The sequence below is a fragment of the Thalia democratica genome, chromosome 7 (assembly GCF_965202585.1).
Source record: "Thalia democratica chromosome 7, ktThaDemo2.hap1.1, whole genome shotgun sequence".
Taxonomy (NCBI): Eukaryota; Metazoa; Chordata; class Thaliacea; order Salpida; family Salpidae; genus Thalia; species Thalia democratica.
Genome location: NC_139171.1, coordinates 51,648,485 through 51,709,432, shown reverse-complemented (window position 1 = coordinate 51,709,432; position 60,948 = coordinate 51,648,485). Strand labels below are relative to the sequence as shown.

Sequence of the window (60,948 nt, the reverse complement as noted above, 5' to 3'; positions counted from 1 at the left end):
TAGCACAACGAAGAATAGGATAAATAGCAACAATTTTTCAAGTTTTATTGAATCAAAAACTTTTTTATTTATTAGTTAATCAATATTATTACATGTAAATAAGTTTTTACGTTTTACTTAACTTTAAAACTAAATACTTCCTTGCATAAAAAGGAACAGACCATTTATTGTGAAAAAAGTGAACCTATTTTTAAATCTTAATATCAAATTTAACATTTATATTTTAACAGAACTTAGATTGAAATTCTTGTATTTTTAGTAATCTTATTTGGAAAACAAATAGAATTAAAAGTCTTAATACTTTTTTTAAACTTTGTTCGTTTTTATGACAAACTACACAACTGTCTCAGTAAACCAATAAAATAGTTTTGTTTAAAATACTTATAGATTAGTTTAATAAACTAAATTTTAAGTGTATGGAGTTAAATTGAGTAAAAAACGATCTACGGCTATATATGTTTTTCAAATACCATTAAAATTATTCCATACAAATTAAAGTCAAATTATAGATCAAAATATCAAATGAGACCGCCAGAGAAGTTCTTGTCAGCATCGATAAAAAGGAAAAGGCTGTTAAAGAAATAAACGACAGGCGACTAGATATAGAACAAACCGAAGAAGAGGTGACATTTGAAAATTTAAAGAGTAAGAAACTCACATACGAACCATCTTTGTTTGATAAAGCGAGAGTCGAAGCTTTCGATGATCTGAAACACCATTTTGAGCAATTCATGGAAATTTACAAACAGTACAGTAGTTAAAAGCTGTTCAAAATGTTATAATGTGATTGTATTGTAAGCTTATTAAAGAAAGTTCTGTTCTTTAAAGAAATTGATGTTATGTGTGAAATGTAGCTGTGACTTTACTACTTTCTTTTTTCAAAAAACACAGTAGTCATTGTTGTGTTATCTTGAAATGTTAAATAACTAAACAACAAGTTGATTAACTTTCTTAATTTTACGTTCTTCAAAGGTACCTCACTTACTTAAAACAAACATTACTTGCGTTATGTGATGAAATATTAAAAAGCTAACTACAAAGAAAAAGTTTTTTACACTTTTTTTCGTCAAAACTTATTCAAAATATAAAATACAAAAATTTTAGTACCTAAACCTTCCTTGAGTTTATAAAAATTAATTGAAATTATTTTAAACATTCACTTTTAATACTTAGTCTTTTGTTTGTAAAAATATTGATGCCACGTTAAAGGATAAAATAAGTTTTAAAACTTTTTTATTAAACTTTTAAATTTCTTGTTTACAACTGACATTTTTATTTATAATACTTTTTTTTCTACTTTTTACAAATTTCTATTTACTTCTACAAGCATATATTACTATTCAGTTTTTATTTAAAAACTATTTAACTTTTGTAAATTATATATCTTACTAATGATAAGTTTTATGTTAAAGCCAATTTTTTCAATCTACATATAAAAATTGTTTAATTAAGTCAAAATTTAGTTAAAAAATTCTTCAGGTTAAAAAAATATCCACTGTAACTTTTTTATTAAAACTTTTTACTTTTTTTAAACTATGAACTTATTATAAATGCGTTTTACGATAGTGGTTTAAAACTAGTTTTTTTAGTTTAAAATAGAACAAGATTCAATTTTAACTTTTTTTGTTATTTTTATTGTTGAAATATTTCAAAACTTTCTACAATTTTATATTAATCCTTAAAGCTTTAAACTATTTTTCTTTAAAAAAACCTCTTTTTCTTAAACGAATGCAACTGAAGCTTTAAATTTTTTTATTAGTTTCATCAAAATAAAAATAAATTGAAAAAATTCATTTAATTATAGATTTCTACAGTTCTCACTCCTAAAGTAGTTTACTGAATTTTCATATTATAATACTGCAAGCAACTAGTTACTAGATGTCTTTGTTTTTTAACATCTATTTTATCCTTTAAAACTATTACTTATTTATTTCAATTATTACATTTAAGAAATTAAACAAGTTTAGGTCCTAACTTAAAAGTTGTTTAAATATCATGAAGTCCTAAATACGTAATCATATAGGTTAAATTTATATTTCCAAAATTTAATGAAAATGGTATATTTTCTAATGATTTTTTAAATACTTTAGCATCGATCAGTCAAATATTTCGCAACAAAAAATTATAAAAAAACTTTTAATAAACTATCTTGAAAATAATCCTTTTTTTGGTTTCATAACAGTTTATTACATGTCCTGGGCATGACGTTATACTGTTCTGGTGTATTACTCGATGACCGAAAGGTTTTTTGTACACCAGGTCCTTGGACCAAACCTTTTGAGCGTATTTTTTTGTCGTTCAATAAACAATATTACTGTGTTTGATTAATGAATAAATCTTTTTAGTAGAAATAACAAAAACTGTTTCTTCAATATTTTAAACGAACATTTATGTTTATGCTTAAATATTTTAATAAAAACAGTGAAAGTTAGTGATACTCAACTCATTTCAAGTTATTGCGTTTAATTGTAAAAGATATGTTCTAAAGAAATAAAGTTAACTTTAATTCAAAAGTCTAGTCAACATGTTATTGTTATTTTTATTTCAATTACACTCGTTAGCTTTAATGACCTCGTTAACCTTATAACTTTTGTGCTTGATTGTTAACTAATTCTAATTGTTAGCTTATTTGCAAAAATTACGATTATTATTTTCTAAAAATATTTTATAAATCGTTTTTTTTAATTAAATATTCACAGTATCAAGTAAACACTAGATTTAGGTTTCAGTTTAAAATAAAAGACCTTTAACTTTAAAAGTAACTAAATTAATAATAAATTACACTAATATACGCCTTTAGTAAAACCTTTGTAAAACATTTAAATACATTTGCAATTTTTTAATAAACTAAATTCTATTAGATAATACCAGTATTCACATTGTTTATAACAACTACTATTGAGCTTATTAATCTGTTTAAACTTTGATGATATTAGACTAAAAGTAACGTAATTAAAAAGCATCAAAAAAAAAAATCTTAAAGACTTAAATGAACTAGTTTTTTTTTTTTTTTCGTCAAAGTAAACTTAGTTTGAGAAAAATTTCGAAGTTAACACAATATATAACTAATACTTAGTCAACCAGTCTTTTGTTTTATAAAATAAAACCCTTTAAACAAATTTATAATTTTATTAAACATTTTTAAGCTAAAATCTAATAACTATGATAAGTTATGACCGAACTCTAATTAAAAGCTTAAAAATAATTTCAGATAGTTGTGAAAAAGTAATTAGTTTTACTTTAAAAAAGTTTATAAACTTGTGAAAAAGTACAGCTGTTTGTTTTTATTATTATGTGTTAAAAAAAATTTCAGATAAAAAAATTTTGTCAATGGATACGTAATATAACTTTAAAAAGCAGGTAGTTAATAAACCATGTGATATTTTATTTGTGTTAGTCAACTTGACTTTTTAAAACCTTGTTTGTAATTATCAACTCATTTTAATAGATTAATATTAAGGAATAATGTATTTTTGATAGCTTTTACTATATAATATGTAGTAAAAAATGTATTTTTCTTATCTTTTTTCACACCAAAAAAAGTGTATAATCAGCAATTCATTTTAAATTTAGTAGGTCTGTGAAAAGCTTACTAAAATACTTCTGTGTATAAATTGATACAGCATTGAGATGTCTATTTTAGCCTTAAATCTAAGCTAACAACTTATAATAGATTAAAATTTTATAAAAAGCATAAAAGCAAAAATAAGTAAAAGAGCAAATATTATACTTTCACTGTTTTAAAGTTTCTATATAAGACCAAATATATTGTTAAACTGTAATGGACAGTTAGTTGGTTACTGAATTATCACAAGTTGTACTACAACATTTTTCAATTCGAAAGTATTTATTAAGTCAAAAGTAGTCAATTAACAATGTGGTAGGTTAATAAACTATTTATATATAAGCAAGAACTAAACTTTTGTTTGTCACGTGAGACATCGTACGATTATGAGGCTTTTTTTCTCGTTAAGTTGTGAAATGTAACAGAATCAGCAAACAGAAGTTTTTTGTGCTTACTCGACCGTGAAGCGGCGTAGGCGGCAGTACGTATTGTGTGAAGTTTTGATAAGCGGCACATTGCAGTTGTTCGACAGCAAAGTTTTGAACAGATCAGTTGTTTATTGTTTCTATAAACAGTATCTTTGCTTCTTAGTAGTTTTTGTTTTATTTTTAAACACAACTTTGCCTTTGTTTTATAGATGAAAAGCTGAATATTTTTACTTAGTTTTCTAGAGTTATCTAATTTTTGAATATAAGGACTAGGTTTTGATTTATTTCAACATTGAAAAGTTAATTAAAAACTTTAGTAAAAGTAGGTTTACAAGAAAAAGTCAATGTGTTTTTAAAGTGGTAGAATTTGTTAACTTTAAATATAATAATAAGGATATATTATACTGTTAATATATTTAGTTCAATGTGTTGTTGTTAAAAAAAATAAAACAATGAAAACAAAAAAACATAGCTTGTGATCATAAGTGCTTTAAACAAAAGATTAATTAGTAATCATAATTTTTGGACAAAGAATTTTTACAAATTATTAAAACAAAAATTGGAAATATTGTAAAAAATTTATAAACGTATAATTTGTGTATAAGTTTATACATAAAGTTAATGCATTAAACGTTAGAAACTTAATTAGCCTGAATTAATCTAATTTTAAAGACTAAATTAAGTTTATAATTTGTAAGCAATTTTAATTTAAACTTAAACTGTTTAAATGAAATTTATAATCATAGTTATAAAAGGTCAAGCGAATTTTTAAAGACAGTTTTTAATATGTATATAAGCACTTAGTTCAACAAAAGTTATTTTTTTAGTTTTAAATAAAATCACATGACTTTGCTTTGTTAACTGTGAAGCTTAACACAAAAGTATATACTTAAGATATGAGCTGAAAACCATTGTGTTAAGTTTTTTGTTATGTTTTCTAAAGTTTTTGTGCTTTATTTAGCTGAAAATAAAACTTTAAAGGCTTAAAATAAAGTAAATATAGCTTTTTACATTTAGTGGTATTATTTTCATGTAAGTGTTTTGTTTTTTTATGAAAAATCTAGCATATAGATAAGCATTTTTTTGCAAGTTTAGTAGTTCTTTTTGTAATTGGTTTTGTAGTTAAAGTATTTTATATAAGATAAATTTTACAACAACAAGTTTAACTGTTTTGTTATGATAGCTATTAAACGTTCATTATTACAACACAGTTCAGTATAATTGAAACTAATTTATATAGCTTATAAACAGGAAATAAAAATTTAAGTATTTTTATAAGTTTTTAATTAAAAATTTAATGAATATTTTATATTAGTATATTCAATAATAAAAAGTAATCAAAGTATTTTCACTTGAATAAGTTAAAATTTCTTCTCTTGGTACCTTTTGTTAAATTTAAATATTTTTAAGAATTTTACTGTTTTTTTTTTACAAAAACAAATAGAAAAAAATTAAAAAAAACTAAAATACCATAACACAATTGACGTTATCTTCAATGACTTAGTTCAGTTGTATTTAGTTTTTACAAATTATATGTAGATTGTTATCTCAAAAAGTTACTCAACAAGTTAATCTTCTGGACACAAATAAAAAAAAAAGTCATATTAAAGCAGCATATAGTATATCTGAATATAAAACATGTGTGTGAAGAAAGCAATCTTGTCATGGAGCAAATCCCTCATATTCACGATGGCAGTGGCCTACTTCTTCCTCTTCGTCACCTCAATGGCGATCTCCATCCCGTTAGTCACGCTCCACTACGCAGGCAAGCAGTACTTGGACGAGTACATGACCTCCTTCGTCTTCATATCCGTATTCACTCTGGTAGGCATCGTTTTATCCTGCCTGAATTTGAAGGTTAGTAGAATTGCTTAAAACTTGTCTCATCACTCTGTAGACTTTCTATTTTATGAAATTAACATTTAAAAACTACTTTTGAAGTCTGAGAAAATATTAACAAACCTATTTTGTATTAATAAAACATTGAATGTGCTTGTTACAGAAGCACAGCTTAAAAAAAATTGAGAAAAAAATTATTCATTCAGGGTGTGTTTTAAAGTCGTAAGTTCGCCAAAAACAAAGTTTGACAAGCTTCTCAATTATTCGAACAGGGATCCGACAAATAACTTAAACTAATTAAAAAAACTTAATAACACTTTTTATAAAAACACAACTACGAAAAAAACGTATTATTTTTTTATTTCGACAGTGTGTATTAAGCTGATGTATGTTTTTTAACAAAAGTTTAATCACCTTTTGAACTGTCTTTCACAAAGATTTTTGAACAGGGATCCGACAAGTACCTGATCCCGTACGCCTGCTTCTCCTTCTGCTCCCTCACCTCCTTCCTCGTTCTCATCATGCTCATGATCTACCTGAAGATCAACAGCGAGTCCATGATGAAGGACATGGAGATCGACTACAACCTGTTCCTCCACGACGACTGGAAGGGCCACTGGATGGTGGAGACCGCCAAGCAAGTCTCGCCCAACTCCGACTTTATGGGCTTTCTGGACAAGGACCTGGTGAAGCTGGGGCTGGAGCTTTTCGACTCGATGGTGTCGGTGGTGGTGATCGTGGCGAGCGGGCTGAGCCTGATCGCGTCGCTGTCCATTTACACGACGATGCAGAAGGCTTACAGCATGAAGCACGCGAAGGGAGAGGTGGACTACGCGAGCTTGTAGGAGAGACTGCTGGAAGGTAGTAAGTGAAGAAGAGAGGAGTTGAAATTTTGAAAGATTTGAAGTTTGGTTGGACTATGCGTGTTTTTTTATAGTCTTTTTGGAATGAAATTATTTTGGTACAGACAGTCTATTCAGTTTAAACTTCGTAGGAAAGGCGTGTTGTGATAAGAATAAAAAAGTTAGGTTTAAAAAAAAAGAAACTTTGAAAGATTAAAGTGTATTAGGTTTTAAAAGCTTTTGATATCAAAGTATGTGTCTTTACATGTTTTATAAGTTTACTTTTTTTTAAATTAAGTTAATGTTTGAAGGATAAAAAGTTTCAAACGTTTGATGTATTACATAAAGAATGTGAACTGTTGCAATAGTCAAGCCAAATTTATGTTATGTTTTCTCATCTGTCTTTTGTAAATTTCCTTATACATCATTTTAACTCGAACTTTATTTAACTTATTTAATAAAGATTAAGTAAAATTGTATGCTTTTTTTCACAAAAATAATGCAAAAAGCTTTTGAATAATATAATTACTTTTAAATTCTAGAATTGTTTTTAGTTGAAGTGTTGTTTTTTACATGAAAATATTTTATTCACTTCATTTTTTTTAACTAATTCAATGACATAAAATGGTTATAAATAATGTTTATCAGTTTAATTTTAAGTATTTAACTTTTAAACGAGTCTAATTAATATTAAAAGTTTAAATTTAAAGTTTAAATCTTAATGCTATTCAAAAGTTCTAAATCTTTCTTTGTAAAAACATGTCTCGTATAATTATTTCTGCTTCTTGTTCTAATGTTCTCTTTGTAAGTTTTAAGTTGGTAATAATCTACGTAACAGTAGACTTTAATATTCGTCGTGCTTTTTGTATTGAAAAATAAAAGATTTAAGTATAATGTTGAAAATTTAAACTCTAACCCTTGTGTAACAGGGAACAAACAAGTTCTGAAACTTTTGAAAAACTTACAAATTACATTGCTACAGTGATAATTCTATGCTTACTAGAGTTAAAGCATATATTTTATCTTAATTTACAGTGTTGTTATCAAAAAAAACTCTTTTTATATGTATAATGAAAAAGAGAACAAATAATCATTACGAAAACTTGTTAAATTGATAATGTTGAAACTTTTTTTCAACTTTAATAGTTTACAGATTATTTAAGTCTTAGTTCATTATACAACGAAATGTTGATTTATAAACTTTAGTCTATTGTAAATTACTTATCAAAAATTAAGATATTCAAAAACAATAACTAAAAAATCTTAAAAATACATTTAGTGTTTTTATTTAATATTTTTTAATGAAACATAGGTTCAGAACATAAAAGTGTGTGATAAAATATAATAAACTTTAAAATACTAATAGAGAAAACAAGTTTAGCTTATTACAAACTTCCGATAGTATGTTTAATAATTGCTAGATAGCTTCAAATAGTAATAAAATGTAACTTGTTGTTTTATTTGTTGCGGTCTAACTACAGTAAAGAAAAAATTATAAAAAACCACTTAACTTTTTTTTGTTTGAACACAGCTTAAATAAATTAGGTACTCGTTAACACTGCATATGAACAACCGTCCTTTTTTTTTCGTCTTCAGTAAACATAAGCAAACTAAAAACAGCAAATAGAAAAACTTGAAGTTATAACTACGTTTTTCGAAAGTATTGAAAAAAAATAAAAAATTAAATACTATAAATAGTCTAAAAGTGCTTCTATAAAAAAGCTTAAAATTTTGTTTATAAAAAGTGTAAAGCAAAAAATCAAGTAGCAAGTCTATTGTGTTTCCTTGTATGCAGCTGCATTTGATATTTCAAATGTCTATTGCTTAGCTAATCAGGAAAACGCTATGTAAACTGTTGGTTTAGTTAATAGTGTTTTAGCTAAGATAAATACATATACAGTTCAGTTATTGGTAAATAGTTTGCATCAAAATATACGCATAATAACAATTATCTTGTGCGTTTTTTGACCCAGTATGAACACCTTTTCAAAAAGTCTTTAAGCTACTTGTTGATTAGGACAATTGTTCATATTTCATAAAATTTATTGGTACTTAAGTTATTATTAGTTTCACTCTTATACATTGAATAATGATTAAAAAATATTAAATACAAAACAAATGGTTATATATAGTGTTGATTACCAAAATCTTTAGTTTTTGTTTAATGCTACATTTGTATAGTATCTAGATTTTTTGTTTTTTAGTACATTTAAAATTGAAATGTTTTCAAGGCTTCATAGGATTAAATACATAAATTTTCTATTTATTTTTGAAAAAAGATTATACTTAAAAAGCTATACTTTGTTTGTTGTATATTACATAGTTTTGGACTCTACAGCTACTTAATTTGCTATGTAAAGTGTAAATACATACAAATTTAAGCTTCCTTGACAATTTAAAACTATCTTTACACCTAAAAAGTTAGTTTCATTTATATGAAAAAAATATTACAAACGGTTTATTAAAGACGATAATTAATTTTTAGCATCGAGCCTAGTTATGAAATTTTGGCTTATTGCAGTTGTCTTGGTTACAGCATTGAACGCTACACTGAGTGATCTGGCTCTTCAAAAAGCTTTCTTTGTACAACTCCTTGCAAAAGTCTCGACAAACGTCTCTTGTTGAACAGAACCCTTTTTTGAAGTTTACTGTTTCTGAAAATGTTTTATACAAAGTTACTAAAGTTTGCAGTTTTAATAACTAAATACTATCTTTATGGTTATATTACATTAAATAGTTTACAAAAATTGAAGTTAGTTTTTTGTTTTCTTTTTTCTTTCAGAACAAAAGTAATCTTGTTTTAAACACAAAAATGAACGAACCAAGCTTAAAAAACTTTTATTGGATGTTTTATTACTAAACTTTTTAGTTTTAGAATCGTGATTTTTTTTTTACCGTATAAAAAGTATACTACAGGTTTAATTCTTAAAAAAAATAGAAGTTTCTTCATTATAACTTTTTTTTAAAGTTTATTTGGTAAAGTAATTTTAGCTAAAAGAGCTCGTCAGTTCTTAAAATAAGCTGAATGCTTTTGAAAATATTAATCGAAAGTCATTGAAAAAGTTTTGTTTAAGTATTGAGAAAAAAAAAACTAAGTAAATATAGAATAAAACAAATATACCAAAATTGTAATAATGTTTATTTATTTTTTTTTGTATCTCTTCCTTATATTTATATGTATTAGTAATAGTCTCGTATTAATTATTTAAGCTTAAATAACTTTTAGTTCAATATTTTTGAGTGTAATTTTACAGTCATTGAACATTGAAGAATATGAACAAATAAACATTATACTTGTATTGCATTCTTTTAACATTGTATAGTCTATCAACTAAACTGTATTAAAACTATCTATTTTGTGATGTGCTGTAAACTAATTCTTAAATAACAGTTTTGTTGTATTTTAAAACTTAAAATATTTAAAAATAACAATTTTAAAAAACATAAATACTGAAAAAAACAAATTAGGCTAAATATGTAAAAACCTTTAGTTTCGTATATTTTGCTCGAGTACTGAACAGACACGCATCTTCGCTGTTTTATACTGCAGTCTTCAATTGACAACCCTGTTGAGTTTCCATTCGAGCTGTTTTCTTCCCAGTTGTAACATGACAAGGCGTTTGCTGTTAAGTAAAGTAAAAACTTAGAAATTTAATGGCTTATAAAATGTTAAAAAAAGCGTTTTTTTAATATTTATTAAATAAAAAAAATTGTAGTTTTATATGTATATGTTACTAGTGCAGTAAATACAAGTTGTCTTCAAACTATAACAAACTTCTCTCTTGCATTAAATATAGCTACTTTTTAAATATTAACTCTTATTTACTATAACTCAGTAGAAATGTTTTCATTTAACAATACTTTTATATAAAATTTTAACATAATAAAAAATATACCTTCCAAAGTAATCAATACTGTAAGGATTACAATAAAAAACAGTCTCATAGCTTATTAGAGCTTATACTCAATGAAAACGTTTATCAAACAGTACTTTAAAGTCTCAAATATATTGTTTAAATACAATTTAGATACGCTTATTGTAAAAACACAGCTTCAAAAAGAGTTTTAAGAAAAAGTTGTATTCAGTCAGTGTGTGTTTAGCAGGCGTAAGTTTGTTTAATAAAAGTTTAATTATGTTCTTAAATGTTACACATTGTTTATACAGGTTCGTAACGCAATTAACAACCAAAAATTTAAACGTGATTTACGTAAATGTGCTGTTTACATATATAGATAGACAATTATAAGTTTTAAAAACTATATTTTTTTAGATAGAATAAAAGTTTAGCTTTCCGTGTTTTTTTTTTAATTATATCTTACGCGTTATATTTTTAGACTTTTTGTGGATAAAAATTGCTACGTTAATTTTTTTATCATTAAAAAGACGAGAAACATCGTTAATCTTTAAAGTTTGATTAGTTTAATTAATTATATAATGTAAGAAATTTTGAAATAAATATGTAAACTTAGTTAGGACAACTGTAAAATAGAATATTAATTGTAAAAACGAACTCAAATGTATTATATATGTATTCAGTAAGTTATTGCACAGTCATTTGGTTTTACTATTTTAGCTGATACATAACTTTGCTAATGTAAATTATTGATTATTTTAATAAACTATATGGTATTCAGTTGTTTTACTGTCTTAAAATTAAGGCTTAGTTTTTTGAAAAAATAATAATCTGGTCTCTGAAAGATTCGTCAACATTTAAACTGCAAATATTACAGAAATAGCAGAAATTTTTTCGAAAGTTTTGTCAAAAAATTACAAGCAAAACTTACACGAAAATAATAGAACTTAGTTTTTGTAGCTTTTTCTTAACCATTATTTTTAAGTATAGTATAGTGTCTATCGAAATATAAGATTAGTTGTTAGAAAACTCAAAGTTTTAGATATATTTTTAAGAATTACTTTAACATTATAAAAATTCTTAAAAGCTTGCTTAAAAAAACCTTAAAAAAAAAACTTTTGTTTTTTAGTACAAAGTTAAAAAAATGTAGCTTCTCTATTTTATGTACTTCAATCTGCTATAAAAACTATATAAGGTTTCCTAAAGCTTTTGAGTTATATGACCCTCAATATTCTAAAAATGCCCTAAAAGCAAATTTTTAAAAAGAATAAAAGAGTTATAAAAACAAAAAACTAAATCAAAACAGTTGAAGTTTTCAGATAACCTGTATTATTTTCAATGAGAACTATACCATATCAGAAGAAAAAGCTATCAAATATATACATAAGTATTTCAGGTTAGTTTTTATAGTTGTTGTAAGGTTTAGTTTTTGCAAAAAACATCATTTTAACTTTATAACATAAAAATAGGAATTTATAATCACTTTTAAAGTTAGCTAACTTTTTAAATACTTGAAGCAAAAACAAAGCTGTATTCAAAAAAGAAATGTATTTCTATTTAACAGTGTATAGAACTTAAATTAATATTTTAGTGACTAAAAAGGTCATTTACTACTTGCCAATCCACTAGGCTATAGGTGTATTTCATTAGCTTAAAAAAAAGAGCATAACTAAATCATGAAACGATATTTTTCTTAACTAGAAAAAACAAACATTCTCTTTTGAGTTTTAGAGCAGTAACTCAAAAGTGTGCAATTGCGTAAAAAAGTGTTGAAAGGCTTTTTTACAGTAACAGAAGTTTAAAAAACATAAAAAAGCAATATTAGAATGGTTTATTGATCACGATAAAAAAATGACGCTAAAAAAGATAGTTTAACGATCTGATATCTAGAATGACCTCTCGATCATGAAGCTACCACTTACTTACTTTAACTCTTTTCAGCTATATAATAAGCAATCGTTTTGAACTGTAAAGCAAACTGTTTTTACTAATAAACTTTAATAATTGGTTTTAATACTTAGCTTCAATAGAGACAATCAGTTTTTTAAGTTTATTTTAAAACAAAGTTTGTATAGAATTATTCATTAAATGATATGCTATTTACTGTACAGATTTGTAAAAACTTAGAGCAACTGTTTTGGACAGCCTACGTTATTTTTGTAAAATAACTTGAGTTTTTACTTAAAACTACAAAAAATTTTAAGAGTGAATAACTCACACCAAAATAAGCTTAACAAGTGTATAACGTAATATAGCGTCATTGTTAATACTTAAATTATGTTGTTGAATATAGAGACACAACTAAAATTCTGAAATATTGTGCCTTAAATTAAATAACCTCTGCATTAAAGTTAAGCACTATAAAGCTTTTCTGTACACTTAAGCTAAGTAAAATACTTCTACTATAAATTAAAAATATGACATATTAAATGAGTATTTAGATAGCATTCTGAAACAAGGTTTTTTAAAGTTTTTACTTATTGCAGGATGGCCACTAGTTTTCTAAAAACTTCTTCCAAGTTTTTGTAAATATGCGTTTTTTGTAAGTTTAAAGTAAAAACCTGTGTCAAATAAGTAATAATATTCAAAAGATACTGTGAAACTACTTAAAATGTGTTTTTTAATAAAGTAAATTTTGATGATGGCAAAAAATTTTGTCTTAATGATAGATTTTCGTGTCAAATCGAAGTTTTACTACTTAAAATGTAAAAATTATTCAAAATTACAGGACCCAGGTTTTTTTCCAAAATCTCTCTAATCCCAGGTTTTTTTAGCCTGAACCGTCAAATTCAAGGTTATCCAGAATTCAAACTTTACTAACCACCCTGTTATCGACTAGAAAAAAAAGTCTTCTAATTTAAAAATGTTTCCACTTAATTGTTCTAAGACTTCTTATTATTTCAAGCATTTTTTTGAACAATTTATTCTAGATTTAAAATCAATTTCTTTTATATCTTTTAGCAACTTATCATATGGAGAATTTTTAATTTTAAGAAATTCTTGTGCACAATTTTGATTGTGATCAACTGTTTTAAACTATTTTTTAATAGTGTACAAAATGTATTAAAATTTATAATAAAGAACAAAATAAAATATTAACCACTAAAAACGTGAATATAAAGAAATGTATAGGTTGTTTGATACAATCAAAACTTGTTTTAGACTCTATTTTTGACACTTATTTTGTTACAAATTTTGAGCAAAGTCTCCGCTTACAAAAAGATTTAGAGCACCAAAAATTAATATACGCAAAAATAAATTTATGTTTAATATATCATTCCTTCATGTTTAATAACTTAGCAAACTCTGATCTTTATAAAGAGGATATGCTGGGCACAAGTTTTCTTTACTTTTTTAAGCTACAAGTTTAAGCCATGACTTTATAAAACTTAAGCTCTTAGCAATAAGAAAAAGTAATTTGCCATCAAAAAACGTTAGTGTTAAAAAGATTTTTATTTTATTAACTAGTTAGTTTTGTAAAACATCTTAAATGTAATTTAAAGATTCAGAATGGATGAAAACACCTAAAATAATAAAAACGTACAAAATGGTTGTCAAATTTCTTTTTAAATGTAAATTATTCGGGAAATTTCAATGATTAAGCTTAGTAAAGTTTTGGTACGTTTCAAAATTTAATTTTTAGATACGTTTTATAAATTAAGTAAAAAATACTCATGAAAAAAGGTATTGTTGTATAGAGAAACATCAACTAATTTAAAAAGTCTTGTATATATTTAAGTTTATCTAAGTCTAATACTTTTGTTGTCGTAATAACAATAAAGGACTTTTTTTTATCTACTTTTCTTCTTTATTTTAACGGATATAATAGTTTACTGATTACTTTCATTTCTTTGCAGGATAAATGAATGTACTATTTTTTTTTTGCACGCTTAAACTTATAGCAATAATGTTTATTTTTAATGTAGAATAATATAGATTTATCTGTTTTTACATAATGTCTTCGTAAGTTTAAATTCTTTAGATTAAAAATATCTAAATGTATTTTATTACCATTGATTTTAAATTATTTGTTTTTGTAATCCTTCTTATTAAACACTTGTCATCATTCTCAAAATTTCTTTCGTTTTACTTAAAACAGATGTTTGAAATTTTTTTTCGTGAATTCAATTTTCTCATACATCATTATTACAAGTTTAGAAAAACTATAAACCGTATTGTATCGATCACATATATTCTACAGTAGTACTTCTCATTCTATTAACTATTCTCAGCATTGTGTTGATGAAAAAGTTATGTGGATACTTAGATTTGGTAAAACAATTTACTTTGGCAAATTTACTTGGATGACGTATAACTCAGGGCGACGGCTCTTGTTTTGCACGAAGATTCACTTTAGTACAAAAAGTAACTTTCCACGAAGTCAAGATAAATACGTTCAAAAATGACTGCTTTTGCTAAATTGACGACTCGTGCAAAAGTCATGCCGACCCATAATTCAGACCAAATAATTAAACGTTTTTATAACTCAAAATACTTTATATGTAATATAAGATAATTTGCTTTAAAAATTTATCATAATATGTACAGAACTCAAAACCTCAGAATATCTTAAAATATATGTCAATGTTCAAAAAAGTTTAACTTATTGTTTAAATACATTGTCTTTCTAAAAATAGGGTTCTCTTCAAAATTAATTGAAGAAAAAATTATTCTTTATCTTAACAAAAATTCTGATGATAGAAAAAAAAGAATAAATTTATATCTTTAGTTGTTATATTTATCTATATATATAGTTACAATATATTTTATTTGATAAATTGTTTAGATAAAGATTGTTCCTAAATTTACATTGTTACTAAATATTTTTTTAATCCTTACTGGGTAGCCACTGGTTTTAAGAATTTCTCCCTGGTTTTTGAAAGTTTTTTTTGACAATATTTAGTAGTAAACTAATATCAAGTTAGAAAACGTGCTTTTTCATAGATTTAAACGATACATTATCACTGTTGTTTAATCTTTGTTATAATTTACTTTAAATAGTATTAAGACAGCTTAGATTTACAATTTTTGTACTTCTTAAAGATACAAAATGCTTAATGTTTTATTTTTTCACTTTTGCACACTTATAAAAATTTCATTAAAACAATTTTTTTTTAAAGCGTGCATGGCATTTTAGTATTTTTTGAAATATTGATTAATGCAATAGTTTATTTAACATTTAAGTGAAGCAGTGAAAACAAGTACAAGTGTGTTTATGACAACCATTTAATAAAATAAAAATTTTAATTCAAAAAAACTTTTTGTTGTAATGAACTGTAGAATAATTTAAAACCTAAAAAAATGTTCATTTTATATAATTTTTTTTTTGACCCAAAAAAGCAAAATGCAAAGACTTAAAAGTTTGGTGTGAAAGAACGAAATTTGTTCAAAATAAACTGAAATACTAATAAATTCAACTAATTTCCACAAGTAGTAGATATTCCATCGATAATTGCACCTGTGGTTTTTACACTGTAGATAAAACCTAATTTAGACTCCTAATTTCATGAAAAGTAAAAAGATACAAATTTTTTACACTACTAAATTAAAACAGCTATATTACATAACTGTTGCTCACAACAAAAATAATATTATTTTTTCAATAAACTAAGATGTATTAAAAATATATCTTATAATTTACAAGTAAAAACCCGAAAATGGTAAAACAAACTACCAGAAAAGCCTTCTTTCCAACGTTTCAAGCGTTTATGCGACGTACAAGTAAGTGTCCTTCTTGGCTGGCGACCTCTCCAAATAGCACTTGTCGATCAGGTACTCTATCGTAAGCTTGATCAGCTGGACTGACGGCGTGAATCTTTTACGCGCTTGCTCTAACACCTGATGTGCGATTGAATATTATAAAGTTAATTGTGAAGTTTAGGATGAAAGTTCCAATTTGATTTGAGTGTAAACCCAGTGTTAAGTGACGAGTCATAATTAGTTTGTTTAAAAAAGACTGTGAAGTTTATGATGAAAGAATGAAGTGTGAATATAATTAATAAAAACATTTGTAACGAACGCTTAAAGTTTAAGTGTCAACTTTTGAAAAAAAACTAGTTTTGATAATTTAAATTACAAGTTAATCCTCAAGCTGAAATTTAAAACAAACATAAAACAGCTTTCAATGTATATTTTCATTAAAAAGATTAACAACTAAATTTAATAAAATTTATGGCTTAAAAAAGCTATATTGTATTTTTTTACAAAAAAATAGCGAGTCATTTAATTTATAAATAGAAAATTCAAGTTTTTTTTTGCATTAAAACTTATGTTTTAATTTTTTAAACAAGTTACAGTATATACATATCTAAAACAAAAGTACTATTCACAAATATTTTTATCTAATTACTATTTAAACAAGCAAACTTACAACTTGTATTAATTCATTATGCTTACATTCTTTTCTACTCTTCATAATACGGGTGACTGCAGCCTAAAATTTTATTATAAAATAAAATTGATATAAATGAAAATTATGCATATTTTTTAATTTAAGTTTGTTCTATCTTAATACTATTTAACAATATACTTTTGTGTTACTAATATACAACTTTTTACAACTTCATCTACTAACACAAATTCTTGGCTTTGTGGCGATACTGCATAATTTAATTTATAGCTTTTCGAAAGAATTAAATTAAGTATAGTTTTATATTAACATTGAAAAAAAAAATCTTGTATTGAACTGTTTTTAAATTTATGCTGCTAAATTTCACAACGGTCCAACCATAAAGGTATTAGGAAGTTAAGACTAACATTTAATTTAAAAACTTTGAATTACAAATAAGCTTTTAAAAAAGAACAATAGTACTTATAGTAATTAAGTTATACACAAAGCAGTAGTTTTTACAAACTTGGCATGTTTTTTAACAAATCGTACTCAAAAAGGTTGATAACTCTTAACAGAAAAAGTTCAAATTTTAAAGCTAAAGTCATGAAATAAGATATCCTGTAAATAATGTGCTGTTGTAGTATTTGAACTCTGTACACATATTTACTTGAAAACACACAAGTTTTTTACATTACCAGAAATCGATATAAAACACTATGGTCAAAGTTGAAAAATATCACGCCACAAATACATATGTTTAGAAAGTTTTACAAGAACAAAAATTAACTTATTTAAATGCAGCAGATATCGACTAAATTAAAAATTGTATTATATAAAAACTTATATATGATATATACTAAACTGTAACATATATAATATATAGCATAAAATAAGAAATACACATCATTATAATATATACAAATTTCAGTGTTGCATCATGCTACAAAATTGAAACAACCTCAAATTGTTTACGCACAAAAGTAACATATACACCATATGTAATTTTTTAATTTTTTATGTAACTTCATATATAACATAAGTGTAAAAGATAACCCACAAACTCATTGGAATGTATGATTAAAGAGAATTTATGCATTTGCTGCAAAAACATGCAGCAAGTAAAGTTTGGTGAAAAACTCTGTATGACATTTAAGTTGAATTATTCACGTTAAAAAAGAAAGATTAATTACTAGTATTCGTTAAAACAAAGACTTTTAGTTTTTGAAAAAGCTTTCATGATTGCACCTCATAATACCTACAATGGTTACTGACCTTAATTAAAAAAACTTTTAGGTAATATAACATTTCCAACAAAGACAAAACTAGTTTCACTCCCATTTTCTATTAATATAACTGAAGTTTCATAAGAACATCAATAATTTTTTATTTGATAAACTTTTTCATTATTTTATAAATAAATTTTAAATACTTTCAAATCGAGTAAACAAATAGTTTATTATAACCAAATTAAATATTAAGACTACTAAAAAATACAAATGTAAGATATGATCAACTATAGTAATTAGTACAGTTACAGTTTGATAGTAGGTTTTATTTTTCTTAGCTTTAAACTATATATGAAGTATTCCAAAAATATTAGTAAATTGATTATTTTGTCAAAAAAAGTAAACACTTTACCAATGCTTTATTTTAACTCAATGACTTTAAACAACAAAACCTAAAAAATTATAAACAAAACAAACTCTCAAATAGTTCTTTCTGTCGATTTCAACTGTCTGCCTGCTTTTGGAAGTGTCAACTTGATGTTCTTTTGCCGACTGTTGAACCGTCGTCTTGAACTTCGTCTTCCTATTCTGAAATTTGTCGTTCACTCTCACCACTTCGTCGCCTGTGAATTCCTGAGAAAAAAATTATTAGGGGATTTTAACAAAATATACTTTTTAGTGAATGAACGTTTTGTTTCAAATGCTATTAGCTTTTATTTCAAACTGAAAGAAAGTAAAACTAAAGTTAAGCAAGTCCACTTTTATTTAATATTTAAGATATTATAAAAGCTACACATAAAAAAAGATTTGCGTTTGTTTTACAAAAGCTGAAAAAACTTGTCTGGTTACAATTTTAACAAACAACATATAACAATTGAAATCAAATGAAATTGATAATACAACAAAAAAAAAAGTGCCAACCTTGGTGATATTGTGGTCGCACTTGAGTATGTCGTAGTTGACCAGAGCCTTCAAATGCTGGACCACCTCCTTGTCCGGAAGGTTGGTGCACCTCCTTATGTTGTTGATTGTTACCTCGTTCGCGTCGTTGTACAGCAAGACCATCGCCACTTGAAATGTGGGCATGTTGATCTGTTGATTTGTCACGTGATTAATTAGTTATATTGTCACGTGGCTGATCTGTGCCGTCACGTGACTAATTAGCGATCGAAGAGATTAGCAGCACTTATTCTTTGTCTAGCTGCTTGTAAATGTTAGCTTGTTGCATGGTTGCCACTGATCAAGCTGAGAAAAATTTCCTGACCTTTCTTGACTTTTTACCAAAATTTTCCTGACTATTCTAAAATACATAATCTAACACTTGAAACTATATAAAGCTTTCAATCTAATTTTAATACTAATTTTTCCTGACCGAGTGGCAACCCTGTTGTTGTATTAATTATAGTATTGTTTTAATTTGTGGTTGTTTAAGTTATTATTAAACTTATGTCACAAAAAATAAAAGTAATCTTAAGATTTAATCATCAAACATACATGATATGTCAACTCACAAAATTTGTTATATTAATTTGTAGATGTTTTTGTTAGTCGTGCGTTAAACTTCTTAATTAAAAATCATGATCTCTCTAAAGATTTAAGTTTCATAGTTAAAATAACAAATTCAACTCACGAAGTACGTTTTTCCCTTGCTGTACATTTTAACTTCAGCGGTCGACAAATGATGGAGCCAAGACAAGTTCTTACCCTTGTTGTTTGCCTTGTAGTACTCGCAGAACTGCGTTCAAAACTATTGTTAATAAATAAAATGTTTTAATTAACTAAAGTGAAAAATAAAAACTTACGCCGGTGAAGCTTCTGGTGAGGCACTGTGGCAAATTCAAAGTTGTTTTCGGCTCCATTAACGGCCAAGCTCCTTGCTGGAAAAAGTTTGTTACATCAAAAAATATAAAAGCATTTTATGATTAAAATTATTCAAAAAAAAAAATAAATAAGCAACCAATAACTTTCACAAACTCTTAAAATATAACTGAACTAGTTGACTGCTTTAAAAAAGTTATTTTAGCAAGAAACACTTTATGATGAACATAATCAAGCACTCCGAATTTAATATACACTTTACATAAATTAAAAATAAAACCGCTCTAAGGTAAACTATTACATCTTACAACAACCAACTAAACGAACCTGCAATATATTGACGGTGAACGGAACATCGCCGCTGCCATCGCCCTTCGCCTTGGTGTGCTCCGCGTACTTGTTGGAGTGATCCACCGAGGTCCTGACGTCGTTCAGCATGCACTGGAACTTGGATATGAAGTCGTACCCGCACACCGACCTCAGCTTGCCTATCATCTCGCTTTCCAGGTCCATCGATGACGTCACGTTGATCAGCCGCTTGGCCAGCTGCCGACTGTAAAACTGCAAGAAAGAAAATTGTTGTATTTTGTTTCATTAAAAAAAATTGAGATGTAATAAAAAAAACAATTTCGTAAAACTACAATAAAAATCAACGGTAATCAAGTTTAATCAGATTTTGCATTAAAACTACACATTCTCTCATTATGCACTTAACTTAAAAAGAAACATCTGTTTTGTTGTCGGCTGTAAAACTGCAAGAAAAAAAAAACGATTTGTTTTATTTGAACACAATTCAAATGTTATAGTATGGGTAGATTAGCTCGCAAACAAGACATACAAACATAACTACTTGTAAAATTTTAATACGGAAACCAAACTTAATCTAATTTTGTAAGGAAGCAAGTCAAAAAGGAAAAACTTTTCTTATTAGATAACCAATCAAAATGCTTTAAATCCCTGAACTTTTGCCTATAAACAGCTAGGCTAGAAAAAGCCTGTAAAACTGCAACAAACAGTTGTGGTTTGTTTTATATTTACTTAAACTATACTTTACTCTTCTTAAATTAAAAACATCACGTATTTTCTGTCAGCTTTCAGTTTTTTAAGATGGCAAGCTCAAAAGTCTGTCATGTACAACTAATGAACCACTTATTTAAATTTCTAATCAAAAATCTCTAAAAATTAAAAACGCATTTCTGTTGTGAAGACAGTAAAAGAAATCAATTCATCTTATGATACCTACATACATAAATGGCATATATTTTTGAAATATACCTACAGCGTACTGATTTTTCTATGCGGTTATTAGTCGTTTAAAAACTAATACAAAAACAGTTAAAGTTTGCAAAGATGTAGAACTTAAATTACAAAAACCTTTAAAGTATACAATTACATTATAGATAAAAAGTATAAAATAGGGAATTAAATAACACACCCTTTGAAATATGTCCTTGTCTTCAATGTATCTAAACACTGTTATTGCGTTATCAAGTTGCTGTTCCGCCTCCTTTGGTTCCATGTTCTCTTTCCTACTCTTCTTAAGAACCATGTCGCAATACTTGCACACCTGTGGAAATATTAGTAGTTCACAAAACTTGTTTCGCTTTAGTCATAGTATTTTGAAAATTCACGATCTTAGCATGTTAAAGTTAGTATGGATATTTAAAATGAAATATGTAATTACATTCTTAAAGATAGATCTTTAACAGCAAAATCTTAGTTAAAACTTACTAAATTGATCACTCTCAACCATCGGCTCTAGACAAAACTTGAGTAAACTTAGAACATAAGTTTCCTAAGCACATCATTATTTTTAAGCATAAAAATTTAAACTAATATGAGCACCTTCATAAACAATGAAAATACTTTAATAATAAGACTTTTCTATGGACTCCATAGTTTTTTTTTTAAGTATTGTTATAATTTGCTTTTTATAGTTGCCACATTTTTTTTTGAAAATTCAAAGGTTGAAAGTGCCTATAGTTTTTATAGATTAAATTATCAGAAATCTAGTACTATAAAATATATAGTTTAGTTACTATAAAAATATTTTATATGGTTTTGCTTATAAAACACATTTCTTTTGGCAACAACGTTGGGGCCAAAATGGAAAACATTTTGTGGACAAAGTGTCCATTCTTTGAGTCATAAAACTACTTTGAATCACCTTAAACTGCCCTCAGTCATCTTGAAATTTTCAAACAACATAAAAAATCAATTAAAATTAAGTTTTCCAACAAAATTGTTTAGAAAGTAAATTATATCGAAACTAAATCAACTAAATCTCATTAAAAACCTAGAAAATAACTAGCCGGAGGTTTTAACAAATCTTAAAACTATCCAGAGTTTTTTATAAAAAACCAAACTGGCCGGAGTCATCCTGATATTTGCAAAAGCTTTAAACTGGCCTGAATTATCTTGGGTGAGTCAAGTAACCCTGTGCAGAGCAAGCTACTAACCAGATCGGGTGAACGGGAAGGTCGGTCTTTCTCGTACCGGTGGTTGACGATCGTGTTGATGGCGTTGTCCAGCGCCGTCATGAACGACCCGTTCTTCTCGAACTTCTCCTCTATGCACTTCTTCGACGTCAGGTATTTCTCCAGCACCTTTTCCACGAACATCGCCGCCGCCTGGGTGATAATAAAAAAATTGTCATCTTACTTAGTAGTAAAGAAGACAAAAAATATTTCAAAGGAAGTCGAACAAAATTATTTCGCGATAAATAAAACAACCAAATAATTCATGATTAGGTTTAGATTGTTAAATTTGACGTATAAACACAAAAGTAAAACATACAAAAAAAATACATATTGAGATTTAAATAAACATATTTGAAACCTTGGTTAAAGAACTGTTAGTTAACTTCAAAAACTAAAACAAATTAAAACTACAAAGACATTAAATTTAGAATACTAGATTATGTTCGTGAAGTAAACTTATTTAATAAAATAAAAATTAACTATTTTAGTGTGTATTGGTTTAACATAGATAAAAAACGCAATTTTTTACATTTGAAAGGTTGGGTTCGGAAGTAAGGTCCTGCAGAGACTTGATTCCCTCGCTAGCAATGTGAGCTTGTATTTCGTCGGCGAGAAACTTCAGGTAGCTGTTGTCGTATTTCAGCAACATGTACATGTGCCACATATCTGCATTGAATTTACTATATAAATTTTAAATAGACATGTGCAAATTAAATATTTTATTTACAACCAGGTTTCGGTGACAAAAAATTGCAACCACTTCAAGTACAATAAAATAGTAAACTGCACATTACAATGTCGCTTATCTATATTGTTGTTTAAAAACTTATCCATGCATAAAAATTTAAACAAAAAACTAAACTATATATATTATTAAAGTTTTGAAAAAACACTGAACTGACCTGCTAATCCCAAAATAATTAAAGTGTTAAAGTGTTTTTATTGACGTATTTTAATTTCATGAACAACGTGCGTGCAACATATTTGTTTATAATAATAATTATTTTGTGTAAGATTTTATTCAAATGAAAATTTTTCAATTAAATTAAAACTATCAACAAAATCGGCGAAAGTCTGCAGAACAAGTCCGGACTTTCGTTTGCCGTGAGACAAGCTCAAATTTAACAAAAGGGTTGATCATGCCAATTCGATCATCAGACCACAAGTTTCGGTAGACTGAGACCGGTTTCGTCCTTATTAGGACTCATCAGTCTGATGGACTCATCTGATGAGTCCTAATAAGGACGAAACCGGTCTCAGTCTACCGAAACTTGTGGTCTGATGATCGAATTGGCATGATCAACCCTTTTGTTAAATTTGAGCTTGTCTCACGGCAAACGAAAGTCCGGACTTGTTCTGCAGACTTTCGCCGATTTTGTTGATTGTACTAAAACGAGCGTACCAGATGTCTTGCCTAGTGGACAATGTTTTAAACGTTGCACGGCAAAGACAATGCTGACGTCACTAATCATTGCCAGCAAATGGTTGCTTCATGCGAAAGCATGATAAACCGTTTGTAGATTGACGACTACAAGTTTTCGGTTGTGACTGACTGATGAGTCCTAATAAGGACGAAACCGGTCTCAGTCTACCGAAACTTGTGGTCTGATGATCGAATTGGCATGATCAACCCTTTTGTTAAATTAAAACTGAAATAGCTTCAAAAAGTTTTTTTTTTTTCAAAATCATTAAAACAACTTTGTTAACAAATTTAAACTTTGATCTTCGATTTTAAATCAGGTCTTACCTCAGTTTTACTGCAGAAGTTTTTAGTATTTATGTCAAGACCATACAAAAACTCAAAATGTACACATCAGTTTTTGAAAGTAAATGAAAAGGTTAACATCAAAAACTTGTTAAAAATGAAAAATAGTTTTAGAGTTATTGCTCTAATTTTTTACGTAAAAACAACAACTTAAAATGTAGTATATTTATAATTATTTTGTTTTTATCTGATAATTAGTACTAACATTCAAATACATGTTATTTATATTGCTTTTTTTTTAAGATAGCATAATTAATGGCGGTAAAAACAAAAAAAAAGTGCAAAGTGATCGATACTTTATGATACCAAATAAACAATATTCCGATTTTTCTATAAAATAGTAAATTGTACATAAATAACCTACTTATTATTAAAGTTAAAAGATTTTGTTCCAGCTAAAACTGTACAATACATATAAAAACACAAGTGACTTGTTTACGAAAAAAAAATATGCTGTAATTATACCTGTTTAAAAAATACACACTTCCACAAAATTCAGTTCAGTTGCATAAATTTTTTATAACAATTATACATTTGTTTTTAATCACTCGCATTCTTGCATAGATTTAATAGTTATATTTTTTAAAACATGATCTAGAAAACACGCTTTTTCATGCAAAACTTACCGCAATTGAGTATTAAGTCATGTGATAATATTGAAACGTTCATAATAGCAGTATAAAAATAAATTTCATGATCTTTTTATAAAATCCCTTATGTTTTGCTGAAACGAAATTATAAAAAAACTACTCATGCTTGTAACTTCTGTTACAAGCATTTTAATACTAATTAGTTCTTAGGTATTACTGTTAATTATGTTTTTCGCAAGTTTTATAATTAGGTTGACAAAGTATTGAGCGTGATAAGAACTGATAGTAATTAGTCTGAAATTTTTAAGTTTGTTGTAAAAGTATTAAATCCATTGAATTATTTTTAAAAATATTTTCTAAAACCATTTAACTAAAGAGGACAAACTTGTAAAGCTCATGAAAACCGTTATATGTTAGTTAGACTTTTTTAATTCGCGTTAGTAAACTGTTTTTTTTTTTTTAATAATTTGTTTTGAAATATTAATCTTCGTGTAGTAAAAAAAAGCAAGATAATCATTATACTTTATTGAAATTAGCTCATCAAAATTATCTTTTTTACTTTAAATTCATTATCAACAGAGCTGACTAACAGCTAATATTTGTGACATGAATTCTTGATGAAAATAATGAGCATTTTTGTTTAAAACTATATTACGTTTATATTTAAATATTTACTTTATGGTTATAATTCAATTTCTCAACACTCACATACACTTGCAAGTTTAATGCTTCATGTTTTTAAGCTGTATAAATTATTGACCAATTTGTTAAATTTATTATGACGTAACATTTCTGCACAACTCAATTTAATTTTCATTTTTAAAAACTTGCCTATTCTTAGAGCTTTTTGAGGTTAGTGCCTACTTTTATTAAATTTGTATTTTTTTGTAGACAAATTTATAATTTTATGTTTTTATCCCAAACTTTGTTTTTAAACCATAAAGTTCATTTATAGTTACTACCTACATAAACACTATACATAATTATACATGCTTTTTCTGCTTTTTTTCTAATGTGTGTTAATATTTTTTAGACTCCGTAGATCTGTTCTTAAATTTATTTGAGAGCAGTGAAACGCCGTTAGTTGAAATAAAGTTTTAGCACAAGAACATCTGTGGTATGTATATATACATACCACAGGTATATATATATATATATATGAATAATGTGTTATATAATAATCTGTGATATATATCAGGATATCAGGATCTATAAGAAAGAATATCAGGATCTCCAGGATTTCGAAGTATGTTTGTGGCTAAAAGCGCAGCGGCATTGACTTCGAAATATCCTGGGAAGTTATAAAAAGAGCACAGCCTATAGCCGACGGCAATAGCCCAATATGTAGTCTTTGTCTCAAAGAAGCATCAGCCGTTGTATATGCACTGAAAGACAAGAGATGCTTAAACAAAAGAAGCGAGTTTGTATCGTCTTGTAGACATATAAAAAAGTCGCTTTTAAAGTTTAACAAGTTTTAATTTCATCTTAAAATAACCTAAATTTCAATTTGCTTCTTAGTTTTATCTTTATCTCTTTCAATTGTCTGTCCTAATATATAGTTACTCACTGAAGTTATATGAATTTTTGCTAGTTTATTGTCTGTTGGTAGATTAATTTTTGCACAAGCCGTTTTGCATGATTTTTGATAGTTTCAAAATTACGTCATAATCTATTTATGCAAAAAATTTTTAACTTTCATTAGTGATTTTGTTTTGTGCTTTATTTTAAACTTGTTTTGAAGCTGATGAGTGAATAGTCACGAAACTCGAGTCCTTTGAGTTTTGCATCTTTAAATAAACCTTTATATATATATATATATATATATATAGAAATAAGTTGATTAGCTTAATAAACTAAATTTTTCAACAAAGAGCCCACATTATGGGCTTTAAAAAAAAGTTTATTTCAAGATTCAAAAATTAACTTACCAATCGACAATAAACTGGCACAAAATCATAAAACTTCAGTGAGTGACTACTTTGCACGTGTGACTAGTTTTGCAAGATTTTTGACAGTATCAAAATAACGTCATAATCTAGTTATGCTTAAATGTTAAACTTTTATTTTAGTATTTTGTTTTGTGCTTTATTTTGAGATTTGCAGTTGAGGAGTGCATAGGCACGAAACTAGAGTCCTGCAAGTTTTTGCATCTTGAAATAAACTTTTTTTGTTAAGTATATAAATATATATATGAATTTTTTATATAACTAAATTTCAAGATAAATTTTGGGAAATTACTACTTACTATGTTTTTTAAAAAACAAATTAACTCAATTTATTATTTAAACGTACATATTTAGTAAAACTTAAAAGCTCAAGTCCTTTTTTATGTTAACTAGCCAGGAGCAACGCTTAAACTACTACAGTAAATTGCAACTATATAACCCTTCAAGGTTTTCAAATAAGAAGGATAGACAATTACTTTAAATCAAAAAGTCTGAACCTGGTTGATTTCTACAATGAACAACTTTAGTAAATTAAAATGTCAAAAACAATTTAAAACACAACAAAGAATATACGTTAAAAAAAACTTGACTCCTAAAAGTCAAAAAACTATTTCATTTGCAATCTATATACTTTGGAATTATGTAAAAATTTTGTAGTTTATAGACACATTGTAGCTTTAATTAAAAAGTCATTTAGTTTGTGCTTAAATTTATTATAAACCAGATAAATTAAAGAAAATCTATGTTAATGAGACACTTATTATAACTGAGGAACTCATTTATCTTATTAATTCAGCGGATCATTTTTTTATAAATACATTCACGAATCAATAAATTTATAATTATCCCCTCGGATACAAGTTGAGAACATTGATCGTTACTATTGAAATTAACTAAAAGTATACAAGTAAAACAAACAGACAATAAATCAAATAAATAATAAACTATACAAATAATAAAAGGTAATTTAATAATAAAATAAATAACAGATAAAACATAACAAATAAATTACAAATTAAAGCCAAAAACCTTGTCCATGCAATCCATGGATCATCTTCTTTAAATCTTTAATTTAAGTTAGCTTAGTATAATCTAAAATGTACTAACTTACACATAATATATTACTCGTTGTAATAATACGAATAATAAGTAATAACAACAGTAGAAAAAAAAACATAATAGTAAAAATGTAAGTAATAACAATGTGAACAATGAAAACAACAATAATAACAACAGTAATAATAATAATAGTTGTAAGAATAATAATGATAACAAATACCTAAAAATACCAATAACCTTGTCCCTGCCATTCATGGATCATCTTCTTGCATCCGTCCTGCAAGAACTCTATGTTGTCGTACACGAGTCGCGTGTGGATCCTCTCATTTGCTTTCTTGTACGAAGACTTGTTCAAATACTTCTTGTTTCTCAGCATTTCGTTGGATGATTGGTTCAGCACCTTTGATGATAAAATTATAGTTTCCATATTAAAATAATTAAACAGATACTTAAATATACTGTAATTTAATTCATAAATTCTAAATTTATAGATTTGTGGAACACTTTGTTGTCAGTACTTTTTGTATTTTTTGAATACCCTACTAGACAATACTTTTTAGAAGAAAAAAACTGTTTAAACTATATTCTTACCAATTCCATGAACTTTGAACAGGATCCGCTTTTTAAAAATTCTTCAGATTTCTCACTCAAATATTTGTCTAGTTCTTCCAGATACGGTTTTTCAAAATATTCTTGGTACATCTAAAAACATCAATATCGTAAACTTTTTGTTATATAGTCTATCAAATTTAATTTAATTTATATTTAAATCAAAGGTTAAAGTAATTTTACAGAAAAGTTTTTTTTAATACGGCAATAACATATTAAAATAAAAAAAAACATTAATATAGAACTTTTAAAATGGTTTATATGAAGTTCTATATTTCATGTAAAAATTTAGAACTGAAAAAATACTTTAAGTCTAAATTTTTAATTAATAACTTTTGTACTATCACACAGTTATTGTAAAATTCATTATAATATTAGAAATATATTGTATTGGGTTGTTTATTTTCAATAATGAAAAATGTATCACTGAAAATTTTTCTAAATGTAATCAAAAATAATACCATTTATAAGCATAACACACTAATAATAAAAATAATCATTTACAACACTCACTTCGTACTGTGCAGTTTTGGAGGAGAACCTTTCCACTCCCACGAACGAGTTGCACACTTGCGAGCAGTCCACGATGCCCTGCGACTGCCTGTTCAACGTTCCCCTCCTGACCTCGTCTATCTCGGTCAGCACGCACCTGACCAGCTTCTCCCGCAGCGGTTCGATCACCACCTGCTTCCATATGGTCAGCGACAACTGCAATATGTAATTTATACTTATTATAAAGTATACTAATTATAAACAGGGTTGCCACTCGTTTTTTCAAACTTTTTTCCAGGTTTTCAAAATTTCTTGCAGGTTTTTAAATGTACACATTTTTAGGTCTATTTATAATTCAGAGTTAAGTTAAGGTAAGAAACTGTGTTAGATAGTATAAAAACATTGAAAAGATACTGTAAAGCTACTTAAAATATGTTTTTTAATAAAAAAAATTTTTGATGATGACGAAAATTTTTATTTATATGATAGAATTTTCGAGTCAAATCGAAATTTTACTACTGAACATGTCAAATTGTTAATATTCCAAGTTTTTCCAAGTTTTTTTCAAAATTTCCCAAATTCCAGGTTTTTTAGGATTCAAGGTGAAGTGGCAACCCTGTATAAAGTGATATATTTACTTTTTAGATATGGTCAGTGACAGCTGTGTGCGATTTTTGTGTAATGTTGAACAAGTTTTTTGCAACAAAAAAAAACAGTAAACTGTACTCAGAAATAATGAACTTTCTATAAGTGTGGTTGATAAAGAAATAACGTGATAATTTTGTGTCATTAATAAAATAAAAAAGTAATTGTTACTTTTAAGAGACTGCTTGGTGAACGCATTGCAATATGATAACGAGCAATGAAAAGTAGTTTAAAAAATTGAACTTCTGCATCTATTATGGTATTTAAGTAGTGTTAAAGTGTTAAGGCTTTAAAAAAAATTCTCATAGCTTGGAAACAGTTAAGCACAGGTGGCAAATTCATTAATTTGGTTCACAAGATTTTTTGTTGCACGACCGACTATGCTTTCCTAAACTGTTTAATCAAAAACAAGTATGTCTACGTTTTTTATAGTATTTCAATCAAACCAAAATATGAAAACAATTTTTATGTTCATTAACTAATTTGTAAATGAATTGATATAGAAATTAAATAAAAAAGAATTACCATTTTGATTGACCAAAAACAAGCCTGAGTGTGTGGTAATTTTGTATCAATAAAAACATTTTCTATAGTTAACAAAACAAATCAATATTGTTTAAATCATATTATACATAAAAAAAACTATAACTATTTTGAAAAATCCAAGTTAATTAACCAATGAAAATTTTTATATTAACAATATTCTTTAATAGCTTTTAGCTCCAAATAATTAAAACTTATACTATGACACACAATTTAAAACCAACACAACTTTTTACAACGAAAAAAAAGTCAACTTGTCAAAATAACGAACGTGCTCGATGAACTTGTAGAGGAAGCCGTTTTCGTTGTCGATGTTTATGAAGTCTGAATCTTTGGTTTTGGCGGGAGCCACGAACAGGTTGTTGAAGTATTGGAAGAGAGAGTTGAGTATGCGAGAGCCCTTGTCGTATACCTTCCAATGCCTATGTGTGATTTGTGGTTTTAAGTTTTAAAATATCAAAGAACAGCTTAGTGTAAAATGACGATTTGTCGTATATTTTCCTATGCTTATATGAGATTTAATTATTGAAAATTATTTGATTTGAGTTTCTTTGAATGATTCCAGTGGTGACAGGTGAAACTTTTTTAGGGGGTGCGGAAATTTAAAAGCATCTTAAAAACCATTGTAACTTGATATACACCTCAACTAATTAGGTTAGGTAAAAATATTACAATTACAACAATTTTTTTTGCAAACAAAGTTTATTTGAAAAAAAATAATGTTTTTAGAAACTTTATAAAATTGTTTTAGATGGAGTTCTTTTTTTCTGCTCCAATGCTTCACCCCACGCTATAACTTAGAATACTACTTACTCATACCTAGTCATAAGTAAAGGATGAAAGCATCCTGGTCAGAAAATTACTAAATATATATCTAACAACGATTTTAGTAATTTGTTTCGAGCACAACTTCTGTGGAAGTTGTTTAAATTTTTTTTTTGATAACTAGGTTAAAAAACTCTAGCTTGCTTCATCTTTAGGACATTGATTCTAGTTGTACTAGATTTAATGTTAAACAATAAATGTATACTGCTTATGATGTAAAACGAATATTCTGCTACACTAAGATTAAAGACTAAAAAAGACAATATTAATAGTGATAACGCAAATTAAAGTGATAGTTTTTTTTTTAATATACTTGTTTATTGCTTTTCATTTAAATTTAAGAGTAAAAACAACACTTGTAATTAAATTAATCAAAAGTACAATATAATAGACAATATAAAAATGTTGGTATGTATATAAAGTATTTGATAAAGCTTGTTCACTTTAATAGTTTAAAATTATTTACCTAGTCAACGTACTTTTTTAATTAATAACATAAAAGCTTATTGAAAATAATAATTCTAAGCCCAAGGTAAAGCTAAACCAAAACATAATCTAGCTTGAAAGGAAATTAAGCTTTAAGAAATACAAAGACTTATAAAAATTAAAAAGAAAAACCTCAAACTTAAACCTTAAAAAACTTAAACCGCTGACTTAAATTTTGCTGCAAAAACAGCGAATACTTTTGTCAGCATATTTAGTTTAGTGCTTTAATTTATCTTAAATCTTAGCTCGTACAACTTGTGCGAATATTGAAATGGAAGAAAATAGAAACCGAAAACTACTATTATTTCACAACAGTTTATGTATGTAATTGTTCAATAAGATTCCAAAAACGAATAGCATCCATATTACAAAAACACAACATTAATGTTAAACCGGCTTACACCAGCAAAAAAGTTTCTGACTACTTCAGCAACAAAAGTAAATGCTCGGAAGTATTTGACGCAAATATTATTTATAAATACACCTGCTCTGCAGATCAGAGCATCTCTTACATTGGAGAAACATCACGGCAAATATTCCGACGAATTACAGACCACTGCGGAACAGATAAAAACAGCGCAATATTTGAACATATTTTTAATTGCACACCCTGTCAAAACTCTGACATAGTTCAAAACTTTCAAGTTTTTAAACGATGTAAGTAAAGCGAACTCTACACCCTAGAATCAATAATGATTGAGGAAAAGCGACCTAATTTAAATACGCAAGTGGCATTAAATGGAAAAACAAAACTATTAACAATTTATTAATAAACATACCTTTACTTTAGTTTTACTTGCTAAATCTCTAATTTTTGTATTTATTTGAATTTATTCATACGTCATAATTTAAGGTTATTTTTTAAGCTGTTCACTTACCTTTTTTTTTCCAATTTTATTTAAAATTTATCACTTGAGAATGAAACTCGTATAGTTTTGAAAAGTTTTGTGTAATAAAATATAAAACAAAATGAATAATCTATTTATATTAAGTTGCAAATGGTATATAAAAAAGTATACATAACTTTTATAGTTTCTATTTATCTTAGAACTTATTTTATAGATGTGTTAAAAAAAAGTTAAAGGACAGAAAAAAACAAAAAAAACTCAACTAACTCTATATATTTGTTAGCTATAGATTCATCATCATCAGCTATTTCCTAAAAATTTAAAATTTCACTCTTAAATTTTTATTATTGCCAGAAAAATACTTTAGATACTATTTTTGAGTTTATGCATTAAATGTTTTAAGCGCTTTAGAGTTATAATACAAAAAACTTAGTGAGAAAACTTGTATTTAACTTCTTTTAAATTTCTTACTAACATTAAATAAACAACACTTTTATCTTAAAATAAATTTTGAAAAAAGTCAATCTTAAGTGGACTTTATAAAGTGTAGAAGTTTATTTTTTATACAAACGAAATTTATTTTAAAAAACGTACCTTGCATATAATTTTACAATGATTTGTTAAGAGTTCTTGCAGCTGACAGTACATTTTCTTATGCAAAGGGTAGGGATAAGCAATACAAATCTTGTAGACATCTCTGTAATTTAAGTTTATAAGTTTTGAAAAAAACAACATTTAATATCATAAACAGAGCTCAGTATTGGATTTTATATAGCTCAAAACATATTTTTTTATAATTATGTCTTCCTCACATACACACAAAAAACTATGAATAAAAAGATTGAATAATTATTGAGAATATCAGTTTTAGGCCATAGGGGGGGTCCAACATTTTTTTTAGCAAAATTTAATTTTGGCATTTATATGAAAGCTTTAAGTACAAACTACAAGCCAGTTTTTACAGAATTTAAAAATATCATTTAACTTTTGAGATATTTAATTTTTTGTAAAAATTTTCCGATACAAACGTATGGACAGCAAATTTTTTGGGGTCAAATTTCTCGGAAATTTTAAAATTCACTAAAAATCTATCTCCTCCTTCATTTTTCAAGCAATCTTCTTCAAATTTTCAGGAAGCGTTCCTTATAATAAAAGGAAAAATATTATTCTAAAACTTTAGTAATTTCAAAATATAAAAATTTTATCACAAAAATTGAAAAAATAAGTTGTTTTTCCAAAGTAACGTTTTTTTGTTATTGTATAAAGATTAGACTGTAGAAGTTTGAAGAAGATTGCTTGAAAAATGTAGGAGGAGATGGATTTTAAATGAAATAGTCTTTTTTCGCTGTTTTAGTTTTCCCTTACTATAGGGAACCTATTATACAGCCCGAATTTGACTGGTCATATCTCAAAAAATTATTTAAATTATTTAAAACGATAAAAAGCATCTTGAAGCTTAGAAAACTCTATAAAATAAGATCAACTTGTAAAAAACATGGTTTACCCCCCCCCCCCCCCCCTATGGCCTTAATGTGATGTTCAAATTGCTGCTTATATTTTATTAAAGTTTTAATCAAAAAACTAGATTAAAAAAATAACACTGTACAACTTTGAAAACCTACTTATTTCATATATAATTAACAGTTTAAAGCTTTTTTATAACATAAACTAAAGAAAAAATCAATTTCTTCCTTATAAAACAGTTTCTATATAACCTATACAGGACTACTTTTTGAAAATTTGATACAAATTAATAAACCACTGTATAAATCAAAATTTGAAACATTCATAATAATTCCAACTATTTTATTTTTGTGCAATTATTTATTTTGATTCTTTTTTAAATATAGAACGCAACAAATATAAACTTACCTTAAAAAAATAGCTCTAAAAAAACTTTTTATTACTTATAACTTAAACGTATAAAAAATTCTACCAACTGAAAGCTATCGTTCCACACAATTTTGGGAAACTTTTCTCCCTTCACAACATGGTAGACTGTTTTTGACAGCCGATCCCATGTTTGTGGGAACTCCGTTTCTTGCATCATCTTGTAATTTCAAATCAGATAAAATTTCAATAATAAAAAACTTACTGAAATAATATACACTTGTGCACTTTAGAAAAATATTAACACTAATATGACTGATGGAACAAAAGGCATTAAAATAAAATACAAAAACACAATATATCAACTAAGAGAATGTTTTAAATATAGAGGTATGCTAATTGCTAAATGTTTTTACTTGGATTATAAGATTCATTTCAAACTTTTAAGATTGAAAATTATATACATACATGTAACAGTATAACAATTTACTATTAAAATAGTCTTTCACTAATAAAACTAATACATAAAATCATATAATAAGAAACTTAATTATTTAAAAAAATCATATAACTACAAAGGCATTTGATTAATTGAGTGTATTTTTTATAGGTAGCTAATTTCCTCTCAAGTTCACTAATTCATTGTAAAGTTGCAAGCTCAGAAAGGCGTCGATTGCAGCATACTGAATTTGGGTTTGAGACAAGGGATAGTAATCCCACTTGCTCATCCTTACTTTGTTGTGCTTAAACACTTCGGCTCCCATCAGGTATTTTGCTAAAGAGGCCAAGCTCCAATTATCTGACTTGTCCAGGACTGAATTGGCCAAGCTACTCAGATCAACACTGGACTTAATGGCTTTTTCCGAGTCTATTCCAAAGTTTCTGGCCAGCTTGTACAGGTCACCTTGTATGTTGACCCCGACTTTGATGAAGTTCTCACTTTCAATCAGATGCTTGAGCATGGGAGGAAATTTTACCATGTTGGACACTTGGAAAACGTAGCAGCAGCTTGCGTCAATGCAAACCTGAACAACGGCCACCTTGTCTTCTGGCTTGCCCTTTTCAAAGCTGACGGGCCACTCAGCGTCGAAACCAGCGTACAGGCAGGAGTCTTTGCAGTTCAGGTTGGTGTCGCAGATCATAGAGCAGTCGCCCAGGTTGTGGCAGTAAACAACTTTGCAATTCGGTGGTAGTTTGAACGAAGACTTCTTTGGCCTGGCAGACCAGTTTGGCAATTTTCTTTTGGGCATGATTTTCTTAATATGTTTTGTTTTAATTTGCATTAATTTAACCTATATGTAAACAACAGTCTAAACTTGGATAATTAAAAGTTTATCTACAACTACTTGCTTTATAAATAATGCAGAATGATGAAAGCATTTTATATGTGATAGTGTGAAATATCTTAAAAAAAAAACTTGATATCTATAAAGTACTAATTTAGTATTACAAAAACTAAGTATTGACTCTGTTATTATAATCTATTTACTCAGTATATGGTTGCTAAAAGGCAATTTTTAGTCATACCTTTTATATTAAAATCAAATTACTTTATCTGTTCTATAAAAGTTAGAAACTATTGTTGAAATATAAACAGTAAAAGTTTAAGAAGTTAAAGTTTTCTATGGAAGATGTAAACTAAAAAAAAGATTATTTGTTTAAAAATACATCTCCAATAATTTTTGATGAACTGTTTTTAAACTTTTTCAGTCTAATTTTTTATATCAAAAAAAAACTGTTAAACTTTTTTTTGCCTAATTTTTTTTCAAGTTTATAAAAATGTGTTACAATACATCTTTTTAATTTAGCAAGGAAAATTATCAAAAAATTCTAGGTCTTTAACTAAAAAAATTAAAAGAAGATAGATATTTTTGAATTTTTTTAACAAAAATGTCATTAAAAAAAACTGTGGTCCCTAAATTTATATCAAATACTTATACTAAGATTGCTCTACATCTAACTGGTTAATTTAAAAAAATATTCTATAAAAACTTGAAGCTTAAACACTAAACCTTAATTAATAAGATATTGATAAATTTCATAAAAAATAATGTTTAAATTTTTTCTATGGCCTAATAATTGAACAAATTTGCCAGTCTTTGAGGCAAAAAAAACTAGCCTGATTGAAAAGATTCCTGATAAAGTTATTTAAAGTACTTTAAAATAAAAGCTTTGTTGATTTTTTTACAGTATATATATTTTTTTTAATATATGACCAAGACAAAAACCACAAAGAACAGTTGACATACTAGGACAATTAAATAAACTTAGATGTAAGATTATAATAAATTACAGTTAAAAAACTATTTTTTTAACTAAGCATTTGATACAAATTAAATTAACTTAATTAGTCACAGTCTCAAAAAATATCAAACTAGCCTTAGATTAGTCTAAGTGGCTTACAGGATAACCCTGTAAGAAGGTATTAAAATTTGTATACTGTTTAAAATTATAATCTTGATTTTTTTTAAATTAAATTGTAAAATAATATTATATCTATGATATCAAACTACTTGCTAAAAGAATAGCTGTTTTTTTTTACTAATTTGAAACAACATGAAATCACGCAATTTCAAGCATTTCCATGAAGTAATAAAATGTAATTTAAGTACTTCATATTGTCTATACAAATACTCAGTAAACTTTATCTATTGATTTTCAAAAATATATTTACTTTGTAAATCATTTATTTTATTTAGTGTTTAGTTTATTATTATTTACACTTATATTTTGGAAACTGTTTGAAACACCAAGTCTAAAACTCTTTAAAACAAAAAACTCAGCCTTAGTCAGACTAGCAAAAGTCAGCCTGATTTTATACAAACACTTTAAAAAAAGTAGTGATAGCCAAAAACTGAAAAAATAACTTTTGTCAAGCCCTAAGACTTTAAAAATTAAAATAATCATATCTAGAAAACAACAGTTATTTTTTAAGGAAAAAGTTGATTTTTATGTAATAAAAACTGGTTAAACATAAATTTAAACTTGGACAAATTAAGTAAAAGTATTCTTAAACAGTAAATTAGAACTTATAAAATTGAGTTTGTACACAAAATTTTACAATTTTAGACTGACATTCTCAAACTTTGACTTATTTTACCTATGACGTAGTCTAAAAAATTTAAATTAATTTTAATATATTTTTCTAGTAAGTTGTACTATAAAAATATTTAGAATGTATTGTGTTTCTTTTTTTCAAACTATATTTGTGCCAAGTAAATTTGTTTTGAAACTAACTGTTTTTAACAAAATTTTACATTAACCTTTTCTTGAAAGCTTTTACAAACTACAAAATATGCAATTGAGATATATAAGTTTTGATTAATTTTTGATAACAGTCAATTTAATAAAGAGTGTCAGAGACGAATGCATAAAAAATTAACAATGTCACTACTTATCTTTTAATATTTTATAATCTAAACCTACAAATACAAATACAAATAGAGTGCTATAGTTTATTTTGTTTTTTATCTTATTGTTGAATATAATATAGTACCTCTGTAAAAAAAAACTCTACTAATGTAATCATGAATTGATATAAAAATTAAGTTTAGTAAAATAAAAACTAAACAAACCTATTTTTAACTTCATTGTCAATGGAGACAAAACAATAACACTAAATCCCAATTAAAAAAAAAAAAAACTAAGCCATCTCTGCCCACACCCAGTTGAACCACCATCAATCAGCTCAAAAATAGATTGCAAATATACCAATACCAAAAATGTATCTTAATTGTTGAAAAATATAGAGAAAATTAAGTTTGACAACTTCTATCTGACTGATTTTTAAGTAAAACAATTTTTAGTTCAGAATGAAAAGCTCCAAGGTAGCTTTGATCTTTTAGGTCTCTTGGAATTTTCTCCCATACTTTATATCCAATTTAGGATAAGGTTTTAGAACCATAAAAACAATTTACTCTTGAAATATAATAATTTGTCTCTTAAAATCTTGTTGAATGATTGTGAATTTATTGTTACTGTCAATGTGTAAATGTAAACCTAATTAAAAGTCAAAATTTAAGGAATTTAAACAATATGGTGCCCATAACGGACTATAATTCCCATGAAGAAAGAACATTGGTAACAGTTGAAAAGAGTGATTACAATTTTTAAACTTGATTAAAATATTGATTAACTTACTTAAAATAGCTATAATTAATCCTAAAGTATACTTATTTATTTATTTTAATGTTTTATAGTAGAAAACATCAGACTTTCTCTTCCCTCTACCACAATAAGTGTTTTGTTACAGTTTTATTATTATATTTTAATTAGTTAGTTATATTATAACTATCTTTAATAACTTGAAATTTAATTACTTGTTAGATTATTAATATTATTATTAAAAAAAAACAGCTGATGAGTCCACTATACAAGTAATAAAAGTTTTAAAGTTAAGTTTTACTTTTTAACTTGTTTTTATGTAAAATTTATTAGATATTTATCAAGTGATCTTCAAAATCTATTTTTACATTAAAAAGTATTATTTATTTTTACGTAGATATTTACATTGCCTTAAGTTTTTACAACAATTATAATTATGAGAATTATCAATCATAAGTGAGTTATAACATATTTTAGAAGTACCAAAAATCTAAATAAAAATTCAAATACGTTTAAGCACATACAAAGAAAATTTACAGAATTTATTAAAGTATAGTTTGATTTACAATTTTCCTTTTATACTTATGTTTATTTTTATTAATATAATTAAATATGATATATATGTTTTTATTTTTCATAGCATTTTTACCACTTTTTCCTTTTTATGTTATTATGGAACTTTATATTGCATTTTACATGGTTGTTCTTGTAAAAAGAGCAACAATAAAAATGTGAAATACATGATTTTAAAAATTGAACTCTAAGGGAGGAGACAGTGTGGTGCCTATGGTAGATTATGATTTCCATAGTCAATATTGGCAGAAACTGATATAAAAAAGAGTGCACACCAACTTTTAATTCAAAAAATATAAGTATGTTTTGACTTAATTTAAATAATAATACTTAAAAAAAATAACTATTAATTTGTAATAATATTGATCTTAAGTTTCTTTTTTATTATTTTAATAAAAACTGTTAAAAAATGTTATAAAATGTATGGTGTGAGGCTCGATGGCTGAAAGGTCTTTCTCCACACCAACCCATTGACATAGATAGGAAGTTTATGTGATATTTAATATTAAGAAACTCGAATATACACCTAAATGTTATATCCCTTTACAACATTAAAACGGTAACTTCTAGTTTATTTGGAATCCTGCAACTTTACAGGATTCCTCTTCAGAGATTTAAAAAGAAGAGTCTAATATTATTGTAATTTTTTAATAAAAATATTTATAAGAAAATTATAATTTAAAACAACATACTTGATGGCAATATTAACTAGACTAATAAAAATTGTGTTAAAATTTTTTGTAGAATTATTATGTTTAATATCACTTTACGAAAATAAAAAGGTAAATTCTAGTTTATTTGGACATATTCCTGAAATTTTAGACGTTTCATTCTGACATTTTACATCAGTATTTTTCTAAAATTCTAGACATTTTATCCTGAAACTTTTCAGGATCCCTCTTCAGAGGTTTAAAAAAAAGGTATTTTTTATTTTAAATTTTCAATAAAAAATTAGATTAAAAAATATAATCATTGACCATAATTGTGAGCCTTCACATTTTTCTTTCTTTCTTTAACTCACTTAAATGAGTGGATTAAATTAAGTTGGTTAATCTAATCTTAATGAACAGATTAAAAAAGTGTCGCTAATATTAACCTCTTCTATAAGTGATGAAGCAAAGATTTCCAGCAATTAATTTAACAGATTATATGTCTATTTACACTTTACAAGTACCAAATTGTTTATAATTGTACAAATTTCCAATTGCTTGACCACTAAGTTAACAATGTGATTGTTTGGTATAAAAATCATTCATGCGTAAATATTTTTCGTTTTGATATTTTCAAATTAGTTTTACTTTGTGTTTAAAAGCATGCTAGTAAGAATTATATAATATAACACTCAAAAGCCAGAACAGTTTACTAAGTTGATTTGACTATTTATAATTTACTTTTTAAAATCAAATCCTGATAAAAATTGCTGAGAAAAATCTTAATTAATGTGAAATTTATACTTATTTCATACGAGCTGTTAAAGTTTTAACAAATTTAAAAACTTTTTACTTTTAGTTTTAATTCTGAACTAAACTACTTAGTTTCATTTGTTTTTTTATTTTGTTTATTATACGTTTGTAAAACTCAGGCTGGTATATTTGAAGGTCAGTCTGAGCTGAAAAAAATCTGAGTCAACAAGCTTTTTTTCATTTTATTTTATTTTGATTATTTTATTTTTTTTTAATTTCAAATTTTTTTTGGAAAGAACTATTGTAGGTTAGGGACAAAACAATGATATAAGTAGTTTTTTTTAAGTGCTGACTCCGTTTTTTAAGCATTTTTTAGCTCAGGTTGACATTCAAGTATAATTCCCTCAAATTCATAACAACTTTCAGAAAGTACACTTACGGATCAGTCTGAGCTAAAAAATAAATGAAAAAAGATGAATCAGCAAACTTTATTATTATTTTCTTTTTTTATACTCTTATCTCTAACCGACCTTACCCAAACATGTTAGAATTAGAATTTAATCAAAAAATTAACTTTAAACAATAAAATTGAAAATATCATGAAAAAAGGCTTCTTTTTATGACTCGGCTTTTATTCAACTAAAACTGACTTTTAAGTGTACTAGCCAAAAAAAATTATTTAAAAAAAACATATCACATAGGACTTGAAAAAATTCTAAACATTATGAGTTCTGTTTTTTTTTAATTTTATAAAAGTTCTGCTACTTGGCGCTATTAAACTCATACTTCATAAATTATAATTTTTTTTCTTAAGAATAAGGTTTAGTTAATCCAGTTTAAATGTTTTGTTCAAAAAAGTTAATTTTATTTGTTTTTAAATGCTTGTTTAGAATTTTTTTAGCCTTTTAAAATTTTGAATATTTGAAAAAAAAAACTCAGGGAAACTAATGGAAATTTAAGGTTACTCAGGGAAGTTTCTGGTCACTCAGGGAAGATTTTTTGACTCGAAGAGTGGCAAACCTTTTATTATTACCAAGCTTTCAATTGGTTTCCATTTATAAACAATTTTTTATGTAAAGTTAGCATCAGGGTATGAAAATATGCGCTGCATTTAAAATATTTAAAGATATCCACATTTTAAGATATCCACTAAATTTAAAAAAGACTTTTTTGAAGTTGACCCACTTAAGGGACATGTCCAATGAATTTTTATACTATTCAAAAACTTGAACTTAAACTTCAATACTAACTTTTTGAAATCTTTAAAAATTTTTTTGTTTAGTTTAGCAGATAAACTTTTTGTTTCAAACAAACTATTTTTTTATTATTATAAATTTATATTTTATTATTATTGTTAAATTATTATATTTTTTTATTATTATGTATTATAAAATATATATTATATCTATTATATTTTATTTCCACTACTCATTATAAACAAAACAGTGTTTCACTCTTATATTGAGATACCAGTTGTTAAAATAATTCTGAAAAAAGTTTTTGAACAAATAAATAGAACTTATATAATAAAATAATAAGTAAAGTTATAAAAAAATTATTGAAAAAATTATGGTTCAATAAGCTTTTGTTTAAAAAACAAAAATTTGTTACTATTACAGAATTAGTTTTTGCTTTAAAGTATAAAATGTTAGTGCTTTTAGCAGGTTATATCAAAAAATAAAAATTGTAATATTAAACCTTAGTAAGAGTTAAAAATATTATTAAAGGAAGAAATATAAATAATTTATATATTTTTAAATTGTAACTGAAGTTCAGGGTTGCCATTTTACTTTAAAACCTGGAAAAATCTAAAATTTGACAATTCAGGCGAAAAAAAAAACCTGGAATTTTGAACAAAAATCACTAAAAATACTTAGAACTTTAAAAATTTTCACATGTTCAGTAATAAATTTCAATTTGACTCAAAAAATATATCATATAAATAAAAAAACTTGTCATCATCAAAAAATTTTTACTAAACATATTTAAAGTAGCTTTACAGAATCTTTTCAACGTTTTTATACTATTTAACGCAGTTTCTTACCTCAAACTTAACTTTAAATTAAAAATATACCAAAAGATGTGTACTTATAAAAACCTTGAAAACCTAGAAAAATTTTTGTTAAAACGAGTGGCTAAGTAAAGTTAAGCTAAGTATTACAAAGTTTTGTTTTTATTACTTTGGTTCCAATGAAAGTTGAAAGGGTTCCGCTCTTTTTCATTAAACTGACCACCTTGGCTTAGTAGCTTCCTTACTCTAGATAGGAAAAATGTTGATTTTGTTCCTAATACCTTATTAGATTGCTGAGTGAGAAAATATACTTGTTATACAATAAATAAATTGTAAACAGGAGTTAAAACTACTCTTGACAAACTGTTTTAAAAGTTTTGTTAAAGTGAAGTAAAATACAACATAAAAACTATACTTAAAAGAATTAAGTTGGTGTTTTTGTTTATTTTTAACCGTTCCTGCAACTTAAACCTCACAAACAACTGCTGAAATTTCTACCTTAACTTTTTAGTATCCTGTAAGGAAATTTAGTTTTAAAATATTCCTGAAAGAGCCTATACTATATGTTTTTTTAAGAAATAGATAAATTCTTACAAGTTTTAATCATTCACTTAGTTTTACAAGTTTCTAATTATTTGTAAGTTTGTATAAACGAAATTTAAAAAACAACTGATTAGAAATTATAAGATAAAAGTAAAGCACTAATAATACTAAGCAGTAAAGTTTAAAACTGCAATAAAGTTTATAAACGTACAACTGCATTTGTGTATTTTGTTTTATTTCAAGAACAATTCCTGGATAAAATTTTTACTTTAAAACTGCTTTTCTGATTAGTATTTTGGTAGAAAATGAATTTAATCACATTTTTATATTCTGTCTATATTTCAAATAACTGTTGTAAAGGGTGAGTATAATTTGAGATCTTAGTTTTGGGATAAATTTATTCCATTTAACAAATATTTTTTCTAATCAACCAAGTTAGTGTTCGTGTATCATGAATTATTCTTTATAGTATCAGGGTTTTCCAACTCGTTATTTTAATTTCAGAATGGCAAATGTTTTAAAAACAGACAACCTCCCTTTCCTCTTTGAAATATATCACCCTTTTCCAGTTGACTACCTATTTAATTTTCGATGCCTTACTATTTGTTGTGACTTATCCAAAATTTCCCTTAAGGGGGCGATGTTGCATACTTTCGGAAACCTTGTGTTTTATGAATTTATAAGCTACTTTGTCAGGGTTGGTGCGCATCAGGTCAATTCATGCTAAATCAGTTTTTTTTTTGAAAAAAGCATTTAAAAATATCAGTTGTTTTTTTTTTTGCTTGGAAATTTCAGAATTTCAGTTTTTGTTATTCTAAATGCTCGAAAACTCCTGAATTCAAAAGAAATTGACAATTTTTCTTTTTTATAGGTAAATCCTATTAAGGTGTAAATTTATAATTAAGTAAAAGTTTAGCAATTAAAGGCAAACTCAGTCAGTATTTGTAAAAACAAATGCTTGAAACCTTTTGTTAAATGTCTAATAGAGTTTTAAGAATCGTTATTATTTTGTTTTGAGTAGATTATATACTTCATAATTATAAAAATTCATTACAAAATAAAAATACAGTTTAAACATTACAATTTAATTCAACAACTTAGCTGTTTGTTTGAATTTTTTTACATCAGCTATGTTTTTCAGAGCTTAGTTGGTTTGACTGTTTTAATTTTTAATTTAGAAGCTTTATACCAAATACTTTTTAGATTAAAAATCTTGGCAGTTTATTCATATATTTTACCGATTCTGTTAGCTTTATTTAAATTTATTAGTGATATTCACAAGACTTAGCTTTACGACATAAGTTTCTATCCATTTAACCATAGTAGAATTATATTTTACAAGTTATTGAGTTGACAGTATTTTTTTTTAAATATTTTAATTTATCATAACATAACACTTAGGCAATTTCAATTAGCAAAATGAAGCTTATTTAAAATTTTTTTAATAAGTTCAAAATTAAAAGAAAGTATTTTAAGTAAAAGGTGTATATTTGATTTTTTTTAATAGTTAATACTTTTAAGACTTGGTAATAAATTACTAAAAATAGTTAAATGATAGCATTATGTCAAAAGTTATGGCAGAAGCTTATTTAAATGATAGTTAGCTGATAAATAAAGAGTATTCTGCCTGGATAAAATAAATGCAAAATAAATGAATTTACTTTCTAATGCAATTGGTTTTGCAAAAAATCATGCTCTCAAATATGGGTGAGAAAGTGGTGAAGTCAGCAGACACTCATGGCTCAGTATCTGCAAGACCCTTTAACTCTAGTTCACTTAGGAGACGTTTATTTTTTAATCTTAAGCTCTTCTTCGGCGACTTTATCATTTTACTTAGTATAGTAAAGAGTATGTTTAGATAACAAATTAAATAATAATTTTAAACGATTATTAGAATAAAACACCACTGGTTATAACTTACAACAACAAAGTTTAATGATCAGTATTTAATAAAAAAAAAATTAAAGACGAATTAAATTAAGTAAAGATACATAAAAAAAGAAATGAAGCTAAAAAAATAATTTTATAATTTTGTACTTTCTTTTGAAATTTAAAGCAACAAAGTTTTATAACGCTCTATTCGCTTAACTGACGTTACAACTGAAAGAAATAATCTAATTCAAAGTAGAAGGATATTGATACAATGTCATAAACAAGAGTTTATCTCTAAACTGCCCTTACTAACACTAAACACTGTGTTTGTATCAAAAATCGGTCTTATGCAACCGTCATAATAACATTTTCAAATTCAAACTTAGCAGTCCTTCTAAGTACTTTATTTATCAATAAGTGTAAACTCTTATTTATAAATCAGTGACAATTCGCGATTTTTAGCACAGTATTAAGGAACCATTTTAATCGAGATAATCATAAGAATGCTTTGAAACGGGTAAGTACTACCAGAAACACCTATTCTTGATTGTTCAAGCAGCTAACCAAGCTCCAGCAAGTCTAGCACTACTACTGTTTCTGCTGATGCAATTTGTGCTGAAACTGTTTGGGCATTGACCATGGCACAGAAATAACTTTTCAGCAAATTCCTGTGATGACGTTAGTAAAAATTTCAAAACAATGTTTCGATACAGCAAAGTTCAGCGTTATTTACCATGGGAGCTCAAAAATACTACTTTGTCGTCAATTTTGGACTTGATTCATTTTTCCACAATTAACTAGTTGAGTGTGTAAATTTTATACAATACTCTTTAATGAAAGTCTCTATGAAGTTGTTAAAAATCAACAAGCTGATTTTCTTGTATCATACTGGGACTTTTCTACGCAGAAATTTTATGTACAAAAACTCGCTTTCACATGTCATAAAATGTATTTTAGTTCTTTTTCACTGCCAAAGTCAAGTTGAACGAGGTTTTAGTGTCATTAACTTATGAACGACAGCATGCAAGAGAAAAACTGTAATTGATAGACGCTCAGTGAAAGACTTTATGCAAACTCCAGACTCAAGCCTTATGAAGTAAAAATCAAAATAGATTTTTTTATTTATTCGTTTATAAAACTTTTTTTGAACAATCTATGTAATATCATAATAAGCTTAAATCTTTTTCAGTTTTAGTAGTTATGTTAGGAATTATGATATTGTTTTTTGAGAGATGTGTTCAATTATATTTTTTTTTTATTTACAGACTTATTCAGAGTTCTGTTTTAAAAAAATTGACCAGTATTGTAACTTATAATTGACGAATTCAAGGATTATTTGACAAGAATCCTGTATATACGTGGTGCGTGGTTGATACAACCAAGCTTAAAAAATTGATAAAGGTAACAATTCATTCAAGCACAAAATACAATGACTAGTTACAATGGAAATGGGTAAAAGTTGCACGAAGACAATTTTAACCAAGGGTAAATTTTGCACAAGTGTAATGCTATTTGCATTTTCTCTTTTTTGAGAGAGCATATTTTGTATATAAGCTCGGGCTTCGCTTGAGCTGGGATTATTAGTATTTGCTGCTTTGTATAAGTAGAACACTCAGTTAGTAGAATTTTGTACGCTCGTGCATATTTGACAGCAACCCGTTAAAAGTATTTAAGTTGCTGGGTAAGCGACTGATAGATGTTGAAGAATAACTTTGTTAATTTTTTTTTATTTTTTTTTAAGTAAATTTTGTGAATGATTTTGTTTTGTTAATATACTAATAAAGACCTCCCGATACCAAAAATGACTACTAGAGGAGATATTCCTTACTTTGTCAAAATACAAGACTAAATTTTAAAAAAAATTACGCACAAACCCTATTTGTACAAAATAATCATGTACGAAAAGAAAATTTACTTCAATTAATGTAAACAACTTTTTTTTCTTAACTTACCTAAAAAAGTAATTAAATCATAATTAGATCGTTTTGAATCAAGGTTGATTAATGTTCTTAAAAACAAACTTTATAACCAGCTAATTAGAATGCACTATAAAACATATTGATACTACTTTTACTAGGTAAGACAATATTTATCAATGTGAATTTAAGCTTTCAGAAAACAATGTAAATAAGTTCTAATCTTATGATTATGTACTTTTCTTGTTGAAAATTTCAATAACTTATAAGTTTAGTATTATTTTGAAATAGAAATAAATTAAGCAACAATGTATTTAAGAAAATAATTATAATGATTAACTTGTATCACATAAATAAAACAAACATAGCAAAATAGTAAACAACTATCTAATTTTAAAGGTTGTTTGCTTAGTACAAGTATCTGTTGTGGCTAAATAGTTTTTATGGCAACATCTACTTTTCAGCTTAAAATACTGTTTCAATTTAGCGACGGAAACATGGATAATGGTGATAGAATCTCGCAGAACATTGCTAATACTTTAGACCCGTTGACTATTCATTTGAAAAATATAGTCCAAGCTGAAGTTCAAAACAAAATGAAGCAGGTGCAAGAGAGTAAAAACCAACTGACTACTGATCTAAGGATGGGTCTTCTAGTTTGCGTGAACTCTTTGGATCGAAATGAGATAACTTCGTCCGTCCTAAAGTTTCATTCGCGGAAATTTCTTAGATGCCTTGAGTCTTCTTGGTTGAACAGGCTGTTTGCGAATCCTGAACGTGAAGAGATGCCACAAGTTGAGCGAGAAGCTGTGTCAGAAGTCGTGTCAAAAGTTTTGGCGGAAATTGTAACAAAGGTTGTGACAGTAGTTGAAAGTACACCTGCAGCTGATGGATATTTTGATGATGAAATTGATTAGACGTGGTGTGTTGTGAAACAAACTGTTGCTTTGAGTTTAAATTAAAATGCTTGTTTTTGGTTAATTATTTGTTAATGATACTTTAATATTTTGATTTTTATTGCATTGTAGATAATCGTGAGTTGAACGCTTTGTAAAATTTTACACTGTATTAGTTTTCTATAAGTTTTATGCTTTTTAATTTTTTCAGAGTAACACCTGAAAAACTAATTTCTAAAAGTTTTTTTTGTTTATTTATGCAAGTCTGTATCGTGCTATTTTAAAATTTTTAGTTGAGAGAAAGTTGATTGTAGCTGAACAAAAGTTTTTATTTTTCACTGAAAAATAGTTTATTAAAGTTTACAACGCTTGTTTATTAATGTTTAAATTAATTAAAAAATATATAATTAATGCATTACAAAAACTCTATAAAAATGTTTGAATGTTTATTATTGATTATCTGTTTGATTAAAAATAACTATATTTGTTTTGTTGTAGTAAGCTTGCTAAAATATATTTGTACTTAAATCTTTTTATAGAGTTCCACATTATTTTATATCATTCAAAAACTTATTTGTTAACAATACGTTTAATCAGACCGTTGTTTATTATCATAGAATAATAAACTTTATTTGTTCTTAACTTGTATGACATTCCGTCAAGCAACATACTTTAATAACTTTATTTGTGTAGCAAGCAGTTAAAGTTTTGTTTATTTTATTGTCTAGTTATGCAGTTATAGGACTAATTTTATTAGTAAAAAAATCTTACTTGGAAGCTATTAAATATATTTAGGCTACATGGCAGACTATAACTTTAATACATATGATATAAAATATGTTTAAATAGTTATAATAATACCTGAAAAAGTTTATATGGAAGATCTTAAGAAACAATTTTTAAAGTTTGACAGTTAATAAAGTTGACGTTTTGAATTGATACATAAATAAGTTATACGTAAAGTTAATTTTAGACCGTATTAGTTTCTAGAGTTAATAATTTCTATTTAGTTTGAGTATAATTTTTAATATTGTAACTTTTATTAAATTAAATAATTCAAAGTTCTCGAATTAAATGTTTTTAAGGATATTTTTATCTTATATTTATTTTATTAGTTTATAACTAACAAAACAATGTTTCAGTCTTATATTTGCATAAAGGAGATCCTCAGTTCAGTAGTTTACAACTGAGGATCTCCTATGTGCAAATATAGGAGTAAAACATTATTTTGCTAGTAATAAACTGTTAAAACAGATATTAGATAAGTATTAGTTTTAAGACTAAAACACAAAGCTTTTTAAATTACCAAATGCTTTAAGCGGTCAAGTTGATTTTTTTTTTGAATATGTAATACTTACACTCTTAAGTTCATAAGCTGTTTAATAAAAATGATTTCAGAAGTTAAACTATTCTTGAATTTATTAGATCTACCTTCTAAAAACTGTTATAAAAGTATTTAATAGCTACAACTAGCAATAAATAAACATCATTGATATACTGGATAGCTTGTATAGTTTAACTAAAATAAACTTAGTTATTCAAAGTTACTAAAAGTTGTTTTTTTTTTTATTTTATTAATTCCTGGTTCAAGGTTGCATATACTACAAAATACATATTCTGTGAAAATAAGTGTCAGAAGTCTATAGTTATTACTTGTAAAAAAATTTAACATTAGCAACACTTCTTGAATTTGTTCATTGCGATAAAAGAAGTCAATTCAAACTATTCCATTAAATTACATCAGCAGCCTATGTTTATCATTTCAAAGGGCTGAGTTTAAGACTGATGTTTATTTTTTACCATAGAAAGTCAAAGATTCTTAAATGTATACGTAATTAAGTTTAGTTTAGTTCAATCGTAGTACGATTTCTTAATAGTCTTTTTTGTCTACTATGGTCTTTACCTTATTTATCCAACACGATTTTTAAGAATTTAAAAAATTAAAAAAAAAATACAATGTAGTTTTTTTTTTGTTATTTTGTAAGAATCTGGACGGATACTTATTTTATTCAAACGGTAGATCCATAGTAAACACCCTTAAATATATAATATTTGAAAATGTATTGCTAATAATTATGGGGAAATCTGCTATATTATAAAAACCTATTTTAAGCTTTGATGTCTAAATTTTTCCTAACTTGTTATAACAACAGTACTTTATTTAAAAATATATTTACTTCGATTTTATAAGTGTCAATTAATTCGTTATAACGTAATTAAGTAAAACAAAGCACTTTAGAAAAGCTATGTTAAACCAGTGTTTCTGAAACTTTTTTCAAAAGGTCCCCTTTAAATAAATTAAAAAAACTATGGCCCCTTCTATTAAGATTTCTCAAAAAACTACCAATAAAACCGCCTAAGACCTTTTTTTGCTCTTTATCATCAACTCTAGAATATCTAGTAAGTTTCAAATTATGTCCTTGAGGATCTTTCTTATACAGTATGTGGCCCCTAAAATTTTTTCATAGTATCAAGTATAATTTTAAAAACTACCATTAAAAACGCCTAAAATCGTTTACTTCATCATCAACTGCAGATATCTAGTGTAAGTTTCAAGTTATGACTTTCTGGCCCCTTTACTGCTCATGCCCTCCCCCTTCTGCTGTCATGGCCCTGTAATGGCGCCAAAAAAAACCCTGTGTTAAATGGATCTAAAACTAAAATAAGTTTTATTGTTTACTTAAGTACGACCAATTGGAACCAAGTACATGGTGCATAGTTAATTAAAAACAGAGTTCTTTAAAAACATACGTATTATAGAACGATAAGTATGTTCGTTTGTTTACAAATTAAATTTTGTAGAGGGTTAATTTTTGTATAAAACTTCTAAATAACGGTTTAATTAAAAAGCAGTTACAATATTTCAATATTAATAATATTGTAACTGGTTTCTATATATATATATATATATATATGTCTCCAATGTAATTCTATACATAATCTGCGAAAAAAATTAAAGCTTAAAAGCATTGTGAGCCCACAAATGTATAAATACTCATTTGGTACAGTGGACTCAAATCGCACTTATGTGAATCGCACTTATGTGAATAAATTATATAAAAAAATAAATTTTGGTCGATCTTAACAATTATTTAACTTCAATGTAGTCTAATTTTATGTCTATCGAATATTTTAGATTAAATTTAAACATACCCTAGAGAATAAAAGTCATAGGACTTTTCAGTAGTAGCTCAAGTTTTGCCATATGCACTCTTTATATTATAAGTGTCTTTCTTTTGAAATAAAACAAGGCAGATAAAGTTTACATATTATATAATTTATTTGATACGCAGTAGAAACTAAATATAGAGTTATAAATATTGTTTTTTCGAAAACTACGTCACGAACTCTTTCTCAGATGCTTACTTCATAATAGAAAATCACGTATATAGAAAATTTTTCTTATCTTTTGTTTAAAATGCTAAACCTAAGAAAAAAAAAACATTCATTTTTCGAGGCACGCTTAAACTCTTTAGTTTTAGAAAATTTGCTAGGATGTCGTTAAAAAATAAGCAAAAATACAACCAAATTAGCCTTTTTTGTGCAAAAAAAACTGATAATACAATAAGTGAATTTATTAAATACAAATTTAAGAAACTTTTTTAAAACTATGAAAATAGCAACTAAGTATTTTTATTTTTAAGAAGTTTTTTCATACTTTTTAATTTAACCTTCTAATAAAATTCAATATAAAGACATAAAATTTGAACTTATTTAAAACTCCTAAAATCGCTCTGTGCCAACTGGTATAACTTTTGTTATAGATGGAAGTTTTTAGTTTAGTTTCAAGCACTAAAAAGCTGGATTTCTACTTATAAATATTTAAAGATGAACTACTTTTTTTTTTACTGATTCAAGTTGTGGGTCCACTGTGTGGTAGAAAAGTTAAGAGCTCTAGTTGTCACACAAAATTGGAAAATGTTACATAGAAGGGAAAGTTTTTAAACTTTTTTAAATAAAATCTACCAACGATCTACAACAAAATCGAAACAAAAAAAAAGATGTTTGAAAATTTTTGTAAGTAAATTTCGAAAGACTAAAATTTCTTATGAAATATAAAGTTTTTCGGAAGCTAATTTTTTAGTTCAGAAATAAAAGATATTTCTAGCAGCAATTGTACCTACAACTGGGGCATTGAAACTTTGTTGCAATAGGAATGTCTTCACTTATGGCTTCAAAAAGTGAAGCATCTGAGATAATGGACTCTGAAAAACTGAGTAAAAAGTAAAGCACGCACTCAACGTACAACAGTGCATACGAAGCAGTGTGCACACTGCGGAACTGAGCTCCAGAGATAGTAGCACCATTTGAAGAATCAGATCCGTCACAGCTGTTTTGAACACTTGGAGGAACTCTTACTATTAGAGCTACCGGGCCGATAATAGAATTCAGTGAAGGAAATCCTATTCTTAAAACTACTTGTCCAGTACTAGAGTTACTAGAGTTTGTGGCCTCATTCATTCTTGGTCGAACCTGGGTGCTTGGAGGAACTCTTACTCCTAAAGCTGCTGGACTAGGTTCACCAGAGTAGTGTTCAACGCGACTACTGGAGTCTGACACACCCGTGGTCCCATCTTCGACTTCCATTGACTCGTGTTGATCAGACAGCTCAGCAACTTCATCTGCAGGGCTTTGGCTGTTCGGCGGTTCAAACCACTCTTGTATGCAGTCTCTGTGAAAAAAGTGGTTACACGGCAATCTGCAGAGAACTTGATTAGTTTCGTATACTTCCTGGCAAATCACACATTCCTTGCTTTCCACAATACTTTCAGTGGTTTCGTCGTATTTGAAGGAGAGTTCTCTAACTCGCTCTAAAGATACAACGCTGCCCTCAAAATCTTTCTGCCTTCTTTTTACCTTGTTCATAAGTTCTAAATATGAACATCTATTGCTTTTCCACTTTTGATCTTCCAAATAAGAAATGTTTTCAAAGTTTGTTATTTCTTTGTCACTTATGTCAGCCAATGATTTTTCAAACACTTCTTCTAAAAGAGCATCGTATCTTTGTAAATCAAAGTGAGCAAAAATGCGAATGTCGTCTCTGCTTGAATTTTTTGTCAGCTGACGAAACTTCGCAAACTTTTCAAAATCAATAAAATTAGCAGCTGAATCAAAATTAAACTAGAGCTCAATTTTTTTTTCTCCTTTTACTATGTAGTACTGATTTATGACAAAACATTTGTGCTTTTCAAGAAACTCAAACAAATCTAGTCTTACTTCTTCAAACTTTCTTCTGTTATTGTATTTGTTGTTTGGATACTTCGAATAATCATCAGATATTTTGCCCAAAAAATTCAGGTAAAAACTTACAACACCCATAATGACACTGGCAACATGTTTCATGTTTTCAGTGTTTATTTGACTTCCAGTTTTATTAATTATATTAAATTCCATGATAAACAACTGCCTTGTTATGTCTGTCTGAAAAATAATATTAACTAACTGCTTAATTTTTATATACTATTTAACTATTCTCAAGTTAAATCAAAAATGTGCAATACTGTTGTGTTAGTTTTTGTACTTCATAGATTTATATTAAAAGTAAAATTAGTTTTGGCGGGTATAAAATGTGTTGTCGTAAGCTTTATGATAAATAGCACAAGTTTTAGATATTAATTAAAAAATAAATTTAAAGTTCTTTACTTGTTAACAATTTTGTCTTTTACTTTCTTTTATCATTCTTCATTGTTTTAGAAAAAGATAACCTCATTCTAGTAGTCGAACTTTACAAGATGTAAATACAATGACTTAAATATCAGTGTTTGTATAATATTTCATACTGTACAAAGTAGGTTACGCTAGAATTAGTTTTCTGCACACTAAACCGTTTAGGTTTAATTAAAACAGGGGTTTTTCCCGTTAGGCTATTACAGAAAATTAGGGGTCATGAGCAACAAAGGGGCTAATAGTTCATAATTTGAAACTTACACTAGATATTGCGCAGTTGGTGATGGGGAGAAACGAAAAAATATCTTGGGTGTATTTAATGATAGTTTTGAAACTTATGCTAGATACTATGGAAAAGTTTTAGGAAATTTAGGCGGCCAAAAACTGTGAAAGGGGGAGCTACAAGGCCAAAATTTGAATATTCTGGAGTTGATGATGAAGAGCGGAATAAAGGTCTTATGCATTTTTAAATGTAGTTTTTTTAGAAATTTCGTTTTAGGGGGACATAGCCTTTTTACTATATTTAAAGGGGGCATTTAGGTAAAAAAAAGGGAAACCCTGATTTAAAACAATCCAATTATAATTTAACTACTTTTTTAGGTAATTTAAGAAATAAAAATATATTTTGTTTACATTAATTGAAATACTTTTTCACTTCGTACAAGATTATTTTGTACAAATAGGGTTTGTGCGTAATTTATTTGTAATTTAGTCTGATATTTTGTTAAAGTTAGGAAAATCTCCTTTAGGTCTGCCCTTTAGGTATTGGGAGGTCTTTATTAGTAAATTAGAAAAATAAAATTAAACACAAAAATTTCTCTTTAAAACATTAAAAACATAACAAAATTATTCTTAAACATCTATCAGTCGCTTACCCAGCAACTTAAATATTTTTAAAGAGTTGCTGTCAGATATGCACGAGCGTACAAAATTGCACGAAGATACTTTTGCCGAGGGGACAAATTGTACGGAGACATTTTGCATGGGTTGATTTTTTTTACTATCACTGTTACCTCTAACCCTTACCCTCGGTCAGTTGGTAGCTTTTTTTTTCATTTTGTTTGTTATTAATTTATCTTTTAGTTTTTCTTTTCTGTTTTTTTCTATATATTCGTATATATATTTTTTTCTGTTACTTTTTTACTCTCGTGAATAACTGTAACTTGTATCAGGGTGTTCTACAAATACAAAGCAGCAAACATTAAAAAACCTAGCTCAAGCGTAGTTCGAGCTTATATACAAAATATACTCTCTAAAAAAAGAGAAAGTTAAAGTAGTATTACACTTGTTCAAAATTGACCATTGGTGCAAAATTGTCTTCGTGCAGTTTTGTCCCCTCGAGCAATTTTGTATTGGTGTAAAAGTATATTCGTGTAATTTTGTGCCCTCGTGCGAATTGTCTTCGTGCAATATAGTCCTCTCGTGTAGTTTTTTCCAAACGTGCAATTTTGACCCGTTCCCATTTTTAATTGGTTATTGTAATTTGTGCTTGAATGAATTGTAATCTTTAACAAATTTTTGGGCTTGGTTGCATTAACCACACATCACGCATATACAGGATTCGTGTCAAATAATCCTTGATTTTGTCAATTATAAGCTACAATACTGGTCAATAACTTTTTTAAAAACAGAACTCTGAACAAGTCTGTAAATAAAATCAAAATATAATTTAACACATCTTTCAAAAACATAATCTTATCAAGGAAAAATCATATTTTTAAACATAACTACTAAAACTGAAAAATAATTTCAGCTTATTATGATATAACATAAATTATTCTAAAAATTTTTATAAATGAATGAATAAAAAAATCTTTTTTGATTTTTACTTCATAAGGCTTATGTTTGTGAGTTTGCATAAAGTCTTTCACTGAGCGTCTATCAATTACAGTTTTTTCCTGCATGTTGTCCTTCAGAAGAGCCTTGATGACACTAAAACCTCGTTCAACTTGACTTCGGCCTTCAAAAAGAACTAAAATACATTTTATGACATGTGAAAGCGAGTTGTTGTACATAAAATTTCTGCGTAGAAAAGTCCCAGTATGATGCAAGAAAATCAATTTGTTGATTTTTAGCAACTTCATTGAGACTTTTATCAAAGGGTATTGAATAAAATTTACACACTCACCTAGTTAATTGTGGAAAAATGGATCAAGTCCAAAATTGACGACAAAGTAGTATATTTGAGCTCCCATGGTAAAGTGACGCTGAACTTTGCTGTATCGAAACATTGTTTTGAAAGTTTTACTCACTTCATCACTGGAATATGCTGAAAAGTTACTTCTGTGCCAAAACAATTTCAGCACAAACAGCATCAGCAGGAACAGTAGTAGCGCTAGACTTGCTGGAGCTTGGTTGGCTGCTTGAAATAAAAAAGAATTGGTGTTTCTGGTAGTACTTACCAGTTTCAAAGCATTCTTATGGCTATCAAATGATGGCGATTAAAATGGTTCCTTACTTTTGTGCTAAAAATCGCGAATTGTCACTGATTTATAAATAAGAGTTTACACTTATTGATAAATAAAGTACTTAGAAGGACTGCTAAGTTTGAATTTGAAAATGTTATTATGACGGTTGCATAAGACCGATTTTTGATACAAACACAGTGTTTAGTGTTAGTAAGGGCAGTTTAGAGATAAACTCTTGTTTATGACATTGTATCAATATCCTTCTACTTTGAATTAGATTATTTCTTTCAGTTGTAACGTCAGTTAAGCGAATAGAGTGTTATAAAACTTTGTTGCTTTGAATTTCAAAAGAAAGTACAAAATTATTAAGTTATTTTTTTAGCTTCATTTCTTTTTTTGTGAATTTTTACTTAATTTAATACGTCTTTAAATTTTTTTTATATTAAACACTGATCATTAAACTTTGTTGTTGTAAGTTATAACCAGTGGTGTTTTATTCTAATAATCGTTTAAAATTATTATTTAATTTGTTATCTAAACATACTCTTTACTATACTAAGTAAAATGATAAAGTCGCCGAAGAAGAGCTTAAGATTAAAAAATAAACGTCTCCTAAGTGAACCAGAGTTAAAGGGTCTTGCAGATACTGAGCCATCAGTGTCTGCTGACTTCACCACTTCCTCACCCATATTCGAGAGCATGATTTTTTGCAAAACCAATTGCATTAGAAAGTAAATTCATTTATTTTGCATTTGTTTTATCCAGGCAGAATACTCTTTATTTATCAGCTAACTATCGTTTAAATAAGCTTCTGCCATAACTTTTGACATAATGCTATCATTTAACTATTTTTAGTAACTTATTACCAAGTCTTAAAAGTATTAACTGTTAAAAAAAATCAAATATACACGTGTTACTTAAAATACTTTCTTTTAATTTTGAACTTATTAAAAAAATTTTAAATAAGCTTCATTTTGCTAATTGAAATTGCCTTAGTGTTATGATAAATTAAAATATTTAAAAAAAGTTAAAAAAAATACTATCAACTCAATAACTTGTAAAATATAATTCTACTACGAATATATGGGTAGAAACTTATGTCTTAAAGCTAATTCTTGTAAGTATCACTAATAAATTTAAATAAAGCAAACAGAATCAGTAAAATATATGAATAAACTGCTATGAGTTTTAATCTGAAAAGTATTTGATATAAAGCTTCTAAATTAAAAATTAAAACAGTCAAACCAACTAAGCTCTGAAAAACATAGCTGATGTAAAAAATTCAAACGAACAGCTAAGTTGTTGAATTAAACTGTAATGTTTAAACTGTATTTTTATTTTGTAATGATTTTTTATAATTATGAAGTATATAATCTACTCAAAACAAAATAATAGATATTCTTAAAACTCTTATAAAGATTTAACAAAAGGTCTTAAGCATTTGTTTTTTCAAATACTGACTGATTTTGCCTTTAATTTCTAAACTTTTACTTAATTATAAATTAACACCTTAATAGGATTTACTCATAAAAAAGAAAAATTGTCAATTTCTTTTGAATTCAGAAGTTTTCAAGTATTTAGAATTACACAAACTGAAATTCTGAAATTTACAAGCAAAAAAAACTGATATTTTTAAATGCTTTTCTCAAAAAAAAACTGATTTAGCATGATTTGACCTGATGCGCACGAACCCTGACAAATGAACTTATTAACTCATAAAACACAAGGTTTCCGAAAAATGCAACATTGCCCCCTTAAGCGAAATTTTTGCTACCAAGTCACAACAAATAGTAGGGCACCAAAAAATTAAATGGGTAGTCAACTTAAAAATAGGTGATATCTTACAAAGTGGAAAGGGAGGTTGACTGTTTTCAAAACATTTGCCATTCTGAAATTAAAACAAAGAATTGGAAAATCCTGATAAAATACAGACTAATTCAGTATACACAAACACTAACTTGTTTGATAAAAAATATTTGTTAAATGGAATAAAGTTTTGCAAAAACTAGAGTCTCAAATTATACTTACCCTTTACAACAAGTTATTTAAAAGATAAATAGTTTATAAAAATGTGATTAAAATAATTTTCTACCAAAATACTAATCAGAATAGCAGTTTTTAAGTAAAACTTTCATCCAGGAATTATTCTTGAAACAAAACAAAATACTTAAATACAGTTGTACGTTTATAAACTTTATTGCAATTTTAGAGTTTACTAATTAGTATTATTAGTGTTTTACTTTTATCTTATAATTTCTAATCAGTTTCGTTTAAAAATTTCGCTTATGCAAACTTACAAATAATAAGAAACTTGTAAAACTAACTAAATGATTTACACTTGTGAGAATTTATCTGTTCTTAAAAAAAAAACATATAGGCTCTTTCAGGAATATTTTAAAACTAAATTTTCTTACAAGATACTAAAAAGTTAAGGTGAAAATTTCAGCAGTTGTTTGTGAGGTTTAAGTTGCAGGAACGGTTGAAAATTAACAAAAACACCAAGTTAATTTTTTTAAGTATAGTTTTTATGTTGCATTTTACTTTTATTTAACAAAACTTTTAAAACAATTTGTCAAGAGTAGTTTTAACTCCTGTTTACAATTTATTTATTGTATAACAAGTATATTTTCTCACTCAACATATTATAAGGTATTAGGAACATAATCAACATTTTTTCTATCTTAAGTAAGGAAGCTACTAAGCCAAGGTGGTCAGTTTGATGAAGAAGAACGGAACCCCTTTCAACTTTCATTGGAACCAAAGTAATAAAAACAAAACTTTGTAATACTAAACTTAACTTGGTTGCCACTCGTTTTAACAAAAATTTTTTCAGGCTTTCAAGGTTTTTAAAAGTACACATCTTTTGGTCTATTTTTAGTTTAAAGTTAATTTTTAAGTAAGAAACTGCGTTAAATAGTATAAAAACGTTGAAAAGATATTGTGAAGCTACTTTAAATATATTTTCTAATAAAAATTTTTTGATGATGACAATTTTTTTTATTTATTTGATAGATTTTTTGAGTCAAACTGAGATTTATTACTGAACATGTGAAAATTGTTTAAGTTCTTTGTATTTTTAGTGATATTTGTTCAAAATTCCAGGTTTTTTTATCGCTTGAATTGTCAAATTTTAGGTTTTCCAGGTTTTCAGGTAAAGTTGCAACCCTGAACATCAGTAATAATTTAAAAATATATAAATTATTTATATTTCTTCCTATTATATATATTTTTTTTATTTCTTACTAAAGTTTAGTATTATAATTTTTTTTGAGCACTAACATTTTATACTTTACAGCAAAAATTAATTCTGTAATAGTAAAAAATTTTAGTTTTAAACAAAAGCTTATTGAACCATAAGTTTTTCAATAGTTTTTTTTTGCTAATTTTACTTATTATTTTATTACATAAGTTCTATTTATTTGTTCAAAAACTTTTTTCAGAATTATTTTATTAACTGATATCTCAATATAAAAGTAAAACATTGTTTTGTTTATGATGAATAGTAGAATTAAAATATAATAGATATAATATAATTTTTAATAATAAATAATAATAAAAAAAATAGTAATATGACAATTATAATAAAACATAAATTTATAACAATAAAAAAATTGTTTGTATGAAACCAAAATTTTATCTGCTAAACTAAAAAAAAAAATTTTTAAGATTTCAAAAAAGTAGTACTAAACTTTAAGTTCAAGTTTTTGAAAAGTATAAAAATTCATTGGACATGTCCCTTAAGTGGGTCAACTTCAAAAAAGTATTTTTTAATTTAGTGGATATCTTAAAATGTGGACATCTTAAATATTTTAAATGCAGCGCATATTTTTCATACCCTGATGCTAACTTTACATTAAAAAAATTATAATTGGAAAACAATTGAAAGCTTGGTAATAATAAAAGGGTTGCCACTATTCGAGTCAAAAAATCTTCCCTGAGCGACCAGAAACTTCCCTGAGTAACCTTGAACTACCGTTAGTTTCCCTGCGTTTTTTTTTATCAAATACTCAAAATTTTAAAAAGCTAAAAAAATTCTAAATAAGCACTTAAAAACAAATAAAATTAACTTTTTTGAACAACTATTATTCTAAAGTAGAAAAAATTTTCTCTGAGATTTTTTAAAAATCTTTAATTTCCCTTAAATTCTTAGAAAAACCAAAATTGTCCCGAGTTAAAAAAAAAAAACTGAGAATTCACTGAGTTTCCCTGATTTTCATTGTGTTTCCCTGAGGTTTTCTATAACTTGAGAATTCCCAGAGTTTCCCTGAATTCCCCAAGTTCCCTTAGTGTGTAGCAACCCTGTAATAAATAAAATACTATATGTTCTAGTCAGAAAATTACAGTAATATGTACTAATTACATAGTTAATGAGTTAAATTAGCAAAACGACATGGTTATAAACCACAATTATATTTTTGCTCTTTAGTTAAGTAACTTAGTTAATTACATTACTAGCTCCACTATGTATTTAAAATAAAACTTGATTTTGCATCATTTGATTTGTAAAAGTTAAGTCCATTATTAAAAAAGTTACAAACTATATCTAGTAAGAAATTATATAAAACATAGTGAATTTTTTAAGTTGATAATACCTTTTTTACTTCTCATAGATAAGTTTTATTGAATTTCAATCATATTGAATATTGAATACTTAACACATTGGAATGGGTCTAAATTGCACAAAGATAAAATTGCACGAGGTTACTAAATCTAAATTGCACGAGAACAAAGTTGTACGAAGCCAAATTTTCACAAGGGCACAAAATTGGACGAAGAAGATTTTGCACCTAGGGTCAATTTTGCAGGAGAGTAAAAAAGACAGTATAAAAAATAAAACAACCAAAAAAAAACTTAATGAAAAAAAAGTTACTGACTGAGGGTAACGGTTAGGGGTAACAACTATAGTAAAAATAAAAAAAAATAAAATAGAAAAATATTAAAAAAAAAATTAATTAAAAAAAATCTACCTACCGAAGTTAAAGTTAAGGGTAACAGTGGTAGTGAAAATATAAAAAATAATAAAACCAAAAAATTAAAATAGAATAAATAAAACAAAAACATAAAAAAATTAAATAAGTTACGGACCGAGGGTAAGGGTTAGGGCCAGAGATGTTAAAATGCTAAAAGTTACTATGGTAATTCAGCAATGAAGTGTTTTATTTTTGGTTTGTTTTAAGTTAGTAATTTCACGCTTGAGTAAACAAAGCAGAGCTTTTTAACATGTCTGGTTAGGGCTAATATTGAAAGTAAAAAAAATAATGATAACAAATAAAACAAAAAAAAAATTACCCGTGCAAAATACTTAAAAAGTGTTAGCTTTTTACACAAGAACAAAATCTAACAGGAATATACTTTAAGAATGTGTAATTAAATCAAAATCAAACTACTTTGACTTAAAATAAAAAATTCAATTTTATTAGCAATAACTATTATTTGAAGAGAACTTTATAATATACGATATAAAAACAATTTAATTCAGATCTGTAATTCTATTTCAAATATATATACTAAAATATCTGCACACTCCTTGTAGC

General features: G+C 26.5%; 4 protein-coding genes across 5 annotated transcripts; 1 reads left to right on the top strand and 3 right to left on the bottom strand.

Annotated features, from left to right (window-relative positions):
- The first annotated feature begins 5,631 nt into the window (after nucleotides 1-5,631).
- Nucleotides 5,632-6,677, top strand: LOC145841553 (uncharacterized). Its single transcript, XM_082948908.1, has 2 exons — nucleotides 5,632-5,850; nucleotides 6,282-6,677. Exons 1-2 carry the CDS (start codon nucleotides 5,632-5,634, stop codon nucleotides 6,675-6,677), a joined length of 615 nt encoding a protein of 204 aa, XP_082805034.1.
- Nucleotides 6,678-9,167: 2,490 nt separating this feature from the next.
- On the bottom strand, nucleotides 9,168-10,631 carry LOC145841552 (uncharacterized). The gene is made up of 3 exons (XM_082948907.1): nucleotides 10,571-10,631; nucleotides 10,160-10,297; nucleotides 9,168-9,328 (listed from the first exon to the last, which is right to left on the bottom strand). The coding sequence occupies exons 1-3, from the start codon at nucleotides 10,617-10,619 to the stop codon at nucleotides 9,168-9,170; spliced, it is 348 nt and encodes a 115-aa protein (XP_082805033.1). The 5' UTR covers nucleotides 10,620-10,631.
- A 5,058-nt stretch (nucleotides 10,632-15,689) lies between these two features.
- On the bottom strand, nucleotides 15,690-34,280 carry LOC145840531 (cullin-2-like). Of its 2 annotated transcripts, none has more exons than XM_082947824.1 (18): nucleotides 34,132-34,280; nucleotides 32,786-32,888; nucleotides 32,459-32,502; nucleotides 30,304-30,454; nucleotides 28,866-29,060; nucleotides 28,335-28,445; nucleotides 27,981-28,143; nucleotides 22,913-23,049; nucleotides 22,363-22,533; nucleotides 21,339-21,470; nucleotides 20,231-20,464; nucleotides 19,888-19,962; nucleotides 19,716-19,820; nucleotides 19,007-19,177; nucleotides 18,563-18,718; nucleotides 16,899-16,961; nucleotides 16,203-16,366; nucleotides 15,690-16,000 (listed from the first exon to the last, which is right to left on the bottom strand). In XM_082947824.1, the coding sequence occupies exons 1-17, from the start codon at nucleotides 34,239-34,241 to the stop codon at nucleotides 16,235-16,237; spliced, it is 2,253 nt and encodes a 750-aa protein (XP_082803950.1). In that variant the 5' UTR covers nucleotides 34,242-34,280; the 3' UTR covers nucleotides 15,690-16,000; nucleotides 16,203-16,234. The 2 variants fall into 2 exon arrangements, with proteins under 2 accessions (XP_082803950.1, XP_082803949.1); XM_082947823.1 differs by having other exon boundaries at nucleotides 15,690-15,986.
- A 320-nt stretch (nucleotides 34,281-34,600) lies between these two features.
- Nucleotides 34,601-35,306, bottom strand: LOC145840696 (uncharacterized). The gene has a single exon (XM_082948021.1). It carries the CDS (start codon nucleotides 35,302-35,304, stop codon nucleotides 34,636-34,638), a length of 669 nt encoding a protein of 222 aa, XP_082804147.1. The 5' UTR covers nucleotides 35,305-35,306; the 3' UTR covers nucleotides 34,601-34,635.
- Between the last annotated feature and the right edge of the window lie 25,642 nt (nucleotides 35,307-60,948).

Bases quoted from the DNA above. Each gene is read 5' to 3' on its own strand.
- LOC145841553 (XM_082948908.1), top strand. From the start codon at position 5,632: ATGTGTGTGAAGAAAGCAATCTTGTCATGGAGCAAATCCCTCATATTC. The intron at 5,851-6,281 runs GTTAGTAGAATT...ATTTTTGAACAG, and splicing joins TATCCTGCCTGAATTTGAAG to GGATCCGACAAGTACCTGAT.
- LOC145841552 (XM_082948907.1), bottom strand. From the start codon at position 10,619: ATGAGACTGTTTTTTATTGTAATCCTTACAGTATTGATTACTTTGGAA. The intron at 10,298-10,570 runs GTATATTTTTTA...TTTACTTAACAG, and splicing joins AGTATTGATTACTTTGGAAG to CAAACGCCTTGTCATGTTAC. The intron at 9,329-10,159 runs GTTTTTACATAT...AAACATTTTCAG, and splicing joins CAAAATATACGAAACTAAAG to AAACAGTAAACTTCAAAAAA.
- LOC145840531 (XM_082947824.1), bottom strand. From the start codon at position 34,241: ATGATGCAAGAAACGGAGTTCCCACAAACATGGGATCGGCTGTCAAAA. The intron at 32,503-32,785 runs GTACGTTTTTTA...TTAAATTTTTAG, and splicing joins ATTGTAAAATTATATGCAAG to GAAATAGCTGATGATGATGA. The intron at 28,446-28,865 runs GTGAGTGTTGTA...TGATGTTTTTAG, and splicing joins CCAAAACTGCACAGTACGAA to ATGTACCAAGAATATTTTGA.
- LOC145840696 (XM_082948021.1), bottom strand. From the start codon at position 35,304: ATGCAAATTAAAACAAAACATATTAAGAAAATCATGCCCAAAAGAAAA.